The 72,089-nt window shown below is 40.8% G+C and overlaps 3 protein-coding genes across 4 annotated transcripts; 2 read left to right on the top strand and 1 right to left on the bottom strand.

Annotated features, from left to right (window-relative positions):
* Nucleotides 1-15,334: 15,334 nt before the first annotated feature.
* il1fma (interleukin-1 family member A) lies at nucleotides 15,335-18,824 on the top strand. Its single transcript, XM_056251336.1, has 7 exons — nucleotides 15,335-15,442; nucleotides 15,573-15,679; nucleotides 15,857-15,953; nucleotides 16,255-16,603; nucleotides 17,826-17,945; nucleotides 18,260-18,396; nucleotides 18,569-18,824. Exons 1-7 carry the CDS (start codon nucleotides 15,431-15,433, stop codon nucleotides 18,788-18,790), a joined length of 1,044 nt encoding a protein of 347 aa, XP_056107311.1. The 5' UTR covers nucleotides 15,335-15,430; the 3' UTR covers nucleotides 18,791-18,824.
* Nucleotides 18,825-23,835: 5,011 nt separating this feature from the next.
* si:ch73-226l13.2 (uncharacterized protein LOC100150092 homolog) lies at nucleotides 23,836-48,088 on the top strand. The gene is made up of 5 exons (XM_056251350.1): nucleotides 23,836-23,847; nucleotides 46,158-46,500; nucleotides 46,651-46,779; nucleotides 46,870-47,003; nucleotides 47,222-48,088. Exons 1-5 carry the CDS (start codon nucleotides 23,836-23,838, stop codon nucleotides 47,453-47,455), a joined length of 852 nt encoding a protein of 283 aa, XP_056107325.1. The 3' UTR covers nucleotides 47,456-48,088.
* Nucleotides 47,444-56,371, bottom strand: ace2 (angiotensin I converting enzyme 2). Of its 2 annotated transcripts, none has more exons than XM_056251348.1 (18): nucleotides 56,129-56,371; nucleotides 55,502-55,660; nucleotides 55,283-55,376; nucleotides 54,155-54,298; nucleotides 53,893-54,005; nucleotides 53,713-53,818; nucleotides 53,468-53,565; nucleotides 53,008-53,177; nucleotides 52,457-52,683; nucleotides 52,204-52,348; nucleotides 52,022-52,120; nucleotides 50,725-50,847; nucleotides 50,404-50,582; nucleotides 50,020-50,099; nucleotides 49,830-49,930; nucleotides 49,627-49,743; nucleotides 49,045-49,239; nucleotides 47,444-47,967 (listed from the first exon to the last, which is right to left on the bottom strand). In XM_056251348.1, exons 1-18 carry the CDS (start codon nucleotides 56,354-56,356, stop codon nucleotides 47,865-47,867), a joined length of 2,481 nt encoding a protein of 826 aa, XP_056107323.1. In that variant the 5' UTR covers nucleotides 56,357-56,371; the 3' UTR covers nucleotides 47,444-47,864. The 2 variants fall into 2 exon arrangements, with proteins under 2 accessions (XP_056107323.1, XP_056107324.1); XM_056251349.1 differs by having other exon boundaries at nucleotides 50,020-50,078.
* Nucleotides 56,372-72,089: the final 15,718 nt, after the last annotated feature.

Genomic DNA, 72,089 nt, shown 5'->3' with positions numbered 1-72,089 from the left:
ATGTCTCGTTTTTCCTGCGGCTCTTGCCGCGCTCCTCTCGAGGACGGAGACCGCCATGTCATTTGCGCTCTCTGCCTGGGACTCGAGCACGCAGAACTCGCCCTCGCGGATGGAGGATGCGACTTCTGTGAGAGCCTGCCATTGTCGTCCCTGCGGGCACTTCTGGCGGCAAAATCCGCTCCCGCGCCGCCTCTCTCTTCGCCGCGTAAAAAGAAACGCCGCTCCCAGAGGCCGCCGGAGCCCCCTGCGGAACCATGCGGGCCGCCGCCGCCGCTTCCCGCTTCCCGCTCTCCCTCCCCGCCCCAGCCGGACATACAGTTGCCGCCGAGTGGCCGCTCTGTCGCTTCCGATGACGCCGCGGAGGAGAAGGATTCCCGTTCACTGCTCGCGTCAGACAGTGAAGAATGGTCATCTCTCGGATCCACGAGAGAGTCGGCGGGGATCCGCGCCGGGATAGAGGAGGAACTAATGCGCCTCCTCTCACAGGCCGTCGAACGCCTCGGTCTCGAGTGGTCTCCTCCACCCGAGCAGGCCCCGAACCGGATGGACGGCAGCTTTTTTCATCGGCGCTCGACCCCCGCGTGCAACCGGGCCGCCCCATTCCTGCCTGAACTTCACACAGAGCTGACGAAGTCCTGGAATGCCCCGCTCTCGGCTAGAAACCGCTCCGATATATCCGCCTCGCTGCGCTCGGTGGACGGAGCCGCCGAAAAAGGTTATTCAGCCATGCCGCCCGTTGAGGACTTGGTCGCCGCACACCTCTGCCCGCCCTCTGCTAGATGGCGCTCTTCCCCCACGCTTCCTTCGAAAGCTTGCAGAGCGACCTCGAGCTTTCATGCTCGCGCCTACGCCGCCGCCGGTCAGGCCGCCGCAGCGCTGCATTCTATGTCTGTCCTCCAAGTGTTACAGAGCGATATTCTCCGTGAGTGGGCCGAGAGCGGTAGAAACCCCTCCCCCGCTGTCACGGATCTGAGAAGTGCTACGGACCTCGCCCTTCGCGCCACTAAAGCCGACGCACAAGCTCTGGGGAGATGCATGGCCAGCCTTTGTGTATCCGAGAGACACTTATGGCTCACGCTCGCCGACATGGGAGATTCTGAGCGCGCCGCGTTTCTTAACGCGCCCCTCTCCCCGACGGGCCTTTTTGGATCTGCTGTCACGGGAATCGTCGATCGCTTTTCCGAGGTCCAGAAAGCCACCCAGGCCATGAATTTGTTTCTGCCCCGCCGCGCTAGCTCTTCCGCAGGCCGCTCTCGCGAGCCTCCTGCCAGAGCTCCACCACAGCGCCCTCCTCCGCAGACTCAAACAGCCCAGCGCAGACAGGGCGGCCGCCCTCGCTCTGACAGCCGCCGCAGACCGCCGCCCCCACGGGGCCCGCGACCCAAGATCACGCTGAAGCCTCATCATCAGAAGTCTGCCTAGCAAAGTTAAGAAAACGACGGCGCTCTCCCGCTGCGGCCGGACCGCCGTCAAAGCTTCGCCCTCTGCCAGTCCCCGTTGTTTCGCCGACTGCTGTAGTGTTGACCGCCACAAACAAGCCGGTGTCCCAGCCCGCTTGCGAGCGACAAAAAGCCGCTTTCACGGCTACCCAGAGAAATCTCAAAAAGAGAAAATATGCCAGTTGTGTAGAAAATGTGCCCACAATCATCTGTTCACCCATACACACAAGCATAACATATCCCGTGTCTCTCTCAGAGCCCCATCACATTAAACGGGCACAGCCCGCTCTAATATCAGAGAACATAAACACGCCCACGAGCTCATGCGCGTGTCCCCTCCTTGCTCGCTCTGTTTCACGGCCCATAGACTCCTCTCTGAGTGCAAATCCCGTTGCCACACACATTCAAAGCGCGCCCACACACTGTGTCCAGCCCGCTATGTGCAGCAATCAGGGCCACTAGCCGCATGCTCCAAAGCGTGGGAAGCCATTCCAGGCATTTCCCCGTGGGTGCTAAGCATTATAAAGAACGGCTATCTGCTACAGTTTCGCCGCCGCCCGCCTCGTGCGCGCGCTCGGCTCGAATCTACTGTCAGCCCGCTGGCCGCCGGCACGCTCCGCTCAGAAATTGCGACGCTGTTGCAAAAGGGCGCCATAGAGAGAGTCCCACCATCTATGACCGAGTCGGGGTTTTACGGCCGTTATTTTCTGGTTCCCAAGAAAGACGGCGGCCTCAGACCGATTTTAGATCTCTTTTTGAACAAAGTGCTCATGAAGAGACCGTTCAAGATGCTCACTACCAGGAAACTCCTCGCGCAGGTGCGCCAGGGGGACTGGTTCGTCTCTCTAGACCTGAAAGACGCCTATTTTCAGATCCAGATAAATCCCCGTCACAGGCCATTCTTACGTTTCGCCTTCGAGGGTCATGTTTATCAATACGCCGTTCTCCCGTTCGGCTTATCCCTGGCGCCCGTACATTCACGAAGTGCATGGATACGGCGCTCGCCCCCCTGCGGAGCCAGGGGCTGCGCATATTGAATTATCTGGACGACTGGCTGATTTTGGCCCAATCACAGACGGAGTTTCTGTCGCACCGCGCAGTTCTCCTCGACCATCTGAAAACGCTGGGCCTCTCTGTCAACTGGACAAAGAGCTCCCTTCAACCCAGTCAATCGATTTCCTTTCTAGGAATAGATTTGAACTCGGTCACGATGACGGCTCGCCTGTCCACACAGCGCGCGCGCAGTGTTCAGCGACTGGCCGCCTCGTTTCAGATGGGCACCCGCACACCTCTGAAAACTTTTCAGAGGATGCTGGGTTACATGGCCTCAGCCTCCGCTGTGCTTCAGCTGGGCCTTCTGCACATGCGCCCGCTTCAGCTTTGGTTAAACAGCCGTGTACCCCACCGCGCGTGGAACACGGGCCGCCAGCTGATCAGAGTTACGCAGACATGTCTCACGGCGCTGCAGCCATGGACAGTAGCAGAATGGTTTCGGCAGGGCGTCACGATGGGGACCTTTTCCCGCCGAAAAGTCATCTCGACAGATGCATCCAACACGGGTTGGGGTGCAGTCTGCGAGGGCTCACCGGCCTTCGGCCATTGGTCGACACAGGAAAGCCCCTTACACATAAACTGTCTGGAAATGCTTGCGGTCGAGAACGCGCTCTCGCGCTTCCTCCCGCTCATTCGGGGACACCACGTCCTGATCCGTTCGGACAACATGGCTGTGGTCTCCTATCTCAACCGTCAGGGCGGTGTCAGATCCAGGAATCTCTTCCTACTGACACACCGCATTTTAGTTTGGTCTCAGAGCCGCCTGCTCTCGCTCAGAGCGACGCATGTGCCGGGCCATCTGAACGACGGTCCAGACATACTGTCCAGGAACCTCATCTCCTCAGGAGAATGGTCCCTGAACACACAAACGGTCCAAATACTGTGGCGGCTATTCGGCAGAGCAGAAGTGGACCTCTTCGCGTCAGAAGAGAACGCTCATTGCCCAATATTTTTTTTCAAGAAGCGAGGACGCGCTAGCCCAGGAATGGCCTCGCCGCCCGCTCTATGCATTCCCTCCGATCGCTCTGCTACCACAGGTAATTCAGAGGATCAGGGACACACGCCACTCGGTGCTCCTCATAGCCCCGCGTTGGGAGAGTCAGAATTGGGTTCCGGAGCTCACTCAGCTGTCACAGACAGCCCCGTGGCCCATCCCAGTCAGAGCAGATCTCCTCTCTCAAGCTCGCGGCACGATCTGGCACCCCCATCCACGGCGCTGGGCGCTACATGCATGGGTGATCAACGACTATTCGTCGATTTGCCAGAGGGAGTAAGAAACACTATCATACAGGCTAGAGCACCTTCCACGAGAAGGCTCTATGCGTCTAAATGGTCTGTGTTCTCAAAATGGTGCACCGACAAACATCTGGACCCACGGTCATGCGAGGTGCCGTCTTTGCTTGTTTTCCTTCAAGAGATGCTGGACAAGGGCAGGTCCCCCTCCACTCTCAAGGTTTACGTGGCAGCCGTCGCGGCGTTCTCTGAACCCCGACGCGCTCAGTCCCTGGGCAAAGACGAGTTAGTCATCCGCTTCCTCAGGGGAGCTAAGAGGATGAACCCTCCGCGCCCCCCTTCGGTTCCTATCTGGGATCTTTCTATAGTTCTCGAAGCTATGAAAGCACCCCCGTTCGAACCGCTCGAGTCTGTGGACCTAAAATACCTCTCGCTCAAAACCGTTTTTCTGACGGCTCTGTCCTCAGTAAAACGCGTGGGGGATCTTCACGCGCTCTCATCCAGCGCCGCGTGTCTTGAGTTTGGACCGAATGATTCTGTTGTCATTCTCAAACCTAGGCATGGCTATGTCCCGAAGGCGATTGGTACCCCGTTCAGGGCTCAGATTATTTCCCTATCGGCTCTGCCTTCATCCGATAGTGAGCGCGACGCCAATCTCCTCTGCCCGGTGCGGGCTCTGAGATTGTACACTACGCGCGCTGCCGCGTTCAGACGCGCTGAGCAGCTTTTCGTGTCGTTTGGGGGGTGCACCAAAGGTCTGGCCGCCTCTAAACAGACACTGTCTAGATGGATAGTAGACGCTATCGCCTCTGCTTACGCATCTAAATGCCTGCCCTGCCCTCTGGGCATCAGGGCGCACTCCACTAGAGGCATGGCCTCATCGTGGGCATGGTCCTGTGGAATTTCCATTCATGACATTTGTGTGGCCGCGGGATGGGCCTCCCCGTCCACTTTTGTCAGATTTTACAACTTGGAAGTTCCCGCCTTGCAGCTTAGAATCAGAACTAAAATAACTAGCTGTCTAACGACCAGCTCCCTAAGAAGCTGCATTACTGGGAGTCCCTCACACAACCGGTTCGCCCCTTGTGCTCTCCTTAGATGCTTATGTATATACTTCATGTGCCCGCTCTGCCGGCCTCATATTACATTCACTCCACGTTAAAAATCCCCCGGTATCACCCTGGGATTCATGAGTGGATTCATAGCGTGCACGGCATTGACCAGGTGTTCCCGCAGCGTAAGCTAGCTTACGCAATACGAGAGAACCTCTCGTAGGAGAACGAATCGGTTACCTAACGTAACCTCGGTTCTCTCTAGAAGAGGGAACGAGTATTGCGTTCCCGGCCGTGCTTGCGCTACTAGCGTTTCGCTTCACGCTGAAATAAATCAACATATAAGCCTGGGAGAGACTGTGATATACACCATAGCCACGCCCATTCTGGCGGGCCATGATGCAATGAGCGCGGCCGCTTCTCATTGGCAGCGGGTTCAGCCCCGCTCTCCCATAGGCTTAAGCAGTTCTCTCTGAGCGAACCAATGAGCTGCTAGCTAGCCTGCTCTAGGTCTGCCACAGAGGAACTGCGTTGTCAATGGATACAAATTATGAAATAATTTTTTGGCTTCAAACTCTCAGCAAAGATGAATCTTTCCCGCAGCGTAAGCTAGCTTACGCAATACTCGTTCCCTCTTCTAGAGAGAACCGAGGTTACGTTAGGTAACCGATTCGTTTTGTAACGAATTCCGACTCGCGGACAAATCACACGCCCCTTCGGGTGCACGCGCCTCTCACATAAATACGCGCTGAAGCGAGTTTGAATGCACTTCCTTTGCCATATGCGTTTATCGATTGATTTTTCACACAGCAAGCACCCAGATCCTGCATGAAAGCTTTGTCTACACTTACATAAATTAACAGAAAGTGAACTAGTGTGGATAAAAGATGCAAACAAACAAAAACGTAATGGCAGATCGATTCAAACTATAAACTTCGATGGTTAAAGCTGCAGTAGGGAGTTTTGAGAAAACGTTGACTTAGCCTGAAAATTTGAACAAGCACAACTTACAGGTCCCACCCCCTTGCTCTCTGCAGCGCTACAGCCCTTCCTTCACAGCTCGTCCCCCACAGCGGAGCCTGCCGCGAACGCGCAGGCTAGTAAACAGGGCCACGGATAACAGCGGATAAAAAGTTATCTGGCACATTCACTAATAGGGACTAAACGTCAACAATATGCTTTACATTGACTATGGCCTGCCCATACTTTGACTACAAACTTGGCAATAGCCAAGTTTGCAATAGCCTACATGTAATTTTATAACGTTGCACTTTTTCTATAATTTATAAATAGCTTAACGTTAATATAACGGTAACTAACGTTACAGTGTGTAAGTAATTATTCTAGCGATATATAATGCTAGATAAGGTGTGCTAGAACATTATTTCAGCAACATGACAAGCCAGTGAATTAGCAGGTTTCAATTGTTGCTTAGCAGAGTGTGTGACATTTTATCTACCTGTTATGCGGCTAGAGTTTTGACACCGAGTCAATGGGCTCTGTGTAATTCTTTCTTTTTCGCTTGTTTATCGTCATCTGTCTTTTTCCTTTTATCTCTTTGTTTTATGAGCAGGTGTCACTCGAGAATTGGCAGTTTAGGTTGTTTCTCCGTCATAAGCACAGCTGCAGCACGCCGGCAATCTTGAGTTTGAACGACGGCTCGCGCTGTGCAAGAGAGGGGTGTGATCAGCGCGTACACGAGCGTGATTGACACTGCTAAGACATTCCTCCTGGCTCTGATTGGTTGTTTCTGACCGGGAGCGGTGTATTTCTGCAAATGGCAATAGGACCACTGGGAGGAGCCAGAAGAGCTTGATTTTTTTCACAGATTATCTGTCTCATATTCTACTGTCAGGACATAATGACAGTTTTAACAAATATGTAAAAAATATTTTTTACAAAAGTTACCTACAGCAGCTTTAAAGCTACCATAATAAAGCTACCAGCTGTCAAAACATAACTGTTAATTTCACATAATTTAACTGAACGTAACTTTTGTGTGTTAAACACGATGTGGTTCATAGGAAAATATTGTATTACTCTCCCCATTGCACATGAATATCATTAAAAATAATAATATTTAACCTTTTTCATGAAGATAGGCTTAGTTCTTTCTTTCTAACTAATCTTTCTTTCTAACTAACTAATCTTTCTTTCTTTTTTTCTAACTAATCTTTATTTCTTTCTTTCTTACTAATCTTTCTTTCTTTTTAACTAATCTTTCTTTCTAATCTTTCTTTCTTTCTTCCTTTCTAACTATTCTATATATCTATCTTTTTACCTTTTCTTTCTTTCTTTCTTTCTTTCTTAATCTTTCTTTCTTTCTAACTTATCTTTCTTATCTTTCTTTTAAAAGAATCTTTCGTTCTTTCTTTCTAACTAATCTTTCTTTCTAAATAAACTTTCTTTCTTTTTTCTTTCTTTATTTCTAACTAATCTTTCTTTCTTTCTAACTAATCTTTCTTTCTTTCTAACTAATCTTTCTTTCTAAATAATCTTTCTTTCTTTCTAACTAATCTTTCTTTCTAACTATTCTATCTATCTATCTTATTAACTTTTCTTTCTTTCTTTCTAACTAATCTTTCTTTATTTATTTATTTATATCTTTCTTTCTAACTAATCTTTCAACTAATCTTGATTATCCATCCATCCATCCATCCATCCATGATCACGTTAAACATGCTAAATCATTCATGCATCCATACTAGAAACATGATCAATCATGTTAAACCATTCTAGAACATTTTCAAACTTTTTCAGACTTTCTAGCTAGGCTTTTTCAAGCCAACTTAAAGGGGCTATATGGAACTTTTTCCCCAAAATAAACGTAACAATAGCCTTTTTATTTTACCATTTATGACTTAAACATCTCCTGATGAGCATACTGACACCTTGTCCGCTCACATTGGGTGCACCTATAAGCCTGTATCCTATTTTTCCTATTTTCTGTCGGGTCGGATTTTTCCCGCGCTGTCTGCGGATGTGACGTCAAGCGCGTTCATGTTAAACGTTTCAGATCACTCTGCCACCACCGCTAGTCAGCAAGTAGCCTACACTCGCAAGCAGTGCAATGGATTTTGCAAATACACAGAAGAGACCCAGGACAACTCGGACACCAACAGTAACTCCACAGAAGACTAAAAAAGTTAAACCCCTGACAAGTGGCCGAAAAAGATCGAAGATTGAGAGCGACCAGCGCCAAGCAAGGACTAGAGTGAACATCGGCTTCGCATTTGAGCCTTGGAGGGAGCTCAGATCTGTGTTGGGAATACGAAAAGTGACCCAGAAATGGCTTTTTTTCTTCTAATACGTTATAAAAACTATTCATTGAAATAGCACTGTGTTGTTTTCAGTTCACTTGTAAATGCTGTTAGTGAAGTGTGCACGTACTTCAAGTGTGCTGCGAGAGTGAGCAGAAAGGAAGAGCAGTTCTGTTTTTTTGGCCACAGGTGTCAGTCGTGAGTTTAAATTTCAGAAAAACGCATATAGGCTCTTTAAAGTTTGTCTACAAACTTTACCATCTGTAAAATGAAATATTTAATTTTAAGGAATAGGGTTTTTTTGCAGAACACAAAATGAGAATGTTGAAGAATCTTCATGCAGCTCTTTGTTATGGACAGTTTTTTATTTTATTATGTTTTCCAAACATATTCTTGATTCTTTTCTGTCAGAGACATATGTTAGTTACTCTTTCCTTAGTCCTCCTAACTGATGTTTTGGGGAGTTTCATGCTAAAACATTAGGCTATAACAGTTTATCTTCTGTGATAAAGAAAATCAGTAAGTTTAGGGCTCTGCTGTGGATGTACATTTACAGATACTGTAAAAAAGTCCACTAGAGGGAGACGTGGACATGTCCAAAATATTTGTGATTGTGTTTTGGGCAGTATTTGGTAAGTTACTCTAAAAAAGTCATTAATTACTAGCTACTAATGACATATTTAACTGTGTAATTAGATCACTGTACTTATTACTCTCTCTAAATAGTATTCCATTACTTATTAATTACTTTCTAAATCCCATATCAACCTCGACCAGTTGAACAATACAAGGATAGACTTAAAAATGTCCATCTTCACTTAATTTTAAAACATTTGTGTTTCAGTCTGCTTGTTAAGTCAGATGTCACTGTTTCCAAGTCCAAAAGCTCTATCAGATGCCAAAACCAAACAACAAACGGTGCTAATATCACCATAGTGCAATTGTGCTGTAATATTTCTGAAAATTATGATCTTTTATCTCTATACTGAAATCTCAGATGGTTACTCAGCTATTTTGAATCATAAAATGTTGAAGTCACCCATTGAATGGGATGCCGTGAGACTGGAGACTGTAATGTACACTATGGCTTTTGAAAAGATTAAATGTGTGACTTGAATCAACAGTACTCATAAATGGTTGTTGAGTATTCTCACTAGAAACAAGAATTACTTCTTGTGGCCTGCATAACAACGAGTACTGGGATGAGACTGTGTTAGCAATGCAGATTAAGACTAGGCGTGTCCTAGGCAAATATTGACTTGGAACTATATTGGGGTGAAGCACAGGCGAAGCACTGCTACTTGTAGCAGTGCTTCGCCTGTGCTTCACCCCAATATAGTTCCAAGTCAACATCTGATGATCTGACAATTTCAAACCCGAAGAAGATCAGCTGAGCTTTGTTGCGCGCAAGGATCACTGAAGTGATGACAGCAGAGGAATAGCAGCAGTTTCGTGACAGAATAAAACTTTTCTCCTCCTGCTTCTTCTTCATCATAATATTAATATTATTGTTATTATTATTTAGTGTTGTTGTTGTTTAAGGTTTAAACTAATCAATAAAATGGACATATTACTAAATAAATGTAAGCCGATACTGAATCAAACTTAAGTAGGATAGCCTAATAATAATAGGATATAATAATAGTTTTATTCTGGCCTCACAGAACCATTGGGTTCCTCCAGATGCTGGCTTTAACGTAAGAGATCTTCCAGGAACCACTTAAATGTTAAAAGATCTTACAATAACCCTTTTATAGAATTCGAGTTCCTCTAATTTCCCTCAAAGCACTTCGAGGTCTCATGGTAATGAAAAGGTGACTCCAGAACCTCTGAACTGAATACAAAGTGCTTAAAGGATCTCATAAGTTCCAGCAAGAACCGCAAAGATTGTCAACGCTCCACCAGTAACCATGGAGAAAGAGCTTTGAGGCACTTAAATCACATAGGCTAAGTTCCTTGAGTATCCGACGGGATATTTGAGGCACGTTTAGTTTTTACAGTTATATATAGAACTGTTCTATAGTCTATACAGCATTGAATGTAATTACATCCGAAGTAACTATAATTAAATTGCAGTCCCTTTATTTTTTCAAGGGAAAAGTAATTAAATTACAGTAATTAATACTTTGAGTTACACACAACAATGGTTTTGGGGGTTGTTAGATGTTATCTTCTTTCTATTTCTCCATTCTGGTTAAAATTATTTCTGCTAACCACTTCTTCCTACCTCTTTCTCTTTTTTAGTTCAGCTTTTTAAACTTGTTTCTTTTGTTCACCATCCACTAATATACAGTCAAAATGGATATGCTGAATTTTTTTCTATGTCTAAAGAGCGTATCTACACCCAGTTCTGGTCCTAACTGCATTTGTTTGCTTATGTCTGCGACGCCCGTCCTCTGATGAACCAAAACCTCTGCCGTGCATCTCATCTGTCACAGAACTTACACATGTTTTGAGCTGTGAACTCTTGGTCACGAACTGCCTAAATTAATCGAATGACCATAGTAGTAGCTGCCCTCAAGCTTGATTCTTCATTATGGCATAACCTGTTTCTTGTTTTGTTAACAATGTTTGTTGACTAACTTGTAGCGGCACATAAAAAACAAACCAAAAACCGCTAAGGAGCTGAGTGGAGGAATGACTTCTGTGACGCGTTTATCCATGAAGCTTGCATGTTGTTTTATTTTGTACAAGTTTCACGTTTGCACGTTTGCACGGTCAACAAAATATGTGCTCCAGCACTCACCCCCATTCTTTCATGAACACACACACACAACAGGTGTTTTAACCCCTCTTAATTAATGACACTCCCATTATAGTTTGGTCACATGACTTTCCCATTACATGGCTCCTACAATGTTAATTAGACCTTAGTTAATGGATATTGTGTGTTGATATAAAGTGAAATGTGTTCAGATCTCAAAAAAATTATATGGTGTTTGTTGCACCGTAATCCCTTTTCTTTACATTATCTCCCCACCCTCACTGATGGAATTTTTTTTCTTGTTCAAAATATCTGTTCTTTTTTGTTTGAGCTGAAACAACCCACGGCTACAGGGCATTACCACCTTCCTGCTCGCTCCAAAACCACGATGATTAATAGTGAGAGTAGAGGACATGAGCTCAGCATAACCTAGAAGCTTTATGGTTTGTTTATCACTTTATCTGTTTCATGCAGTCATTCTCTCGTGTTTTTGCTCACGCTCAGAAACACCTGCGCACTATTTCAAACACATGCCGGTGCTTTTACTGACGTGTTTAAATAAAAACAAGAAATGACTAATTCATTGAGGTGCATTACATCATTACAGGAACTATTTTTGTGAGTGATATATCCATTTAATGATAACATCAGGGAAATAGAGCTGATGTTATTCTTGGGGAGACCGTGGCCTCAAACGGCCCTTTATTTCCTTTTTTTTTATTTTTTTTTTATTTTTTTGAGGACATGGCACTTCTACCAGTGCTTATAACTAAACTAATTTGGTAACACTGAATTTCTATGGTCCACTTAAGACAATTAATGTTGTCCCTACATGTCAACTAACTCTTATTAGAGTATTAGTAGACTGTCTGCTTAATATCTGCTAACACTTTATTACTATTTTGATGGTCCTCAATAGACATTCAAAGAAACTTTGCAACTATATGTCAACTTATTGTTCTAATCCATATGTCAACTTATTGTTCTAATCCTAACCCTAACACCTAACAGTCTTCTGCAGTCTATTCATGATTTAATGAGAGTTAGTTGACAAGTTAGTTAGTAGAGTGTCTAAAGTGGACCATCAAAGTGTAACCAGTACTTTTTATTTATTATTTTTATTTTATATGCACATATACATTTTGTATTTTTATGTACTTGTTGTCGGTTTTACCTCTATAAATAGGAGTGTGGCAGTGGGTGGTTTCTCAGAATGCATGTAGGTTTGTGGAGGGACAAACAGGAAATGGTTGTAAAAATAAGGTGGGGGCGGGGGGGGGGGGGGGGGGTCTTGTCTTTGATACTCTTATTCAGGGCAACTTACAAAACATGCTTTAGTTTCAAATACGAGACTGCAATTGTCAATAGATAAGCATACAAATTAGAGTATACCCTAGAAGTGGCGTTTGCCGTATACCCTAGAAGTGTTGCCTATAAGTTACTTAGTACAAATACACAAAGTCAACACAGTTTTGTTTTATGTTAAATGCCATGATGACTCAGAATTTTTGCAAGAGTTTTCACCTAAAAATATGAACGTATTCGTTTTGTATTGATGCTGTCTGTTGTAGGGGCTACATGATCAATTTTGGTGAAACTGGTTAAGTATGTTTGTGTGAGTGTTTGGTTGTTCTGACGTGTCTACAGGTTTCAAGGATGTTTATGAACATCTACCTTCTGATTTGTATCAGAGGGTCATGTACGCCCATTGCTACTGTTTTTGCCGTGTGTGTGTGTGTGTGTGTGTGTGTGTGTGTGTGTGTGTGTGTGTGTGTGTGTGTGTGTGTGTGTGTGTGTGTGTGTGTGTGTGTGTGTGTGTGCGTGTGTGAATGTCCTATGTACTGACCTTACTATAGACCTTACTAATTTTTACTTTAAAGGAATGGTTCACCCAAAAGTAAAATTCACCCCATGTTGTTCCAAACCCAAAGACTTTCTTTTATCTGTGGAACACAAAAAGGAGAATTTTGAAGAATCTTCATGCAGCTCTTTGTCATTCAAGGACAGTTCATTCATGGTGACCATGGCTGGCAAGGTCATCTCACTTGGAGGGATATATTATCAGTGAAAAAAGGAATTGAATTTCAGTGTGTTCCTCACACAAAGCTATTATGGTGGTTTATTGTCCTTTTTCGACCTGGACGATGGTCACCATGAACTGTTCTTGTACAAAGAGCTCCATGAAGATTCTTCAACATTCTCAAAATTTTCCATACAAGGACAGTTCAAAGTGAATTGAGGCATGCACATCTCACTGATCGTACAATTTCAAATATTGTATCATCTATTACAGTAAATGTCTTGTTTTTGTGTGGATGGATGCTCTTCCCACGCAACCAGTTTGTTCCTCTTCTTTTGTTAATATTACCTTGTGTGAGGAAGTGCAGTAGGATTGTGTTCTGGGAGTGTAAACGTGTACCATTATTCATGTAAAACCTCATTTTCTTATTTCCTCAATGTAATGTCTATTTAAAAAGTCAGTTTCAATAACTGTGTTTGCTGTAAAATATGTTTTGTGCTCTGCACAGTGAAAAATTCAGTGATTCAGACTGAAAAGCTGTCTTTAGGGTATATTTTAAAAGATCAGGGGCCGTATAAGCCACTCAGAGTAAAATTTGTGTCTTAAGTCTGTCAAAATTCTAAGAATTACCTAATTTTACTCTTATTTTACTCTTATAAACTTAAGAATAAGTGTGATTCATAAAGGTTCCCAAGTGTCAAGACTAGGTCTCAGCTCTAGCATTGTAGTCCTTACTTCACAACACTTAAAGGTACAATATGCAGGATTTTTCGCCACCAGGGGTCGCTAACCTCTTACAATAACAAAGGCGTATATTAATGAAGTATATTCCGCATTAAGCGGGATAATGGATCTTGTCGTCAAGCTGATGGATCTTTTATGGATGAGTGAATACATTGATGTTTTTAACATGACTGTGGTATGAAGCAGGGCGCGATTGCTAGACCTATACCAGCGCCACATGCAACGCGAGTCCCGCGGATATAAAGGAATAAGGACATTTCATTCTACCCAACTACACGCAAGTGCTGAATTAATACTCACACAGGTCAGTTTATCAGACGAATGAAACTTGAGGTAACGCAGCGCTGTTTCACTTGCTCTAACAGTTACACTATCACACTAAACGGCATTTGTGGGTGGAATGTTGTTAGTTAGGTTGTTTGTTTGCTGTATGAGACAGTAAGCTAGATCGACATTAGAATAACATACAGATCATATTCTAACTTTTCATCATGTTGAACTACATAACATTGATTAGTTTTATGTACATTTGCTCACCTGTCTAATAAAGTAACATGCAACACTCGCGTCTCTGTCAAGTCAAAGTGAGTCGCGGACGTGGAGCTCTCTGCATCTCGAAAGATGTTGATCTTCGTTTTAGTCCTCTTTTTGTCTCAAAGTCTGCTTGCCATGGTCCATAATGTTTGAACAAAACAACAACAGCGTGAGCGCAACAGATTATGCCCTTCTAGGCATAATGGGCATAACCCAGTTGTCAACGTCTGTCGTCATGGTTACTAGTGCAGTACGAGGTCAAACCTGGCGGAAACCGGGGGTAACGCGGATATGACGCCATTGACTGGCGACTCCTCACCTCTGCTCACACGCCCCGTTTTCTTGGTTAAAATCGCAATTTTCTCACGATTTACAAATTGTTGGAAACATTTGGGATATTGTAAGTAATCAACTAAACAAAATATATAACATTGGCCTAGTGGTTTTTGGATATTTTACTGCAAAAATCCTGCATATTGTACCTTTAAGTGCCACTTCAGTCAGCACTTAAGAATCAGTCTTAGTCTTTACTGAAAGTTGCTTTTAGTTTCTTTATAAAAGTGTCCTACTCTTAGAGAAGTCTTACTTTTTACTAAGAATTATTTGACACTTAAGTCAAAGCCTAAGACTATTCTTAAGAGCATTTCTTAGAAGTTTTATACATACGGGCCCAGGTCCATAACTTAATTAAGGATTAAGTTTCCTTCAGATTTGTCCACCGGTTTGAAAACAACACACATTTGAGTCTTGAGTTGGCAATTTAGACTTAAAGATCGACAGCATGGGTATCATATTGTCTGGCAAAGGCAATCACACAGTGAGCCATCAGCTTTTCCTAAGCACAGCTTGGCAGTATAAGCACATTTTCTGAATTATTTTATTTTACTTTACAGGCATAGTTCAGGAAAAAAAAACCTTCTGTCATCATTTACACACTTTAAAGTTGTTCAAAACCTGTATGAATTTCTTTCTTCTGCTGAACTTTAAAATTAGATATTTTGAAGAGTAACCAAACAGTCGATGGACGGTGGACCCCATTTACTTCCGTATGGAAAACAAATACTATGGAAGTCAATGGGGCCCATCAAATGTTTGGTTACAGACATAAAAAAATGAGGGGGAGTAAATGATGACAAAATTGTATTGTTTTGGGTGAACTACACCTTTAAGGAAAATATAAATGGCACAAACACTGTTTTGTCTCAACATTGTGGGTTACACTCATATGTCCTTTCCCTACAACTCATTACTTCTCCTTTTCCAGCCAACCCTCACACTGGTTTAGTGACATACTAATTTAGCTTCCTTTTCTTACTACAGCGTCAGGTCAACTGACTTTCAAAAGACAGTGTTTCAGAGTCGAGACTCACACATCGCAATCTGAGTTCATCATGGCATCAGAGGTATGTAGTGTTTTGTTGTTTGCAAATCTATAGCTGATTTCATATACAACAGTTGATCAACATCTTCAGTATGTTAAGTGTTCAGTTGAAATGTGGCAGTTGAAAACATTTCATGTGTGACATCTTATAGGGGAATCCTGTTTCTGGTGGTGTTACGTTGCTCCACACTGAATGTGAAGGGAAACACTCATATGAAGTGAAGGGCTTTTTAAACTATAACAAAGGAATGTTTACAAGGTAAGATTATTGATGATGTACAATATATATCCTTTCATGAGTGTGAGATGAATCTATCTATCTATCTATCTATCTATCTATCTATCTATCTATCTATCTATCTATCTATCTATCTATCTATCTATCTATCTATCTATCTATCTATCTATCTATCTATCTATCTATCTATCTGTTCAGCAAGGGGGATAAACTCCTAATGATAAACAACATAAATGTGGAAGATTTGACTCCAGAGGCATTTGCTGATCTTCTGCTTGAAGGATCTCCCTTACTTGTGAGTTTTGCATTTACACAGACTATTGCACTCTCATATCACTCACTTTTCTGTTTGATCTAACCCATCTAAATGTGACCGGTAGAGACAAGTGAAACAAAACTTTTCACTGGGGATTTTTTCGCCTAGTCAGGGAATTTATTTTTTATCACATGGGCTTTTGTGTGTGTGTGTGTGTGTGTTTTATTCCAGAGATTACATCATCATGTTTTTTTTGAGTAATTGCTTGAGGAATAAAACTGTACCTGAGCTAGATTGACTTCATTTTCTTCAACTCTGTTGCTCAAATAATCTCTCTTAGACCATACATCATCCTTGCAAAACAAAAACAGAAGAGTGCGAATCTGAGGAGCTCCGTGTCAATAAAAAGGAGCCGATGCTCATGAGTTTCAGCCTGATGATGGTAAGAGAGTCTGAGCTGGAGGCGTATGGGAGCCAGGAACCATCACCTTCACAACCGGAGGGGGAAGACATTGAGGACGACACTTTCGATGATGAAAATTTGCTAATTGTCTCCATGGTTGATACGAGCTTCAGTCTGGTTCTTGCTCGAGGCTGTGACCCTGACAACCCTTGCAACAACTGTGGAAAGACCAATTGCAAATTTAATGAAGTTGTGGTCCTGCCTGCGAGTGCTGCGGTTACCTCTGGTATGAAATGAGAGTTGGATTCATTGTCATTTTTATCTGTAAATTTGTTTTATGTGTGCAATCAATTGCACAATACACAAATATTTTATCTTTTAAATTTCTTAAATGCTCTAATATTGATGTAAAATAAATAAATAAATAAAAAACCCTAGGGCTGTGCAATGATTAATCGCATCCAAAAGAAAAGTTTGTGCTTACACAATATATGTGTGTGTGTGCTGTGTATAATTATTTTGTATATATACACACACATGCATGTATATATTTGAGAAATATTTGCATGTATATACAATTTATATATAATTTATATTATAAATGAATATACATATTATATATATAAATAACAAATTTTTCTTAAATATATACATGCATGTGTGTGTATTAAACTATACACAATAATCATACATAGTACACACACATATATTATGTAAACACAAACTTTTAATTTGGATGCGATTAATCGCGATTAATCGTTGCACAGCCCTAAAAAACCAAACACTACAATAATGAGATTTTAAAGGGATAGTTCACCAAAAAATGAAAAAAAAAATTTGTCATCAGTTACTCACCCTCATGTCGGTCTAAACCCGTAAGACTTTAGTTCATCTTTGAAACACACGCTTCAAAAAGTTCATAAAGAGAATGTAAAATGAATCCATTTGAATCGAGTGGTTCATATTTTCTGAAAAGACATGATCGCTTTATATGATGAACAGATTGAATTTAGGCTTTTATTCACATATAAACATTGATCAGCGAATATAAACAGAAGCTCAACCGAACCTGCTTGACGTGTGGGAACAAACCACATTGGTTCTTGCTGATGCTCAAATGTGCTGCGTAACACAAGAATGAACGTCATTGGTTCTCGCACAACAAGCAAGCATGCTTGAGCTTCTGTTTACCATATCTGATGAATGTTTGAATAAAAGCCCATATTAAATCTATTCATCATAAAAAACCACCGTGTCTCTTCAGAAAATTTGGACTAAACCACTCAATTCATATGGATTAGTTTTACAATCTCTTTATGAACTTTTTGAAGCTACAAAGTGGTAGTTGCGTCGACTGTCAAGGGAGGGACAGAAAAGCGCTCAGATTTAGTGTTCCGAAGATGAACGAAAGTCATTGTTTTGGGTGAACTATCCCTTTAAGGAATCCAATGCAAAACCAAATGTGACTTTTGGAGAATTGTGTAACAATTCTGCTTCCTTTATCTCAGGTTCTCCGAGGAAATTGTGTCTGCTTAAACAAAAAGAGAATTTGTATATTAAGAGTTTCTTTACGGAAAAGTATGTCACCCCATATAATCATCAGATATGTTTGGATAACACCATGTCAGGTTGGTACCAAATAATATGTGAATATATGGTGTTTGAAATTCCTCTTTTCATGACACTGTTTTTTTTTTTTTTTTTTGTCTGTTCTATTTTTTATTTTAGCTGTCATTATAATTTGGGCCCGATTACCAAAATTGCACTTATATTGTATTTGTTAAATCATGCAGATTATTTGGATTTTGTGTAAATTGCAATGTACTAGCTATTGCTAGAGTATACTTGGCCATGTAATTGTGTATTGCAGCAATATTCTTCATTTTCACTTGCTTCATAAGTATATTTTGAAATTTATTTTGCAATGCTTTGGCTTTTTCAGCACCAATCACCATCTACTCTTACACGATCACAATGGACATTCCAGGTACTCCTGTTGTGCTGAACTTCACAAACACAGAAAACTTCTTCAGATGCACCACAAAGCAAGGTGTAGATACAAAGATTTTAACAGTTACGGTAGGTCTTATTCATTGCTGATGTGTTGTCTTGTTGAAGATACTATTAGGACATACAGTTTACGGTTTTAGTTAGAGCATTAGAACTTAAATTTAACGTTTAATACTAAACATAAACATAGTCAGTAAGATTTTAAACTGCGATTAAACCAAGGTTTTGTACTGTTTTTCAGCAATATAAAAAAAAAGACCTGCAAACGATCTGTGCAGATGAGCCAGAGAAATGGTCCCTTGTATTTTACATGTCTTGTGGGGCAGACAATCTCCGGCGGTTTGAGTCAGCTCTCCACAGAGGATGGTTTATCTACACAAAAAATGTAGACCAAGTGGACATGCAAAGAGATGAACAGTTTTACTGTAAACCCAACAACTTTTTTATCATAATTCACAGTTAGAAAGGCTCATGTTAGAATTCTTGATAGAAACCTAAGAGTTTGTATAGTATGACACTTGTATGACATTTAATAACTGGGAACTGTTCTCAAATATAATGGTAATTACAACCTAACCCAAACATAATGAGTTGACCTTACTATTTGATTCAAGCTGACGTGACCAACCCTAATGAAGCCTGGTACCCCATTAAAAATGCTAATAAATTCTTTGGCTTGGCAACTAAATAAATTGGTCGGATAAGTTTGTTAGGAGGATTTCCAGGCCAAGCATTGGTCAAAGTTGTCACTTATTTTAAATTTAAGTGTTAGGTTCCCTTAGAGAATGGGAACATCTTCCAAAGAATGGTTTGTTTTACTGCCATTGCAGTGTATCCTATTTGCTGACATGTTTTTTTTTTTACTGTGTTTTATTCAAAGTCAGTTTTTTATATTTATACTTTTAAAGTAATATTTTTAAACTAACATATAATTCATATTTATTGCTAACTTATAGTCACTTTTTACACTGTGAAACAAAAGCCTCTGCCTTCAATTTTTTATTTAAACTCAAATTACATTAAAATGACTTAAAACCTTGTATAACATAAACATTTTTGAAAATTGCTTAATTTATTTTGATGAGTTAAAGCAATGTAAAAACATATTAATGATCATATACTTTTTTATAGTGTATGCTGAAACATTAGTTATGTTTTGATATCATTGAAAAGAAGTCTTTGCAAAACATATAATGTGTGTAATTAATATATTTAAAATATCAACTATTATTGCTTTTGTCTGTAAGCTAAATCTACTAACAACTTTGAACAGTTGCTACATTCATGTATAATTTATCATTTTGTGTGTTTATGTATTATGTATCTTCTATCAAATCTCAATAAAATACAGTTTTGAATCAAGTTCAGTGTTTCAGAATGATGATTTATCCAATAACAGTTCCAATGGTACAGTTATCATCATAATTTAAATTATGATGTTTCTATAGTCACTTATTAATAGATGATTTTTGAAGAGATGCTTTTAATTGTACTTTTTTATCACTATTGAAATTTATAACTTGCAAGATGTGTAACACATTTGACTTAATATATTTTAATATACAATCAATAAATATAAATGTGTTTGATAACTGCAGTTGCACAATATATTATGTTATTTTTTATTTATTGTATTTAGTGCTAGAGAAATAACGTAATTTTTGCGATTAGGGCCTAATGTTGACTGTTTAACGCTTTAAAAAATGTAATCAATTATTTCAGCATCCGTTTTTTTTTTCCAGTTCCTGAAAAGATGTCATTAAACAAATGTTAATTAGAATATATTTGATTTATGTATATTTAAATTATGTTAGATTAGGGTCCAATTCTCACAATTAACTAACTTTTAACTATAACTTTGCCTCAGTAAACTCATAATTACTGATTATTAATAGTTAGTAAGGTAGTTGTTAAGGTGGGTAGGAATTGGGATAAGGGATGTAGAATATGGTCATGCTAAGGCATTAATATGTGCATTATTAGTACTAAATAAACAGCCAATATTCTAGTAATATGCATGCTAATAAGCCACTTTAATAGTGAGAATTTGACCCCAAGTGTAAACTGAATTAAATTTTTAGGTGTGATTAATCACTATTAAAACCTGTGTGATTAATAGTCACCTTATACAAATCAATTCACAGCCCTATTTTTACATTTCATTTCACTTTATTTACTTTTTTTTCTAATTCTATGAAATGTCTATCTAACTTAATAAAAAACATTTGTATTCTGCCTTTCAGCTGATAAAAAATAGTTTGTTCTTTAGTCCCTTTTATAAAACACCATTACATCACAATGTAACATAACATGTCTTTATTTTACGTCCTTTAAATTCAACATCACTGAGCCCAAAGACAGCAGGCATCATGCAGATAACTATTTCTGAAACAGTTCTGACCAAGTCCAACTAAAATCCAACAAAATATACAATGAACAAAGAAAATATAAAACAACATGAAATTAGTTAATTGGCAGTCTTATAAGAATATATTAAACCAAACACTTTCATATTTTTTTTAGAAATTATGTGAATTAAAACAACCACAGTAGGCAACAAGTTGATCTGTTCTGCAGCACCAGATAGCACACTTGGCTGAAACACGAGAAAACAGCACATGAAAATCACACTGGAGGCTCACATTATTCTATAGATGAATAAAATTTTAATTTACCGAATTATCCATTTGTTTTCTGACAGGGAACACATAACGAATTGACACATTTTGATTGACAGCCGTCACACCGTAGGCCACTATTGACTCTGTTTACTCCTTTCTTTTCAACCAGTGGATAGGAATAAAAAACAGCTGTTGTAGCCTATTTGTAGAGCGCTGTTATATATAGCCTAGGTGGAAAAACTAAGCCGCAAAAAGAATAAATAAAATGCTTTCTTAAAAAGGCAAAAGAAGGCATGCACGATTTCTTCATATGAAAATTAAAAACCAACAGACAGGACATTTTCTCAATATGCGACGTGCCACGATAAGGGGCGAAAATGCTGTGCGGTAGCCTGCAACCAAAGCGGGATGGGTGGTCACCCTCAAACGTGTCACACATATAGGCATGGTGTCACAGGCAAGGATTGCATCATCCATGTCATCCAATCAGTTGTAAGTCAACAACCAATGATTCATTCCTGATGTGCTTCCCCTTTAATGATTATTTATTCATGCTGCTGAATGCCCCAGTGGCAGGTAGATCCCCTCACACACCACCCTCAAATGTGTCACACAGACTTGTAGACGCCTACTGCTGTCACAGGCACGAATTGCATCATGCTTGTCAGTACAACAAACAATGATTCATTCCTGATGTGCTTCCCCTTTAATGACTGTTTATTCATGCTGATGAATGCCCCAGTCGCAGGTAGATCCCCACACACACACCCCTAGTCTCATTATCACTTCAACACACAAACTGTGACTTTTACACCTCCAATAACTGCTCAGGGTTGTGTTTCCCATACAACGACGTAACTCGCTGCTTCACAAGTGCATCGTTGAAGAAATCAACTTGCTAGTCACGACTGTTTCCCGAAACTGTATTGTCGTTCATTGGTCATTCAACCACGTTTGTGAAACTGTTTGAGATCGAATTAAAGCTAGTTGTTTTGATATTACAGATATGGCATCTGAGCTATTTCTCATTTTCTCAGTTATTTTGCTTTATTTCCAGATTCAATCATAGGCTCGTATAGGGTCGATTGGGTACAGTTGGTATTACAGGCACATTTGAAACACCTTAAAAAAAACTTGCGTGCGCAACAAGTGTGGGATGTGTTTCCCGTACAACGACATAACTCGGTGCTTAACTACCATAGTACGATGCATCATTGAAGAAAACAACTAGCTAGTCACGACTGTTTCCCGAAACCATATTGTCGCAAAGTGGTCGTTCAACCACGTTGGTTTATAACGTCACGCACGTGGTGGAGTAATAACTTCTTTTAATGAAACTGTTTGAGATCGAATTAATGCTAGATGTTTTGATATAAATTACAGATATGGCATCTGAGGACTATTTCTCATATTTCTCTGTTATTTCGCTTTATTTCCAGATTCAATCATAGGCTCCTTCTTACATAGTAGAGCACGTTCGCACATGTGCAGTCTTCAAAAACGGTGCTTTAAAAGGGTCATATAATGCCATTTTTATACAAGTTAATATGATTCTTTAGGGTCTAAATAAAAAGTTTGTAATATACTTTAATTAAAAATTCTCATTAGTAGCCTATTGTAAGGAAACACTCATTACCTGGTCAAAAACAGCTCTGTTTTCAGCACGCCGTTTAAGTGCATGTGTCTTTAAATCATAATGAGCTTCGCTCACTCCGCCCCTCTGTTCTGTGGGGCGTTTTGACACAACACACGTCGAGTGTTGCCTTGACAACAGTTGAGGGTATATTTTGGAGAAAGAATGGCAGCGGGAGTCTCTGAGGACACATCTGTCCAACCGTATCAGTCTGAACCAGAGTCGGACCGGAACAAGATGACGGCCGCAAAGAAGTTTGACAGTTAAGGCTCGAACAGGACGTTTCTGAATGGTTGGTTAACGTAATGTCACTTTGATCTATCTAGTATGTACTGGCAGGGTAGAGTAGTGAGATACGAACGCTATGTGTTTTTTGGAAGAAAAAAAATACTCTGGAAGTCAATGGGTCCAGTTAACTGTTTGGTTACTGACATTCTTCGAAATGTCTTCCTTTGTGTTCAGCAGAAGAAAGAAATTCATACAGGTTTGAAACAACTTGAGGGTGAGTAAATGATGACAGAATTTTCATTTTGAAGTGAACTATACCTTTAATAATTATTAATATTTTAGTAGACAAGGAAATGTTATATGAAAAAAACACTTCTTTTCAGTCCCTAGTTTTGGTGTGGTAACGGAAAAAGCTAAAAGTGTAGGCTGTACCAACTGTAGACTGCCTACCCGGTCTAACCTACTAACTAGAGCACGTTCTCACTCTTCAAAAACGATGCTTTAAATCAAATTAAAAGACGTAAACGACATTTGTATGTATTCTAAATAAAATATATAGATTGTACTGAATGCCAGCTTCCTTATTTGGTTCAAGGTAAAAATTAATTGAGTCCACATGCATGAAAACAAGAAACTCTGCTTCTAACACAGCACGAGACCTGTCGTTGAACTTTGCTTTTTGCGAATGTTCGTTGGAACGATGGTTTCAGGAAACACAGTACACCCCAGCTTGTCATAGAGTTAAAAACATTTGTTTGTCTTTTAACAAGCAGGCTATGTTATATTATTACCTCATGCTTTGGATAGGTTTAATTAAGGAACATTTTAAAATCATTGCTGAATTTGTTTTGGTAATGATGTAAAGAGCTATAAGAGCAAAGAGCACGCACCAAACCTCAAGCATTGGTATAATTTCTAATAACAACTTCCTTTTCCTACCACATCAGGGTTACTGACTTAGAAAGGGCAGTGTTTTGAGAGTAGGGCTCACATGCTTTTTTCATCAGCACATTGATCAACATCAACATGGCAGCAGAGGTATGCAATTTCGTTCCAACAGTTTAATTTCTTTATAATTAGCCTACATATATAGCAAAATAATAGGTAACACTTTACAATAAGGTATAACATTAGTTAATTCGTTAACTATCATGAACTAACAATGAGAAAACTATTTTTACAGCATTTAATAACCTTTAACAATGAACAATGAACCATACTTGAACCAATTAACAATGAACCATACTTCTACAGCACTTAGTTTGTGTAAATCACAGCATTTGATAACTTTAAGATCAAAAGTTGCATCTGTTAACATCAGTTAGTGCACTGTGAACTAATATGAACATGTACATTTTTATTAACTTACATTAACAAAAATGTACGTTCAAATTAAATGTACATGTTCAAAACTGTGATTTACACAAACTAAGTGCTGTAGAAGTATGGTTCATTGTTAATTCATGTTAACTAATGTTAACAAATGAAGTGTTATTAAAGTTTTACAAAAATAAATAAAAAAATATAGTTATTGATCAATGTCTGTATTAGTGTATCTGTCTATCTCTATCTGTCATCTGTCTATTTCTCTCTATCTCTCTATCTTTCTGTCTGTCTCTATTTATCTATCTATCTCTCTATCGTCTGTCAGTCTATCTGTCTGTCTGTCTGTCTGTCTATCTCTCTTATCTATCGTCTGTCTATCTATCGTCTGTCTGTCTGTCTGTCTGTCTGTCTGTCTGTCTGTCTATCTCTCTTATCTATCGTCTGTCTATTTATCGTCTGTCTGTCTGTCTGTCTGTCTATCTCTCTTATCTATCGTCTGTCTATTTATCGTCTGTCTGTCTGTCTGTCTGTCTGTCTGTCTGTCTGTCTGTCTGTCTGTCTGTCTGTCTGTCTGTCTATCTATCTCTCTATCTTTCTGTCTGTCTGTCTATGTATCTATCTCAGGGCTCCAGACTAACTTATTTTACTAGGAGCGCTAGAGCCCCTGACTGAAAATTTCAAGCAGAAAATTTAGGGGCACACCTTAAATCGGCTTGCAATGCAATTATTCAAATTTCCCCCAAAATAACTATAATACTGACAAATTCTTTCATAATAAACAGGCTTAACGTACAGATATTACAATGTGCAGTTTTATTTTAAGTTCACAGGGCTCCAGACTAACATTTGAGGGCAGCAGCACCGGAGCCACTGAGTTCTACAAAAATATGTGCACTGGGGCTGACAATAAACCACTAAGCTTAATTTAGGGTGTAGATGAAATTAACTTTAATTATTATCATTCATAATGTCTTAATATTAATTAAAAAGTAAAACGAGTGAAAAAAATTATATTAGGGAGTGAAAATAGCCAATAAGCATCCTACTGTTTACAATGGTAATTTAATTAAATTTTTATTTTTAAATAAGTGTTTAAATAAGAGTTTTCCTACATTTTAATTATTTTTTGTTTTAAGACAATCTTTGAACGATGAACAAAAAAATGTGTTCGTCATCACATTAAAAATAAAATTTCTACATAATATTATAGTTTTGAAGTGCTGGAAAAAGATGTGTAGTACTTGTAAGCGTTTGACTATTTCTGTCACAATACTATGGTTACTACATTAGCCTAAATCCATGGTGAATGTTGCTGATTTGTGGACTGAAACTTTCTATAGTCTGTCTGTCTGTCTGTCTGTCTGTCTATCTATCTATCTATCTATCTATCTATCTATCTATCTATCTCTGTCTATCAATCTATCTTCTCCTTATTCACAAAGGGAGATAAACGATAAGTAGCAAAAAATGAAAATTGTCTTAGAAATTTGTTTTTGTCTTTTAAGTTCATTTTAACAGGTTTGTTATATTATTATAATAAACATAATTTTTTAAATAAAAAATATTTATAAAAATATAGTAATTGATCAATGTCTGTACGTAACGTGGCATTTTGTGTTCACTGTGACCCAGTTCCCTTTCGAACGGTCACTTCGTATTGCGTAGCTATACGCAGTGGGGGAAACTCCTTTTCCTCGATTTATAGAACCCTTTATGTAAAACGCATTTGCAGCAGCACAGCGGAACATGAGCGTCTGGCACGCTCATAGGCTGCGCTGCGGCAACTGCATATCCAATGGCGCGGGAAATGAAACCTTCGCCGTCGAACAAGCCTTCAGCCTGAGCGAGCTACAGTTCAGCAGACGACACAATTCAACCGTGTTTCTCCTGACGCCGTCTCTCCTGTGGCTATCCGGCGATATCCTTTTCATTATTCTTTTTTTTTAAGTGTTTTATCTGTACGAGCGTTGTTTCAAAGGCGGACGAACACGCTAAATGCATTCCATGCCTGGGACTTCACCACGCGGAGAATGCATTGTCTGCCGGCGGATGTGCGGCCTGCGAGAGCATGCCTATCTCCGTGCTGCGAACTCGGCTAGCCCTCTCCCGTGATGGCGACATCGCCTCTCCCGCGCTTCCCTCTCCGGCCCTACTTCAGCCGAAGAAGAAGAAGCACCGCAGCCAACGGCAACCGGAGAGCATGGATGTTAGTGAACGCACGCCGGCCACGTCCCCGCGTGCCTCACTCTCTCCAGCTCCTTCATCTCCGGTCCTGTTCGAGGTAGATCAGCTAAAGAGCTACCAAGGCCACAGCACAGGCTATAGGGAGGAATATGGCGAGTTTGGTCATGCTCGAGCGCCACCTCTGGCTTACCCTCACTGACATTAAGGACGTGGAGAGAACGAGGTTCCTCGACGCCCCAGTATCCAGCACCACCCTCTTCGGCCCGGCGGTGAAGGGGTTCTCGGAGAGATACACCGAGGCACAGAAAGCGTCCCAGGCCATGCGTCACTTCCTGCCTAAGCGCTCTAGCTCAGCGTCGAGTGCTCACAAGCTAGTCCCGTCGACGCCTCGGCCAACAAAGCCCGCGAAACAGGCCTCTCAGCCCCGCCCTGCGGCTGATGCCCTGCGCCAGCCAAGAACAACAAAGCGCTTCCCGCTTCCCCGACGCCAAGGCCCGAGACCAAGCGCTGCGCCCCACACAGCGCCGCCAAAGTCGTCCTAGCACGCAGAGGAAAGAGAGAGGGCACGAGTCCCGCACTCGCCGGACCACCCTCGAAGAAGCCAAGAAAACTTCCCACAGCCCCCTGTTCAGTTCAGGCGGCTGGGGATTTTATTACTACAAACAGGCCCGCAACAGTAAGCGCGTTCTTGCAAACAAACGCCGTTTTTACGGCGACCCAAATAGAGCACAAAAAGAGCATGTTTCACAAATACAACACATGGGTTCACGGTCCCCCTTCATCAGGCGGCTCCCCCCCGTTGTAATACTGACTTCCCCACACGCAAATGCTTGTACAGTCAGTCCAATACTCAATGTGTGCACAAATCACAATATAAGGGTATCAGGTCCCCCTTCACAAGGCGGCCCCTCCCCTGTTGTAACACTGACTTCCCCACACGCAAATGCTTGTATAGTCAGTCCAATACTCAATGTGTGCAAAAATCACAATATGAGGGTATCAGGTCCCCCTGCATTAGGCGATCAGCCCCAATCTGTGTGTCAAGCCCTAGCCACACGGGTTCTAGCCTGGCAAGCTATCCCCGGTGTGTCGAGTTGGGTCATAAACATTATAAAACGAGGTTACTCGCTCCAATTCGCTCGCAGACCCCCAAAATTTCAGGCGGTTCTCGAGACTTCGGTGAGAAGCAACGTGGGTCACGTGCTTCGCACCGAAGTACAGAATCTTTTAGCAAAAGGGGCGATAGAATTAGTTAGCCTGGTTCTACCAGAATCTCGTACATTTCATTTGTACAGAGAGTCTGGCCTCACTCCATTGAGAAACGTTTACTTCCTTGTAGGCGGGTTCTCTGTTAAAGTTCAAAACTATTGGATCTGCCCAGAGTCACTCAGGATCTGCCATAGCCAATCGCTAACGTGTGGTCGTGACGTATGTCATGCGCCCAAACCGGCTGGAAACAAGTCCGAATTCCACATTCATAAATCTAAATATCTAAATGCTAAACCTCTCTTTCTTATATTTGTGAAAGAATTTTAAAAATACCTCTTTTCAATTAAGTTGTCTGAGAACAAAAAAAGTCTTAAAAACATTATCTGTTTGTAATTATTTTCCTTTTTTCAGTGTCATGTTTTTCTCTTAACTTGTTAATGTTTATTTTATATTATCCCCCTACTGTTTTATTTTTGTTTTGTTTTTTATTATTATTATTTTTTGTTTGTTTTTGTATTATGTTTTCTGTTATTACTTGTGTATTGTTTTAAGCAATAAAAAAAAACAAGTCCGAATGATCAGAGGATTATGTTTAGAATAAGATGTCTGTCAACGAGAGCTGCATGTTTTGTTCATCGAATTTAAGAGTTCAAGGAACAATTCTAAATGTATATTTGACACTAAGGACAGTGATGTATTCAGTCAACTGTCGAAGCTGGGTGTAATCATTAACAATACGCCGCTGCGGTCGTTTCGGATCTGCCGCAAATGCTGTACAGTGATCATCGTGCACGCCGAGCTGCCCAGCACGAACTCCTAACCTTTCTGCCTCCCTCACTTGGTCCTCCATTAGTGCAACAAGAGGAGACGACAACAACTATCGGCTTTGCATCCCTATCGTTCGCCTTAGCTAACTCATTCACCACTAGCGGAGTGAGCTGGAAAATTAAACTTTTCCCGAACCCCGTGGGGAGGAGGGCCACAACATCATGGCCACCAACAACACTTAGCAAACATTGATCTTGCTCCGGCTTTAACTTCTGTATATTAGGCAGTTTTTCAACAACGGACCGAATAGATTTTCTCACGTCTTTCTCCGCTGCCATCACTGAACTCCAACTCAAACTGACGCGCTACATCAACGTCATCGTTCTCAGCCACTCCCTCTATTCGCTGATTGGTCCTACAAAAAATTGATTTCTGGAAACCTAAGAATATACAGCAGTCCCAGACATAGTACTGAAGGAAAATGAAATTGAGCGGAAGTGCGTAGGAGGGCGGAGCCAGGCTAAGAATTAGTCCCCCCCGCGCTAAAACATATGGGTTTTTACAGCCGCTATTTTCTGATTCCGAAAAAAGAGACATTTGAACAAAGCTCTCATGAGGCGGCCGTTCAAAATATTAACTATCAAACATATCCTCGCGCAAGTGCGCCCGGGGGATTGGTTTGTCACAATGGATCTGAAAGATGCTTCCTTTCACATTCAAATAAATCCTCGTCACAGGCCATTCTTGAGATTCGCCTTCGAGGGGCAGGCTTATCAATACACCGTTCTGCTGTTCGGTCTATCTTTAGCACCCCGCACATTAACGAAGTGTGTGGATGCAGCGCTTTCTCCTCTGAGACATCAGGGAGATCGCGTGTTAAATTATCTCGACGACTGGCTGGTGCTGGCACAGTCGAGAATCGAGCTGTTAGCTCACAGGGATTTGATTCTCGGCCATCTAAAATGCCTGGGTTTCACAATCAATGTTTCAAAAAGCAAACTAACCCCCAGCCAGAGCGTGATCTTTCTGGGCACAGTTTTAGACTCGAGAGCTATGACAGCGCGACTCACACCAGAGCGCGCTATCTCAGTGCGAGCGCTTGCAGGCACTTTCAGAGCGCGCGCGCCACTGAAGACATTTCAGAAACTACTTGGTCTCATGGCAGCAGCATCGCCAGTACTCAGCTTGGGATTACTGTGCGTGCGCCCGCTGCAGCATTGGCTGAAACGCCGTGTGCCAACTCACGCATGGCAGTCAGGCAACTTGCGCGTTATGGTGAATCACGGTTGTTTAAGAACCCTGATTCCCTGGCGGGCTCAGAACTGGTACCACAAGGGGGTGACAATGGGAACAATTTCCAGGAGGAAAGTGGTTCTTACAGATGCGTCCAACCTGGGTTGGGGAGTCGCTGCACAAGGGCATGCCTGCATCCGGCCTGCATCGAGCACGGAGCAGAGCTTACATATTAACTGTCTGGGTTGGCCCTGAAGGCATTTCTGTCGAACCTCAGAGGTCACCACGTTTTAGTCCGCATAGACTATATGTCAGTGGTGGCCTACATAAATCGCCAGGGGGACATCAGGTCAGGAAACCTGCATGCGATGGCGAGAGACCTCCTCTTATGGGCACAAACCAACCTGAGCTCTCTGAGAGCAGCGCATATCCCAGGCGTCCAGAATGTGGGCGCGGATATGCTCTCACGGGGCAACACTCCCCTCGGCGAGTGGTCCCTGAACCCACAGACAGTCAGTCTGATATGGAAGGTGTTTGGCGAGGCCGAAATCGACCTTTTCGCCTCGAGAATCAACACCCACTGCAAATTGTTCTTCTCGAAGAACAGGGACACTCCCCTTTATGCCTTTCCCCCCGTTTCAATGATTCCACAAGTCATCAAACGGGTCAGAGAGAGCGGATGCCCAGTCCTTCTGGTGGCCCCTCTCTGGAAAACCAGACCGTGGTTCCCGGAACTGGTTCAGTTATCGGACACAATCCCATGGCCTGTCCCACTGAGGCAGGGCCGGCGATTGCTATAGGCAACCTAGGCGATCGCCTAGGGCGGCAAATGTGTTAGGGGCGCAGGCGCCCTCTAGTGTCGCCCTTTGCCTACTTCCCATTATCATAGAATTAGAATGACAAGCGAAATAAAACATGTTTATTAAACATGATCATCATAAGGCGCCCCTCAGCCACACGTTTAATTACTTGTCAACTTAATTATTAGATTGAATTGATGATTATTGTCGATCATTTCCTAATGTCGGGAGGGGGGAGTTGCGTTGCGTTGCGTTGCGTTGCGTTACGTTAGGTTAGGCAAGGCAAGTGCTGGCACGTTGATCGAAAATGAAGCGGTCAAAACCCTCTTGCTGTCATGAACTGCTCGGTGGAAACAGACAGTGGTGATCCAAACGCAGGCTTTATTAAGAGGAGAATCCAGAGACAGGTACACGGAAACAGGCAGGGGTCAAAACCAGGTAAGCAGTCCAAACAAACATCAAATCCGTGCAGGGATAAGGCAAACGGGAAACCGGGAACAGGCAGATAATCAGGGAACCGAAACACTAGAATACAAGGAAACTGGAACAAGGCTAGATAATGCAGTCAGACACATAAAAACAATACTGAGCCCTGAACAAAGGGAAAACTCAGGCTTAAATCAAGGACGCTAAATCTAAAACAGGTGCAACAAATAAACCATAATCAGTCCATGGCTAAACATAAAGGAAACAATAAACTAGGAAGGAGTGCCCCCCAGAGGCTCAAGCGGGCACTCCAGCTGCAGATCGTCACATAACCCCCCCCCCTCTAAGGAGCGGCTTCCAGACGCTCCTAAGAGCTCCGGAGGGAGGTCGACGGGGGATGGGATGGAGGGCCAGGCCCGTGGAGAGGCAAGGGGCCAGGCCCATGGAGAGACCTGGGGCCTGGAGACCAGAGCAGGGCAAGAGACCATGGGGGAGCACACTTGGAAGGGTACCAGGACGGAGCAGACTCGGACGGAGACGAGGGCGGAGCAGACTGAGGCGAAGGCCAGGGCGGAGCAGGATGCGGGCATGGCCAAGGCGGAGCTGGCGGACCCTCGGGCGTCCAGGGCGGAGCTGTCGGACCCTCGAGCGTCCAGGGTGGAGCAGACTCAGACGAGGGTGAGGTCCATGTCGACGTCGTCTCCATGGCCCTCACAGGGTACCTCCTGCCTCCCCCCAAAAAATACTTGGGGAAAACCACGGGAGGAACCTCCAGGCTGTAAATGAGTTCAGGAGAGGCCTCCCGGAGCTTGAAGGGCGCAGGCAAGGCGAGGCGCAGAGGCGGGGCCGGCAGGGCGAGGAGTCTGGGAACGCCCTTCGGAGCCTGGCGAGGCAAACGAGTCCTCCTTCTCCTTCTGCGACGACGCGTCACTGGGCTTGACTCACTTGACTCGGTAGACTCGGGACTCGGTTCAATTGACTCGGGACTCGGTTCACTTGACTCACTTGACTCTGCGGCACTTGACTCACTTGATTCGGCTGGCACGCGCTCAGACTCAGTAGAAAACTCTTGAGGCAGGAATATAACGGAGCTTACGTGAAGTGTTAGAACGTCGGGATTCACATGTTGCGTGGATACGGCGGACCCTTTACGAAGCGCTGGTTCAACTGGGCTTTCATGTAGCGCAAACTCGGCGGAGCACGTGTGATGCGCTGGTTCACCGGGAGACTCTAGATGCGTGGATTCAGTGGGTACCTTGTAAAATGGCGAATCGTCGGATCCTCTGCGAAGCAAAAGTTCCAAAAAATCCACAGTAAAAAGCGAACCGCCCATGGAAAGGGCCAGATCAATATATTGGGTAAGAGTCCAGCTTGAACTCGGAAACGGTATAGCAGAGCCGAGCGGTTCAGACAGTCCTCCCCGAAAGAGCATCATTAAACAGAAATCATCTAAGTAGGACTGATGAGAGAGCTTAAAAAAATCTGTCACAAAAACCTTGAGAGGACGTTCTCCTTGACGGAGGCTTACGATCTGCGCTGTGGGATCCATAACGAGGTCCGTGCTCCTCTCAGCCGCTGGATCAGTAGTGGCTCAGTATTCTGTCATGAACTGCTCGGTGGAAACAGACAGTGGTGATCCAAACGCAGGCTTTATTAAGAGGAGAATCCAGAGACAGGTACACGGAAACAGGCAGGGGTCAAAACCAGGTAAGCAGTCCAAACAAACATCAAATCCGTGCAGGGATAAGGCAAACGGGAAACCGGGAACAGGCAGATAATCAGGGAACCGAAACACTAGAATACAAGGAAACTGGAACAAGACTAGATAATGCAGTCAGACACATACAAACAATACTGAGCCCTGAACAAAGGGAAAACTCAGGCTTAAATCAAGGACGCTAAATCTAAAACAGGTGCAACAAATAAACCATAATCAGTCCAGGGTAAAACATAAAGGAAACAATAAACTAGGAAGGAGTGCCCCCCAGAGGCTCAAGCGGGCACTCCAGCCGCAGATCGTCACACTTGCACAGGGAAGAAAAGGAGAAAGGAACAAGATAAAAAGAAAGCCCAGTATAGAGGTAAGTCTTCTCATCTCAGCCATTAAGTTGTCAAACGAAATAAATTTACTTAGTGTTGTGCAAAGGCATGTAGCCTACTGGCCATCGGGACTACCGGGGGATTCCCGGTGGGCCGACGTGCTTTTTGGGCCGATACATTTCGAATACTTTTATATATTTATTTATTTTTTGTCTGAACGGCCCATAAAACTCGTACATCGGCGGCCCATTCGTTTTGTTTTGTTTAATTGGTGGCGCTGGGTTATAACTAGCTTTCAAGTATAGAAATGTGTACAAAACTTATTAGGCTATGAAAGTTTCCTTTATTTTTATTATTGCATTTGTTTTGCAATATATGGCTATTAAATACCCATATATTGTAAAACAAATGCAATAATAAAAATAAAGGAATATATCTTAGGAATAGCCTAGAAAAGGAATAGCCTATTACTGTCATGGGATTAATATTATAACTATTATTATGCAGTAGTGTAATGTAGACAGACACTAACAAAATAATAATAATAACCTTTATTTTATAAAGCGCCTTTAAAAGCAGCTTCTCAAAGCGCAGTATAGGCCTAAACAATGGGCAATTGTTAATAAAAAAAAAAAACCTTCAACAAGTGAATGCAAGTTTAAAAAAGTATGTCTTAAGGTGACCTTTAAAAATGGCATAAGACTTGTCTTCCCTAAGTTCAAGAGGCAGAGAATTCCAAAGGACAGGTGTTAAATTCATCAATCTGGTGCATTTTGAGAGCTCCAAAAAAAAAGCTCCAACCCATATTCAGTTACCCATATTAAACCCCCTTAGCCTTGTTGCAGCCCATTAGATTAGTAATAATGGTGGTAGAAATTGTAATTTATCTACTTCAAGTTACATGGTCAGATAAAATGTATTTGTACAATGCAACTGGGGGGGAGGGGGCGCAAAACTCAATCTCGCCTAGGGCAACCAAAGGGCTAGAGCCGCCCCTGCACTGAGGAAAGACCTCCTCACACAGGCGAACGGGACATTGTGGCATCCGAGACCCGATTTATGGGCCCTCCATGTTTGGCCCCTCAACGGGTACCAAAGGAGCTTCCTGAGAAGGTCTTAAGCACCATATCTGAAGCCAGGGCCCCGTCGACTCTGCGCCTTTATGCTTAAAAATGGTCGGGTTTTTCCAGCTGGTGCTCGAAAAACCAGGCTGACCCAGAGTCATGTGAGATATCTGTGGTTCTTTCATTCTTACAGGAGCTGCTGGATGCGGGTCGCTCCCCGTCCACGCTCAAAGTATATGTGGCAGCTATAGCAGCACATCATGTTCTGGTGGCTGGCCAGTCACTGGGAAGAAACGACCTGGTCGTGAGATTCCTTAAAGGTGCTAGGAGGATGAACCCCTCCAGACCTCCGTCTGTGCCGTCTTGGGACCTCTCCACGGTCCAGGGGGCTCTGAAAGGTCCGCCTTTTGAACCGCTTCAATCGGTTGATCTAAAACCTCTCTCGCTGAAGACCGCTCTCCTTATTGCGTTGACATCTATCAAGCGAGTGGGAGATCTGCAGGCGCTCTCTGCAGGCATGTTTGGAGTTGGGTCCATATGACTCCAGAGTCATCCTCAAGCCCAGACATGGTTACGTTCCTAAAGTGCTCTCAACACCGTTCAGAGCACAGGTGGTGACGTTATCAGCCCTCCCTCCTTCTGCAGAGGATGGAGAGGTTAATCTTCTCTGCCCTGTCAGAGCGCTGAGAATCTATCTGGAGCGTTCTGCGTCTTTTAGACAATCAGAACAGCTTTTTGTCTGCTTTGGTGGTAGATCCAAGGGGGATCCAGTCACTAAGCAAAGACTGTCTAGATGGATAGTGGATGCTATTTCTATGGCTTATACCGCAGCGGGTCAAGTTTGCCCTATAGGCATCAAGGCCCATTCGACCAGAGGTATGGCCTCGTCATGGGCTTGGTCATCTGGCATTCCCATTAGGGATATTTGTGATGCGGCCGGCTGGTCCTCGCCTTCCACATTTATGAATTTCTATAATATGGAAGTGCCTTCCCTGCAGGCGAAGGTGCTTTCGGTATGATTAAGAACCGTCAGTGGCCGGTCTTGTCATATAGTACTGTGCACAATCACAATCACATATATATAAAACCCGCTGCTGGCCGGTTGTATTCATGCATAAACCTGCTGTTGCCGGGTAGATTTACATATATAGATAACCCGCTGTTGGCTGGTTATATGAGATACATAAAACCCACTTTGGCCGGTTATATTCCATACATATATAAACCCGCTTTGGCCGGTTATAATTTTATATATAAACCCACTTGACTGGTGGTATGTTCATATACTAATGACCCCGACAGTGTCTGGGTTTATTGGTGTAGTAGGTTGGGTTATTACTAACTGGCTATTTTAGACCTGACGGGGTCTGGTCTATTTATACATAATTATGCGGTTATGGCTTGTTCTGCATGCTCAGGGGTCCTGAGTTGCAGTGGCAGCCAGTTATCCAGTGCGGCTTTTTGCAGGGCGTCCCCACTGCGTATAGCTACGCAATACGAAGTGACCGTTCGAAAGGGAACTACTCGTTACTCACGTAACCTCAGTTCCCTGAGTTAGGGAACGAGTATTGCATAGCCAGCCGCACTATAGTAACATGGCAAGTTGTCGCTTCAGTCGTTAAACCTGCTATAATGGCGAATTTGGGGACTATTATAGTCTGAGGTCACGCCCCCTTGGCGTGCGACCAATGAGATCACTCTGCGTCATACACGTCAGAGCCCGCCAAGGGGTGTGACCTCAGACTATAATAGTCCCCGAATTCGCCATTATAGCAGGTTTAACGACTGAAGCGACAACTTGGATATGCAGTTGCCGCAGCGCAGCCTATGAGCGAGCCAGACGCTCGTGTTCTGCTGTGCAGCTGCAAATGCGTTTTACATAAAGGCTTCAGTAAATCGAGGAAAAGGCGTTGCCCCATGTTCTGATTAGTTAATTTGGGTTAGTGTGTATATTATTCCTGTCTGCAGTTTATTTATTAAAGTTGATGTTCTAGCATTCTCCTTTTGTCTTTGTGAGTTTATCCTACACGTAATGTTACACTTTAGGCTATTAGTGACTCCTGACATTAGTCACTCCTACTCTATTTACTGTCTGTCTTCTCCTTATTCACAAAGGGAGATAAAAAACTAGATGATAAGTAGCAGAAACATCGTCTCAGGGTACGACTGTAACCTATGTTCTCTAAGAACAAAGAACGTTACGGGACAGTGCGGCGAATGATGCTTTGGGGGAATGCCTCAGGCGTGACAGGTGTCTGAAATCACTATCAAATCACGGCAATCACATTGACCGGCGATAGCCCGTGAATCATTAACGTGAATGATTAACGAATGACAAACATGACAAATCACCTTATCGTCTGAAGGGACTGTTTGGTCAGGCCCCGAGGCATGGCAAGGAGACGCAGTGTCTCGTTCCCTGTTCTCAGGGAACATAGGTTACAGTCGTAACCTGAGACGTTCCCTTTCGAAAGGGAACTCGCACTGCGTCGAATGACGCTTTGGGGAACGATATACCCACTCCGCCATGCTAAGGGGAGTGCATGCCCATTGGCAGTGACAACTGTCCGAACCAGCAAATTCAAATGAAACGCTAGAACCACTCACCCTCAGGTCACACTAGGCTGTCAGTGACAGCATTCCCTACAGTCATAGCCCAAGCTATAAGCCTCCATAAACATGGTTAAATGAAAGGCCTACCTGGGCCTGCTCAAAGGCCTAGGAGCACAACTTCAATTAGAAGGGGTCCGTTCTAGGCAATGTGGCTAGGGAACCCGAAGGAACCCCAGCTAATCAATATTCAGGGGAACGTACTCACCGTGAAATGCCTCCAGGACGGCCTGACCTGGCGTCAGTTACATAGACACTTAGTCTGGCCACTTCCTGTCTGTCCGAAGACAGAGCCTCTGGACACTTGTCTTTAGGTTAGGCATCCAACCCGAGGGACTGCGAAGCTGGCAGTGAACCACTCGGCCCGGATCTCAGAGATGGGATATCCCGCAGAATATGACTCAGCATAGTGCTTTCCAACCCTTGCCAGCGAGGGGAGTTTCTCTACTCGATCCACAGATCTACCCCGTGTTTGTTTCAAAACACTGAGGAGGCCTGTGAAGGCCTAAGGGCTGATCTAACTGGGAGGCCTCAGGAGAGGCAGACGACCGTCTGACCAGACTCAGGAGTCCGCGTGCTCATTGTGACCCTCGTGAGGGGAGTACATGGTCCGCCTGGTAGGCAAACCAGGCTGTAGGCAGGAAAAGAGGTTCCGTGAGGGAACCAGTAGCAGAGAATAAACACTTTAGTCGAGCCAGGGCGCAGGCTTGCCTTTAGCAGCTGCCTGGTAAGGCCAGCTGAACTGATAGCAAGAGGCCACTAGCTTCCTGAACCCAGCACCGCTAGGAAACCACTCACAGGGAGGCCTGGTGAGGGCTACTACCTGATAACCACAGTATGCGGGGAACTCACTTTCAAGGAGGCCTGGTGAGGCCTACTACCTGACAGTTCCCATTCAGGGAGGCCTGGAGGGGCCTACTACCTGATAACCATAGTATGTGGGGAACTCACCTTCAGGGAGGCCTGGAGAGGCCTACTACCTGATAACCACAGTCCGTGGGAGCTCACCTTCAGGGAGGCCTGGAGGGGCCTACTTCCTGATAACCACAGTATGTGGGGAACTCACCTTCAGGGAGGCCTGGTGAGGCCTGGTGAGGCCTACTACCTGATAACCACAGTCCGTGGGAGCTCACCTTCAGGGAGGCCTGGAGGGGCCTACTTCCTGTTAACCACAGTATGTGGGGAACTCACCTTCAGGGAGGCCTGGTGAGGCCTGGTGAGGCCTACTACCTGATAACCACAGTCCGTGGGAGCTCACCTTCAGGGAGGGCTGGTGAGGCCTACTACCTGACAGTTTCCATTCAGGGAGGCCTGGTGGGGCCTACTACCTGATAATCACAGCATGTGGAAACTCACCTTCAGGGAGGCCTGGTGAGGCCTACTACCTGACAGCCACAATATCTGGGAGCTCACATTCAGGGAGGCCCGGTGAGGCCTACTACCTGAGAGTCACAGCATGTGGGAACTCACCTTCAGGGAGGCCCGGTGGGGCCTACTACCCGACAGTAAGTCAGGCTAGCTGTCCAGTTCCCTGGCCTTGGGGCTTGCCTCCAGGGAGGCCTGGTGAGGCCTACTACCTGATAGCCAACGTAAGTGGGAATTCGCCTTCAGGGAGGCCTGGTGAGGCCTACTACCTGATAACATAATAGAGCCAGTACCCTTAAAACAAGGGGAGTACAACATATGCCACTCTGCTTCAAAGGAGGCCCCAGAGTCAGGGACCTACCATCTGTACGCATGGGTGTCAGCTCATGGCAATGCTTTGCCTTCAGGGGAGCGTTCTTCGACCAAAAAAGAAGTGAAGGCCAGAACTCTCCGCTCGACCTGAGCCATAGTGGTGCGAGGTAGGATAATACAGAACTGAAAGTGAAGTACTCAGACCTACCCTGTATCACAGGGGAATACTCCCACCTCACCCAGAGGTTTACCAGGGTGCGGGCCTGCCAGCGGCTCTAGGGGTGACAGAAAATGTATCTGTGCCCAACCTAGGGGAGTGGGGCTTGTTTGTGAGCCAAATCACCTACAACCCAATGCCCGAGCAGTAGCTCAGCGAGGTAAGTGAAGCCTAAACTGGCGGCCCAGATCCGTATGCTAGTTCTGCACGCAGGGTCGGGCAGACAGACCCAGTCTCTTCGTGAGGCGAAAGACGGCCTAACCCTGCTCAATAAAGACACATTATCTTTATAAACCATGCCTCTGCACCACGCTGCATTACTCTTGTCGCCCCAGAATGCAGAGAAGGGGGCAGGCCTTGGCCTAATGACTCCCATGGGAGGAGGCTGTCATACAGGGATGCTTTCTAGAAACCTACATCCACAAAGTGGAGGGTCAGAGGTGGAGGGTCTATTGTTAGAAACCCAGTCATATATTATAATGATCATGGATTTTTCCTTTATTTTTCCCTGAGATGGGAGAAATAAGGGTTTAAGTGTTTTACTTCCTGCTTATTATGACGTAAAAATCGTCATTTTGCGTCATAAGCAGGAAGTCACATTTCATTGAAAAGTGAAGAGACTACAAACACAAGCTCATCATTTATTCAGGGTGTGGGATCACGCTACAGACCGATTACAGATCAGTGGGTGGGAATTCACTCGCAGATACAGAAAAGCAATATCCGCCATCTTGTTTGGAAGCTAAGCTGACAAGCGCTGTGGAGATAGGAAGTTACGACAATGATGGAAGAAACTAAACATGATATGGAAGAAGAGGATTTTGAAATTCTACTGCTCGAATCCGGTGTTCGTGGCTATCTTTACGAGCCGCAATATAGTGAAGAGCAGCTGAGGCTGATGGAGGAACAGGAGGCGGATGAGGAGCCCGGACTGGCTCGAGCTGGGCGGACTGCTGGTGCCTGTGCTCTCGCTTTGCGCTACGGACACAGATAGAGTCCGTCTGCTGCAGAGAATTTCAACGATGGCAATTTCTCCTGGACGAAATCTCTGAATCAGACGAGCACACAGACGTTTGTGTTGTGATGTGAACCATCCTAGTTTCGCACCGAATATGTTCTGACTGAACATCCAGGTATCATGCAATAATTCACCATATAGAAAGAAATACAAACGAGGAGTAATTCGCTAATGAGTTTGCCAATGTAACGGGGTTCGTTGTTGTGGGAAGAATGAGGCGGGAACCGGCAAACATTTAAACATTTTAATAGTAAAATAAACAAATACAAAACAAAAGTATAAGCCAGCAGCCCCTCACTGCTGGCCACACACAACAGAAACAAAACACAACATAAAATCAGGCCTGTTCCTTTCTCGATCTGCCCTGTCGTCGCTCCTCCTTAGTTTTATGCGTCCGCTCCTCGGTGAGAGATGCGAGAGAGACCGGTGCGTCTCACAGGTGTCGTTCATTATCACTCACGCCACCGGCCTCGCGCCGTCCTCTCACGTCCCTGGCCCTCGTCCTGCTCGCCACAGCCAACTAACTAGAAATTTTGTGTGAAATGAATTTCTAACTCTGGTGGCAGCTAACGTTAGCCTTGTAGACGAAAGAGTGATTTCTCTGATGTTTGCGCTGTTCTGGATTAGTGGGAGTGGCTTGCGGAGCTGTGCAATGTGGTGCATTGTGGGAGTTGTTGTCTTACATACAAATGCGCCCTAAAGTTATTTTCTGTCTTTTCTCGGTCAAGAGGGCACCAAATTCAAAATTTCTTTTACATTTTGACTACATATATGACCCACTTTCAATAAAGATTAATGTTGAAATGGGTGAAGTGCTCCTTTAAGCAAAGCGCCTCCACTATACCTGGCACAGCCTAGGCCAGCTACAGAGGCGTCCCTGGTGAGAGCCAGCCTGCAAGCATAGATCTACCTGAGGGCTTGGAGGAGCCACAGCCTTACTAGAAAAATAGTTATTATTATTTCATACAGGGTGCTGCAGAATCGCTCAGCCCACTGAAAACCCAAAACAGAGCTCAAGGGGGCGATGTACTCAGGAAAGAAGTCAGACGGTCCCGTGGGCCGGACATAAGATCTATCTGAAGCTCTAGCGTCAGTCAAAACTCCAAGTAAAAAATCATTTGAGGGGGGGGGCGCTAGTGAGCTATGGGTCGATAGGTTGCACTCCCTTACAGCTCCCGCAAAATTATTATAAAATGTACTTTTTAACAATAACTTCTACATAAAGAGTTTTTCTTACAAGCTGGATTTGCTGAAGTTTCGTTGATACTCATCGGCTACAAGATGAAAGCGAGCTCGAAGTCACAAGCCTCAAAAGGCCCTATCTCACCGACCTCTCCTGACGACGATGTTCCGCCGGGCGAACCTTCGCAACGGTTGGCAGATGCTACAGTCCTGGAAGCCATTAACTTGTTACGTTCAGATCTGCGAACTACCAAAGTTGAGATTTGTTAGACGATTGACATGCGCATTGAAGAGATGGCCACAACTTTCGGAGGGGAAATATCTGCTCTCAAATCTGAAACTCAAGTCACCATTCTGGCCTTGCAGACTACGTCTGCGCAACAAGGTTCTACTCTGGACGACATAGAACGCTCAGCAAATCACTCTTCAGATGCCATAACCAAACTTCAAACGGAGGTGAAACGCCTATGTACTGAGGTGAATCTTCTTACAGACAAGTACATGGATCTAGAGGGGCGATCTAGACGACAAAATGTGCGAATGGCCGAGCTGAAAGAAGGGTCTGAGAAGGGCAGAGATATGAACACTTTTGTTTCAGAACTCTTGAAAGACGCGTTGTCACTTGAGGATTGCCCGCTAGTGGACCGTGCCTACAGGACTTTACGTAAGCGACCGGAGGGCACCGAGCCGCCGTGGTCGCTTATAGTGCGGCTGCATTACTTTCGGGATGTGACAACGATCCTAAGGAAGCTGTTGAACGAAAGGATCTTACTTTTAACGGTTAGACGATCCGTGTTTTCCCTGACTTCATGCCTGAGATGGCAAAGCGCAGAGCTGCGTTTAACAGAGCCAGAGCAATACTTCGAGACAAGCCAGGAGTGCGGTATGGGACAGTATTTCCAGCGAAATTGAGAGTGACTTTTAATGGCACAGAGAAAGTGATCACAGATTCGAAGAAAGCCGAAGAGTTTGCCGAGCTTCACTTTAGATTTGCGGATTGCCTTTAATTGAAGTATATGTCCATCTTTATTGAAGTTGGCTTCTGGTTTATTTTGAAATAAATAGGGTAGGATGGATCGTCCTTCCAGATTTTTATTTATCTCTTTTCATATTTTTAATTTGTTAATAAGTCTAGTTTCTCAAATATTTATTATGTATATATGAATTATTTTTACTTCAAAATATATGCCTTTTGCGGGGCTGCTCTAAACTTCTATTGTTAGAAGGGTTTAGTGAGGGAAGTTAGAATGGTACATGTTAATTTTTTGGTATCTTGTTATTGCTGTTTTGTTTTGTTTTTTCTCGTAACTTCCTAAGTGGGATCGCGCCTTACTTTGAAGGTTTCTCTTAGTATAGGCAAGAGCATGTTAAAGGGAGGGTTGTTCTGGGACATCTATATTCAGTATATGACCATATGTCACATTGATAGGGTTTATATTCATATTGTATGAGCCGACACCATGCAGGACAACGTAACTCAGCGGGATAAGGGGAGACAATTTACTATAGTCACTTGGAATGTTAAAGGATTAAATCATCCCGTTAAAAGGGGCAAAGTTTTGGCACGCCTAAAGATGCTATCTAATGACATAATTTTTCTTCAAGAAACGCGCCTTAATAAAAGTGAATACATCAAACTAAGATCCAGGTCACGCAATATGTTGCAATACCATTGATTGGTTAAACTTATCATGCTATGTGTGCAGTTAGATCAAGAGGGGTGGCCATACTCCTCAGAAAGGGCACACCATTCATCCATAAGACAACCATCGCAGATAAGGAGAGAAGATATCTAATTGTTATTGGAGATTTATATACATTACCCATAACACTGGTTAATATTTATGGTCCTAATACAGACTCACCTTCATTTTTTAAACATGTTTTCGCTCAGATCCCTGACATCTCGCAAACTAATTTATTCATTGCAGGTGACCGAAATTTAGTTTTAGATCCTTATTTGGACATCATCATCCCGTAGAGCATCACCTTCTAATTCCAGCATTTTCATGAAGGAATATTGTAATAATTCAAATTTGTTTGATATTTGGAGAATTTTTAACCCTCAAGACAGAGCATACTCTTTCCATTCCAATGTTCATAATGTATATACCAGAATTGATTATTTCCTGTCTGATGCTAAATTAGTGCCATTGGCCAGTAAGGTTGCATATAGGCCTAAGGGCATAGTGATTTCAGATCATGCTCCTCTTTCATTCTCTTTAAATCTAGCTAACTTGCCTCATTGTGAGAGGATATGGAAACTGGACCCACAGCTTTTAAAGGAACCACAATTTTGTAAATTTTTAAGCGAACAAATTTCTTTTTTCTTTGAGATGAATGATCTTCCTGAAACGTTCCCCTCAATACTGTGGGAGACCATGAAAGCTTATATAAGGGGTTGTATTATTTTCTTTCAGCCTGCTAGAAAGAAAAGGAAAAGGGCTGAGTTGGCAGATCTGGAACAACAAATTAATAGATTGGATAAATTAAATGCAATGCATCCATCCATAGAGATTTATAAGAAGATCCTCTTATTAAGATTTAGATACAATCAGATTCTTTCAGATCGTTTGGCTAGGGGATTTTTATTTACGCAACAAACCTTTTTTGAATTTGGTGAAAAACCTCATTCATTACTGGCTAGACAAATTAGGAAAATGGAAAGTGATCATACTAGAAGTAAAGTTAAGTCAGAAAATGGTGTCATATTAACATCTCACACGGACATTAATAGCAGATTCAAACAGTTCTATGAGGAATTATACTCCTCCAGAGCCTCAATCAATGACCTGGCTGCTGAAAATTTCTTGGATAGTTGTGATTTCCCCACTCTAGATCAGAAAGATCGTGACTTCCTCAATGCAGAACTTTCAGTTTCTGAAATACAAGACTCGATTAGGTCAATGAAGTGCGGAAAGGCCCCTGGCCCTGATGGGTACTCTTGTGAATTTTACAAACAATTAAGTGATCTCTTTTCACCCTATTTATTTAAAATGTATACTAATGCAAATACTATTGGCATGCTACCTCCTACGTTAAACGAGGCTACCATAACAGTATTACTTAAAAAGGGGAAAGATCCAGAAGTAAGTAGCTATAGGCCAATTTCACTTTTAACATGTGACCAAAAAATTCTGGCTAAAGCTTTGTCCAACAGGCTTCGGTCTGTAATTGATAAACTTGTTCACCCCGATCAGACAGGATTTATACCAAATAGGCACTCCTTTTCAAATCTTAGACGTCTTTTTAATATAATTTACTCCCACAATTATGCAGAGGACCTGGTTATAGTTTCTGTTGACGCAGAGAAAGCTTTTGACCAATTGGAGTGGTCTTATCTGTTTAAAGTTTTAAGAAAGTTTGATATTGGTGATAGTTTCGAAAAGTGGATAGAAATTCTCTACCGTAGGCCATCTGCAAGAATTTTGACTAATAAGATGCTCTCTTCAACGTTTCAACTACACAGAGGTTCCAGACAAGGTTGCGCTTTATCTCCCTTACTCTTTGCTTTGGCTCTCGAGCCTTTAGCATACACTATTCGTTCCGACCTCAAGATACATGGATATAGCACAGAGAATACATGAAGTAAAATCTCATTGTATGCTGACAACATCCTGTTATATATCACTAAGCCTAATTTTACAATCGCAAGAATCTTGGAAATTATCTCTCATTTTGGTACATTTTCAGGATACCGGAAAAACTGGTCTAAGAGCGAATTAATGCCCATAAAGGTTTGAGATCTTTCTGTTATACAACACTTCCCCTTTAAAATAACACAGCAAAAATGTACGTATTTAGGAATTGAGGTTACAAAAGATTTCCAGTCGTTATTTAAGGCTAACCTTCCCCCTCATAGTGTCTAAATTGAAAAATAATATTCAGTTTTGGAGATCACTTCCTATTTCCTTGGTAGGTAGGGTTAATATTATTAAAATGATTTTTCTTCCTCAAATTCTCTATATTTTTCAGAACATCCCAATATTTTTACCTAAGATTTTTTTCAAGCAATTAGATTCAATCATTATTTCTTTTTTATAGGAGTATAAAGCCCATCGGAAAAGTAAAGCTCATCTTTGTAAGCCTAAAGCTGAAGGCTTCTGTAGAAAAGCTGAAAGAAATTTCTCTCTTTATTACTATGCCAGTGCTATTCATACTATTATAATGTGGCTATACCCCAACTTTGCACACCCCACTTGGATCCAAATGGAAAGAGAATCATGTAGCCCATATGATATTGGGGCAGTGATCTTGTCTCCTACAAAGATAGAGAAATTGTCTTACAATCATAATTGTATAATCCATAGTACTATTCGCATTTGGAAGCAGATTAAATCAAAATTTGTAATAAAGTCCTTATCTTTTCTCTTACCAATTGGAGGGAATCCATCATTAATTTCTTCTACAATGGATTCTGCTTTCACAAAGTGGAGAGATGTGGGTATTCGGAATATTGGGGACCTATTCATTGATGGTTCTTTTGTCTCCTTTAGTCAGCTGCAGGCAAAATACAGTTTGCATAAAAACAATTGCAGCTCAGGGACTATGTAAGAAAGCATTTTCCTTGTCTGGATGAGGCTTCTTCTGCCAAGTTTGATGAACTTTTAGGGCTTGGATGTGGGGTTAGTCACTTGATTTCTCTATTGTATAACTCTTTACTATCCACAACTCCACCAGCTCTGCGTACATGGGGTAGGGTGGCTGAGGGGGCTCATGATCATCCTGGAGAGCACTATCTGCAGGAACAGTCTGCGAGAAATCTTCATCATCGACCTGCAGATCGCCCTCGTCAGTCGCCGGATCCTCTGAGATGTTTACAGCCCTCTCAAGGTGATCGACGAACTCCATCTGGGAGCCCCATGATGCAAGTCGCCGCTCTGCCTTGGCACGAGCGGACCTGAACCACGAGGTCCAGATGCTGAACCCTCTTCACTCAAGAAGAGGGCCAGATGAGAGGGTTCAGCATCACAGTTTGCACAGAGGGCTCCCTCGAGAACCTCCCGTGCGTGCTCTTTACCCAGACAGAAAACGCACAGTTCATGTGTGTCACCCGGCGTCAAAAACCTTGGGCACGGGTCGGCACACTTCTGAAAGCAATCGGCCTTCGCTGTACGTTTCATTTCTCTTACCGTTCTTGTAGCGTTTTCGAACAGACAGTCCCTGAAGTCGAAAAGATGATTTGTCATGTTTGCAAGGCGCCCTTATATACTTGCAGGTCGCACGTTAATCATTCACGTTAATGATTCACAGGGTGTCGCCGGTCAATTGCCGCGATTTGATAGTGATTTCAGACACCTGTCACGCCTGAGGCCTTCCCCCAAAGTGTCATTCGACGCAGTGCGAGAAAGGGAACTAGGCCTTTTCTGATCTTCTATTTAAAGGATCCTTTTCTACTCGATCACATCCATGTTTATGACAAGAGAGAAATGAAACTGAAATTTTTCCTTTGGCCTTTTAGCCTAGTCAGAATAATCATGTGATCATGTGTGGGCGGCATTTGAAACAAATATTTTTGAGACCACCTCATATGGATTCATTTCTAAGTCCTATGTGTTTTTAACTGCGCTGAAGCAAATCATTTCCTCTCCTAGATTGTACACCATCCGAGCCCTGGAAAAACAGAAGAGCGTGAATCTGAGGACGCATGTGGCATGAAAAGGAAGGTGAAACTGAGATTCAGCCTGACGATGTTAAGTGAGGAAGATTTGGAGACGGGTGGGCACCAGGATCTGTCACATCCACAAACAAAGTCGATAGATGAGGACATTGAGGACGACTGTTTCGATGATGTCGATCAGCTGCTTGTTTCCCTGGCAACCATGAGCTTCAATCTGGTTGATGACCAAGGCCCCGACACTGACAAACCTTTCTATAGCTGTGATCACCAATTTAATGAAGTTGTGGTCACCCCTGAGCAAGCTGATCTTGGCATTAGTAAGAAATATTAAATAATCTTTTATTCCTCAGCTTTTTTTATTCATTTGAATTAACTAATGTTGAAGTGACCGTTCCATTTTTATTGTTCATAAAAAAATACAACCAAATTTTTAAAAATGTTCTCTAATTCTGCTGCCTTTTTCACAGTTTCTACACAAATTGGAAAACTGAATAAAGATAAAGAACAAAAAAATTTGTTCCTGAAGTCAAAATCAGTCCAAAAGTATATTGCATCCGGTCAGTATAATCAGATTTGTTTGGAGGACACTATGTCAGGTTTGTCTCAAATAATGAAAATGTATGTTTAAAAATACACATTTATAGCAGTTTTCCTTCCATTTTTTCACATATTTTGAATTTATTCAGCAAAAATCACCATCTTCCGATTCATGCCCACCAAAGACACACAATCGGGTGTTCCTGTTGTGCTGAACTTCACTGGCACAGAGAACTTCTTCTGCTGCACCAACGAAGGCGAAGAAAAGATTTTGAAAATTACAGTAAGTTTTCAATAATGTTCTCTGTTTCTTGACTTTGCATTTTAGCTTTGGCTGCATATTGTGCCATTTGTATCTTAATATTTTCTGAACAGCATGACATTGGGATATAAAATTCAGAAAATAAGATATATTTACAAAGTCTCCCTGCTCATGCTAAATTACTTGCCAATCAATTTTTTCCCATAAGCTGCAGTTAAACAAACTTATGTTTATTTCAGTGGTATGACAAAAGCAAGCTAAACATCCCTGGAGATGATCCAAAAAAAACAGCCCTTGTTTTCTACATGTCTATAACCCCGTCGGGTCACCGGCATTTTGAGTCAGTGCTCCACAGAGGATGGTTCATTCACACTGTAGACAGTGGCGCTGTGAAAATGATAAGAGGCGCACTTACATCCAGCACCTGCTTTGACTTAATTGAGAGTGATGCCACAAAAACCTTTCAAATTTAAAATAAAGATTTTATTAAGAATGTGTTTCTTTTTGCACTTTAATGCTGAACCGCTTTTCATTATATTGTAGTACCACATCACTGGGTATGTTTTTATAGTATATAAAAAAACCGCAACATTATAAGTACTTTATCCATATATTTATAATCTCTATTTACATCTGTCTGTATAAGCGATTAGCAATTTGAGTCATCCTGTTGGGTACAGTAAATTCATCATTTGTCATTATGTGTTAATGTATCTTTTTTACACTTTCACATCAGACATTTAAATAAACATTTGTGGGGGGAAAAGTGATCCGTTCATTGTATTAGAAAATAAAGTCTCCAAACGCATGCGATGATGTTGAAGCTTTTTTCATCACTCAATTCTGATGTTAGAGTAGATGTTTTTGAAAACCCATTTTTCTTTACAGTCCAGTTTGTTCAATGTCTTGCTCGAAGGCTTTGTTTACTTCTCCTTCATCTGAATTCTCATATGGGTTCACAGTCTCCTCGGCCTTCTTAGCTTTCCTGAAAATTTTTAAAAATATAATAATAATTCAGTCACTCAGCTAACAAAAATGTGTTCTAAGAATGTTTTGCTACTGTTCAAATTAAGTTATAAACATTTTATTTCTGAATGTTTTCTAAACGTTTTTCTTGTTTTTTTTTGCGAATGTTGGGAACATTCCATTATAAAATTTAGCAAACATTATGGGAATGTTACTTTTGAATGTTCTCTGAACATTCTGAAACAAGTAGTAGCTTTTAAAAAATGTTAAACAAATGTCCAACTGACATTTTTCAGAAAAAAAGTTCCATGAACAATGTATAAATCACATTTTTGTGCTAACCAGATAACTATAAACGAACATCCTGTCAGCGTTACTGGAAGAATGTTTGTTCATAACAAGTTCAGTTTTTGCAACAATGTAAGAAATTCAGAAACAAACTAGCTGTGGTCAAGGTGTGGATTTCAATAATATTTTTGAAGCCCATATTTTACTATTTCTATAGAAAATAATTATTATACTGTGTATAATCCATAACATGGATGCTAAAAATAAAGTGTTACTTATTGTATTATACCAGAAAAGGATGTTGGATTATGTCCTATTTGTGTATTTATATTTATATTGTCTACAATGCATGTACGTAGTAGCTATACAGTATGTAGCTGTTAGTGCTGCACGATTAATCATATCGCAATCGCAATGTCAAGCCTATGCGATTATTTTTATCCAGACGTCGATGGCTTATTGATCATTATAGGTGTTATCAATCATTTAGTTGTTGTTGCTAGTTTGAGTTGAGAAATTTCAGCATTATCACTAATGTGTGTGTGCATTTTCCTTGAGAACCAAGCAAGTTGACTCATGAAACCATTTGTTAATTATATATCGCAATCGCAATATTGACCTCAATAATCGCAATTTGACATTTTCCCCAAATCGTGCAGCCCTAGTAGCTGTTATGATGATGCAATTCCAACAAACATACCAATCTGTTATAAGGACAAGAATTGCATAATTCACTGTCACTGAAACGTTTCTAAGCCACGTTCGATGATTGACTCATTCTTGAAGGGGCTTCCCCTCTAGTACTTACTTCTTCCTGTTTAATACCCCTGTGGTAATGAGATAAATCCCTCCACACACAGTTACTCCCATTACTACTCCAAACACCACCAGCCAAACTGTGATTTTTTCCTCTTTGGGTGGAGCTAATGTTGACTGCAGCCCAACAAATTCCAGTGTTTCATCATGGAGTAGAAATGCACCATTGATGCGTTCTCTTGACAGCCTGTGAAGAGTTAACAAGGGAAATTCTTTAGTCACAGGAACAAATGCTTTAGTTCCCCATAATTATGTCATGTTATGGCACCCAATATTCATTCAATTATTTCCAAAATATTCAAATGTATTCAGTCGTTGAGTTGAGATTAAGAATAAAACATGGAATAATCACACTAATATTCCGTTTTTAAATGTTTTATATCAATTAAATAGTTTATAGTTAATAAATTCATTATATATAAATAAAATTATATATACGTATATATATGAATAGATACATTTAGATATATTTACAAATAATATTCTATAATATATAATAATAATGTATTATTCAATCTACAATATTTAATGTTTTTATTTCTATATTTTTATATAGTATGGTTTCAAGAAATACCAGATAGCCGCTTCTACTTCTGCCTTAGGAATAACTGTGGCTGGTTTGGTTGGATCCATCACAACAAAATAGAAGGAGATTCTGGCGGTCTCATTGTACGTTTGGATGTTCTCTGCCCTGTGTGCAACAAATATGTTAATTTTATGATGAAAATGGTCTCATTACTCTGACATGTGCCGTTAGTGAAGGATAAGAATACTTACATGAAATTCACATCTATTCCCTTTTCTTTCAAGTAGTACTGGCGCATGGCAAAGCCCATAGTGGACTTAAAGAGATACATTTCATTTGTATTCCAGGTGTACTGGAGATAAGAATGAACAATAATTAGCAAATTAACATTCTATTTGTATCTGTAATTCATTATGAGTGTTAAAATTGAAAGAGACTTACTGCATCATCTCCCATGGCAGATTTTAGGCTTATTCTGACTTTGAAGGCGTTTTCGGAATCTGCATTATTTATATAGGAAGCTGTGAGTAAGACAGTACGCCTAATGAAAAATGTTGTCATTTTTCAACAGACAACATGTTGGCGTATGTTGGCATGTCAGTACTGGAACTTTATTTGGACTGTATTGATGGATGAAGGTAATATAATTTAACCATAGATTTATTATTAAAAGAATCTACAGAAATGTAACCATCTTTAAGTACACCCCATCATTTAGCAGTTACTTTTGCTTTTTGTTTCTTACATCAGTTTCTCACATTAACTGGGAGGAATTTTACTTTCTGTAAAAGAAAAGTAAGGTTTATGTTAAAATGAAATACTAACTTGGGTTAATATTGACATTCCAGCCGGGCACTCTGTTGTTCTTCTGGTTCTCCTGCTTTAGCCACTCCATGAGAGTGCTGAAGTAATGTAGCAGTGGCTGGGAGTCTATCCTCGTGGTTCCTGCAATATCTTCCAGAGCACGAGTCCAAGACATGGATCGGCCTAACTCAAGCATATGCCTGCAGACCAAAATATTACAGTTAGTTTATAGTGGTTATGTTTATCCTAATATCCAAGAATACAGGTCTATTGCAGTGTGAGTAGTTATAAGTAGAAAGTATATCAATAAGAAATATCAAAGACACAAAGCATTCTGCATACCTGAGTTTGTTACCAGCTTTGGTTGAGTTGGTAATGTCACATTTGTGAAGGGGACCGGTGTGGCCAGCTGCCTCACATAATGCCTCTTGAAACTGGAACTGATATATGGTTCTAGTGAAGTACCTATTAGAAACAAGACATAGCTATTCATATCATATGATTATTAGCCACATATTTAGCCTATATTGTATTGCACAAAGAAAGACTTATAATAATTCTGGCTATACAAATTATTACAGATGCAGATTTCCCAATTCATTTCCGATTCAGAAAGCTCTTGGTTCGAATCAGACTCATTGTGGTAGACTATGTCTCAGTTATAATCGATGTTGGGTGTGACATTACTAAATAATTATTTACTATAATTAATTACTTTTCCCTTGAAAAAGTAAAGTAAGGGACTGTAATTTAATTAGTTATCTCTGATGTAATTGCATACTGTATAAACTATAGAACAATTCTATATAAAAAAGATTGTGGATTTAACATCAAAATTTCAATACTTTGGTCAGTTCAAGAATAATTTATGCACTTTCATGTCTATCCTAGTTTTGTTCAACTGGTCGAATGCAGTACTCGTAGAGAGAGTAATTAGTAGTAGTACAGTATTCTAATTACACTGTTGAAGATGTCATTAATAGCTAGTAATGAATTACTTCTTTAAAGTAACTTACCCAACACTGGTTTATAAAGTGCATTTTGTTTCAATTTGAAAAACATTATTTCTCAGCTAATGCTGTAAATAACACAATCAGGTTGTTTTTTGTAAGAACCAGCTCAATTTAAGGTACCGGCTCAAAAGAGTCAATTGTTTTTGCAATTGAGCAACCCTGGCGCGCCATATGTTCTGATTCACTACAAAGAACCATCTCAAAAGAGTCATTTGTTTCAGGAATCGACTTCATTGGTCATACAACATGTTATGATTCACAAGAAAGAACCAGCTCAAGAGTCATTTGTGTCTGGAATATATGCAATGTATGTTTCTATTCCCTAAAAAGAACTGGCTGGTAATTTGTTCATGAATCGGACTACAGGGGTCGCGTTGTATGTTTGTTCTGTGCGGTCTGCGAAGGTCTCAATATAAAACGTTTCTTGCTATTATTTCACAGTTAACTGTATTTGTATTGCATTGCCTTTAACAAAGACTTCAAATTCACAGCTAATGTGAAATACGAATTGTTTTGATTTTAGATTTGATATCAGGACTGTTCAAATAAAAAACGCAACTTACGTAGAGGCAAAGACAATCAGCACTTAGTTAAATGCAAAACTTCATTAATACAGATCACGTTACCTGATAAAAGAATAATCCCCAGACACATGGAAAAGTGCAGGTGGGTCACAATACGACTCATCTCTTGGTATAGCTTCAGCCACTCCAACTAATTCTCTCCTACGGTAACAAATGTTGTGATGAGCCACACTGAAGGAAACTTCACAATGTTTGGATTCTGATGTACGTTTCTTGTCACTCACTTCATTTGCCACCAGCGGAGCATCCACTTGTCTTTGGGAATTGTCTCTTTAAAGGCTTGCCACCTCCATTCCTCCAGCATATAGGTGAAGGGCAGAGTGGCCACGATGGTGAGGGCCTGCTTCAACAGGAAGTTAATCTCGGTCTCTGTGCATACAAAAAAACGTTTTGGTAAAGAATCATCTGCTAAAATCAGTTTTCACAATTAATTTAGATGAAGTCAGACTCCTGACTCGGCATGCAATGGGCCTTTACCATAGTCCTCCTTGAAATCAGAAGGCAGAAGGCCCAATGACTGCAGGTGAGAAGGAGTGGCAGCCGAAAGAGACATGATCTCTCCCACAGCCTCATGGAAGCCTTCGTTAGCACCATCTCTCAGCAGGTATGAGAGGTTACGGTAGGCCATTTGGTATTGGTTATGTCCCATCTCATGGTGAACAGTTAAGAAATCATCCATGTTCACTTTAGTGCACATTTTGATTCTGTAAAAAAAAAAGTTTTTTAAATTAGTTAAAATAATTCAATTTAAAATAATAATTGCTATACTTTTGAAATGTTCTATTGATAATGCTGAAAATTCAGGTTTGCCATCACAGAAATAAATATAAATTCAAAAATATATTAAAATAGAAAAGTTATTAGTTATAAAAATATTTTACAGTATTAATGTTTTTATCAAATAAATGTAAACAGCAAAAGGAAATATTATTTTAAATACTTTAACTGAATTGAATTCTTTAAATTAGCATCTTATCTACCAGTTAATCATTACTAAGCATAGCAGTAAGCAGTATTATCAGCCCCACCTGAAGTCCTCTCTGTTTCCCATGTCCCATGCGGTAGGATGGCACACCACATCTCTTCCTTCAGGTTTAGTGAACATTGAGTTTGTCCAGAAGTTGTCAAACATTGCAGACATGTTTACGGACATAAAGAATTGTTCCGCCTCTTTAAACAGGCGCATTTCATCCCAGCCCTGAAATGGACAGTGGTGTCAAATAATTAGGAAAATTAAAAAAAAGAGCTAGACCACATTTTGACAATGTGCAACTCCATAATCTTCAGGGATGCTTTTATTGCTCCAGCTAAGGAACAAAAATGAATAATAGAATGGATTACATTTAATCTTTGATCAAATAAAATGTGAACTGACCTTGTACTGTTAAACATATATAAAGATAAAAGATAAAATCTTGGAGATAAAGAGACACTCAGATCAAAGCAAAAGGGTAGGGTATAGAAATAAACAATAGTCACATGTCTTACCTGGGCCACCATTGCAGAGCTCACGTCAATATCAGGCTTTTCTGGATACGGGATCATGAGAGGATACAGGTTGGTCCAAAACCGCCCCCACATATCACCTTAATGCGAAATGTCAGAGAATGTCACCCATATCTCCACATTTCATCAGACAGCGCTATATCCTAATAGCATATATGTATTATATTAGCTGTCATTAATACCACTGTTTTGGCACTGTGAATAATGAATAATATTCCATATATTACCAAGCAGATGTGCTGGAAGGCAACCGTCAGAAGCGATGTGACCAGGATAGACGCCTTGCAGTTTTGCTCTCACATAAGCATGAAGCTCTTTATACAATGGTAAGATCTGGAACATCATATTAAGAGTGAGTTTCTGAATCAAAACCAAAGAAAGTCTTGTTTTGGCTTTTTTTGACCAACCTCCTTGTAAACGCGCCTGGCATCTTCCATAACTTGATCTCGGGAGTAACTGTATTCGGGTCCATCAATGGTTTCGTAATCCCCCCTCCAATAATCTCCATGGTCTTCGTACTCTTTCAGAAAAAAAAAAATAAGTGAACAACTTTTATTGTTGGCCGCCACCACATTAGCTCTCCATATAGTTAAAGCAGTAGAAGCTAAGGTGTAACATCATCATTTCTACTAACTAAAAACATATTTTTTAAAACAACAGAGTTCGTACTGTTAAGTTTGGCAGCTTCGTTTTTCAGATCGACATATTGCTCATACAGGGGTCTCATCTTCATCCCCGTCGCCACTCTCCAGCCCTCCCACACATTCAGACGCTCGTCGTAGTCTCTGCTGTTTGCCATGATGCCCTCTAGGCCTAGTGAATGAAAAATATGTCAGGTGTCAGGTGAATTGGTAGTTTATGTTAAAAAGACATTCTCTAGTGTACAAAAGTTTGGGGTTGGATATTAAATGTGTGTTTGAAAGAAGTCTCTTATGGTCGCCAAGGCTGCATTTTTTTAAATCAAATATACAGTAAAAACTGTAATATTGTGAAATATTATTATTCAAAAGCTGTTATGTAATTCATTTCAGCATAACTGACTTTTCAGCATCATTACTCCAGTCTTTAGTGTCACATGATCCTTTAGAAACCATTCTAGTATGCTCATTTGATGCTCAAGAAACATTTCTTATTATCAGTGTTGAGAACAAATTTTTTTCTGGGGGGGGGGGGGGGGGTGGAATTCTGACAGCAAACTTTTGTGAGTGTACAATAAAAACATCCTTATGTTTTCTTACTGATGTTATAAAGAAATTGCTCCAGACAACTTTGCAAACTCAGACTGTTTTTAGGGTACACATCTTTGAATTCTGAGGATTTAACTTTGATCAATTAAACTGAGAGCCCTTATTGACAACTGAAAACATAATAAAATTATCCAAAATATTGAATAACTGAATATACAACATCTGGTTCTCAAATTCTGTGAATCTTTCTCCAGTGTTTGGGCCTGGTGATTCATTATTGAATCTTTATTCAACCTTAAGGGATTATGACACAGCAAAACCTTTCTGGCCATGTTACCTTTCCTTCACCTTATGTTTCAAATAATATATCCACTTTTTCTAACAAACGGCAAAGTTCTAATCACATTCAACAATGGATCTGAGAATAGAAACTGAGAATAGAAAATAGAAAGTTCCCTTTTTCAGGTTTGTACACGTGTATGAATGAAGCAGATCATAGAAGCCTTTTACACAGACTCTTTTATTATCATGAGTATGAAAACAAGGAACCTGTTAATGATCCTGAGATTTCGCTTTATCATTAGGATGGTGATATGTGTGCTGACATTACCTGGCTCCAAAGTCTGACAGTCAGAGGGGTCGTCCATTTTGCACACAGTTGCTGTGTTGTAAATAGTGCTCATCTGTGCCATGATATTCCTCAACTGTGATGCACAAGGCATTCAGAGCATTTTAGTTTTAATACGCATGCAGGAGAAGTGAAACATGAAAGCGTGGTGGAAAACATGAGTGAGGGGACATTATTGTAAATCAGCAATGTCATACTTACTTGGCTAGCCTTGTCAGGTGAAAGTGCCCCTGATCCTTTATCTTGGAGCTTTTGGAGCTGCATTTTAATCTCTGGATCAGAGATCTGATCGATAGGGAAGGCACTGGACTCCTCTGACATCTTGTTGTAATATTCGCTCCAGATTGCATATGCTTCAGCCTGAAGAGAAGTTTAATGAGAACTCATTATAGAACACCCAATTTGTGATGTCAACAGCTGAATGGGTTAAAACTGTCTGTAGAAGATAGAAAAAGATGCTCAACTTGTCATGAAACACCCATATCCAGTTACTACTAACATTGTTCAATTATTATTTTCACCAACAATTAGATAATTTGTGATTTCAATAACTAAACGAGTTAAAAACTGTCTGCAAAAGCTAGAAAGAGATGCTCAACTTGACATGAACACCCATATCCAGTTTCTACTAATGTTTTTCAATTAATATTTTCCCTAAAAATGTTATATTTTGTCATTTCAATAGTTGAACTGGTTAAAACTTTATTCAAAAGCTAGAAAAATATGCTTAACTTGTCATGAACATCCATATCCAGGTGATACTGATTGTTCAATTCATAATTTCCCCAAAAATGAGATACTAAACTTGACTGTTTACATCACACTAACCTCTTTATCTGCATTTTCCTGGGAAATATCTGTGTTGTAGGCCCAGGATTTAAGGGAATACTGGTACACGAGATTAGATGCATCCTCATCAAATTTCTTTAAGAATTCCCTGGCCCTTTCCTCCACGGTCTGAGAGCAAGCCATGGAGGCCATGGCCAAAAGCAGGAGCCACCGAGCACACATCATGACAGCGCGTATCCCACCGACACTGACTGTTGTTTTCCCCATGCACGGTTTTATCGAAGGCAACTTAATTGCTTTGCCCTTTGACCAGTGCCATAACCTAATAGAGCAACATTCTGTTTGAATGCAGGTGAGTTGGTTCCAGTAAATGAGTCTCACTGGACATTGCATAACATATTTTCTGCTCAAATTACCATGTATAGTTTAGAAAAGTTTTTTTTATGAATAAAATGGCAAGTTCTGTACTTCTGTAGAACACCTGCCATTATGATGCTAGTGTTCTGGACAGTTGCCAGGGTGCACATTATTTTTTTTTTAAGGTTTAATTGGAAAAGTCTTAAATGATTGAATAATACTTTCATGATTAAATGGCTATTTAATTTTTTCTAGTGATAAAGTATGTTTACAAGCTGCTTAGTTCATAAAATTAAATTACTTTTATAAATAGATAAAAAATAAATTAATTAGCCTAATTAAAACTAAATCCATAAAATTCCATGATGGGAACCCCTTAACAGGTTCTATGAAGCACCAGAAGAAGAAAAAAACCTTTAAGGTTCTATGTAGAACATTTTCTTCTAACACCTTGCTGAATGCATACTACTCTTACTTTTCCTGCCATAGAAAGATATGGTAAGAGTAGTAGGCCAGTTTGTTCCGAACGCGTCAACACGGAAGCGACAGTTGCAGCGCGGCAACAGCTTGAGTGGCTGCATCCGAAATCACTTGGGCTGCGTCCGAAAGTGAGTGGGTAGGCCTACTTATTTTTTTGAATAAGTAAACCACCACTAAAGTACGTTAGTAGCCTATGCGTACAACATTCGCCATGTTGCCATTATCATGTGACCGCCATTTACAAATCCTCTCCCACCCATGGCCTCGTGGGATCGGGATACGTGTCCATCGTGCACATTTCAGAATGTGAATTCGGACATACTTCCTTTGCCTCATACTGATTTGCACCTAGTAGCCTATGTGATGTTGGATGCAGCCATACTCTCTTGAGTAGTAACTTATTTTGAATAAAATTACTTCAAGACAACGTACGTTCAGTAGCCTGAGTTGTATGAATGTAATCCAGAGGTAGCCTACTACTAAACTCTCGCCCAGCTTTCATTATCATGTGACCTACCAGCGTCAGTTTCGTCGCTTCACTGCCATTCACAAATCCTCTCCCGTGGCCTCATGGGATAGTAAAGCAAAGCCATCTTATGCACCCATCTCGCCGGAAGTGGTAGGTCTCCGGGTAGGCTACTTTTTGACACATAGGACTACTTCTTTTGTTACATTATTGGTTTTCGCGTCGCGACTCGCGCCACATCCACTAGTTACTTATTTTGATGTGTTCTGCTTTTGTCGCGTCGCGCCGCTCGCTTCTGGAGTAGACACGGTTGTTAGTGCGTAACGAATCATTACAGCATCGTATTTAATTGAAATGTGGGCTTTATATACGGGCAGAGTACCTGTTGTATTCAGTAACAGCTAAATCAAAACACACCAAAAATACTGATTTCTAAAGAGACCTCTTTATTTTGAGCAGCGAGTCCATTGTGCAAACATAATATAGGCCTATAAAAGCATAAATAACTAACCGTAAAGGCTATAGTTCTTTATCAAGATAAGGTGATGACTCAGAGAGTTCATAATAAATTGGATTGAACAGAAAGATATTTCTACAGCTGGATTGTGCTGAGGAACAGATAAATGTTTTACATTTATGGAATAATGCCATGAATTGTTACATTGCAATTGTTAGAACATTTTAATTTAGAGCCTTTACACAGGGTTTTAACCCCACATTCTCTTTTCAATTACAATGCTCAGACAAACTTTCAATTTTTAGTTTTAACTTTCTGAGTTTAAGCAGATTGCTTGCAGATCTGTTTGTTTATTTTACCTCATCCATCAATGAGAAGATGTGGTTCTATCTGTTGTGTGGCTGTTTTATGGTTTCCAGGTGAGGGTTTTAAAGCAAAGGTTGGGTTAAAGTAAGATTATCTTTGTCAGATAAAATCCAGCACACTTACAAAACGTGATTTAATGTTAACTAATACAATCATGATTAATCTACACTTTCTTTCTTTCATACATTTTCTCAGTGTTCTTAAAAATTACTTTCAATTTGATCCTTGTATTTTGTGAAAAATAAAATTTACAATTAGGAGTTTAATTAAATGTTAAATGAATTTAAAATGCAATTTGCAACCATGTTTAATCAAACCAGCCTGTAATTCAAGTTATCCTCAAGATCTGTTAACCAGATTGCATATTTATTTTCTATATTTGATTTCTTTATTTCATAATAATAAAATAATACACTTCCTCATAAATACCATTGTCATCCCAATTCTCGCAGTTGCATAATATGACCACCAGATGGTGATATCTTTTCGAATCCTTATTTTGATTCATTTTGAATGCTGCACTGCACTGATTTTGCCACGAGAGGCTGCTCTACACATATTTAGATCTTTTATCTGGAGTGGCTCTCATGACTGTAGATTATTCATTAGCCTGTATTAATCTTTTTTATAAAAAAAAAATAGTGACTAAATTCTGAAAAAGTCAGAGTAACTCCTTGGTCATCACATTCACTTCTCAGAGCCTGCATACACCACTAGGCTACTACCGTTCAGTTAACCTTGCGTATTTTGAACAACAGTGTTTTTCAGCCCTAAGCATCTCTAAGTCCTCGACAAAAGAGTGGACAAAAGTTTATCCGAACGATTCCTCTAACCGGAAAACCGCTACGCTGATGTAATACTGCAGCCTTTGCTGTTCCAAAACGAGGCACGGATACTTTACGCTGTCACCTTTGTGGAAATCACAATGGAGCATTAATGACGTAGGCTAGTCAGGGATTGTGAATGAACTTTTTCATTTCAGCAGATTGAAAAGATATTGAACTGTCTATATGTGAGACTGTTTGTGCTGTGACGCAGGGAGAGTTAAAAATGCTGTTTAAAAATAAAAATTTAAAAGACGTTTCAGAAAAAAAAACATTCCATGAACAATAATGTTTTTGTGCTAACGTTTTGACAATAGTTCATTACTTTGAGTGAACCTTGCCAGAACGTTAGCTGGGAAATCACCAACATACATAGGTTAACCACCACCCTCCCAAATGATTTTGAAGTTAATAGAAAATAATATTGGTAATGCATTATACGGTTACACTTTATTTTAAGGTGTCCTTGTTACAGTGTAATTTTAAAGTAGCCTATTTAGTTATAATAATCAACTACATGTAGCCTACATATTAGTGTTAGGAACAGGGGTTGGTTTAGGTTAGTTACTGACTGTAGTAAATAATTTATTATCACTACAGTAACTACATGTAACGTGTAACAAGGACACTTCTAAAATAAAGTGTTGCCCATACAAATTGTTTTGAACAGTAGGCTACATTTGATTATCACAACAGTTATCTTTCAAATTTACCTGCAACAAAAAGACATCGATTTAAAGGTGTTGAAACAAAATCTATTACAAGTCTCTAATATATTGTTTCAAGAAAGTTATCTAGAACACTGGTTGCTTGACAAGATGAATTAATCGAAGCTATATAACGAGTGATAGACCTGTGTAGACTGCGTAGACATCATCTATGGAAGCTTTTTTTCTTTTATAAACTAAGACGGTTAAGGCCTTGCTCGTGAATATTAATGAAGCACCTGACTGGACGCCTATCGTGTGACGTCATCGTGTTCTAATTAATATTAAAGTACCACGCCTTCGCCATAGTGGAATGTGTAATTTCTCTCCGCTCCTGGCACAAGTAGACCAGTCCGTGTTTTTGCAAAGCCTTTCTCAATCCAACCTCAGCCTCAAAGCCCCGAAAGAACCCAGTAGCCTACCAAAAAGCATCCAGGACCAGAGGAGGAGCAGAGATTTTCACTGAGAAACCTCCATCCCTTGTGTGAGCTCCTCTAACGGGAGAGCTGAAGTGATGGCGGGTTGCGCGGAGGATTCGTGGATTTTTGCTTGACAGGCACCAGAATCTTCTGTTGGATTAGTTGATTTACTCATTTATGGGGGATTTGCATTTACCTACTGAAAAATGCCTTTTGCCAAACGGATCGTTGAGCCCCAGCTGCTGTGCAGACATCCCATCCCTAATGATGAAGGGTTACTGTTCGAGGATCTGTGCTCTATCACCAATGTGGCTCTATCCCGGACCCTGCGGCAGCTCTCCGACCTGTCCAAACACGCCTGCTCCTTATTTCAGGAGCTTGAGAACGAAATAATCTCCACAAACCAACGGGTTTGGGCTTTGCAGAACAAAATAGGCAAAATTCAGCAAACCGCCAGTGCGCTGGATCCAAAACTGGAGGCTGTGCGTAAGTAAACCGTTACGCGTAAATTATATGGCTTGGTGATTTTACACATGAAAGTGGGATGTTTTTTAAATCGTTGGAATATAATGAATGAATATGGTGGTTATATGTATCAAGTCACATGTAGACACTGCCTCGAAGCTTTGCCGAGCAAATTATAATGTGTCACACGCCTGTATGCGTATAACCAACACCTGCACCGTGACCGGGTGCGCTTTTCGCTACGAATCGAAAGACGTCTTGGCACACAGTAACCCACCTCTACATATTATTTTTTATAGTTTATATGTGTGATCGTTAAGATTTTTAAGACATAAGGAGACTGTTGGTCATTTTCAGCAGCTGTTTGGATAGAGGGGCGTAGGTGCCATTTCAATTCCACTGCTTATTAAAAAGGTAAACGCAACAGCTATCTCTGCAGGTATGACATGTTTTTTATTTAATTAAAATTTATTTTAGTCATTTTTTTTATCATAATAAGAAATCTATAGTGTCTTCGTTTAAAACGCATAATTGCATAATCACATCTGCCTGCGCTAAAAAAAAATTGATTATGCTCATTTTTGCACAACCCTATTATAAAGCCGATATAAAATAAACTATGTCCTTATGTCATATTAAACTGACACTGCACCCATCCAGCTGCTACAACAGAAATATATGCAAGATAAAGATAAATCTAACCTAAAAGGTTATCTGTGATGTGACATGTAAACACGTCGAGATGAGATATCTTTGTCGCCCACACTTAAAAGTGGCTATGTTATGAGAAAATGATGTTTTTTACATCAAACTTCCAGGTTTTTTAAGGGTGTGGAGAGAAAATAAATACCCCAGTTGCTTGGATGCAGCATTAAATGCAAAGCAACATCCACCTCATATCCATGAAGAAATGTCCAAAAAGGATAGTGAAAGAGGGATATCCATAAAATATGTGATTTAAAAACTCTCCTCATCATTTCAAATGCATGGGCAGATGACACCAGGCCCCTTCTTTGAAATAAAACGCTACTGCCTCAGCGCCCTTGTCAAGCCTCTGAGGAGATCATAGTCTCATGTGGATCATAGCCTCAGCACTGGGTGCTGCTGTATAGCTTTAATTATAAGCGTATGTTAAGCTGCAGTGGGGCTAAATCCAGTAAATGAACACTGCACTAGAAAGATGGAGATTTCCCCCTCTGCTTTGAGGCAAAGAGAAACAAGCACGTTTACAGACTTTTGCAATTAGTTTGAATAGGATGAAATAGTTTCACTCCAGCCAATGCCTTGCGATGTGTTTTGAACCTGGTTACATCCAGGAATAAACTGATTTGACCCAAAAAAGATTAAGCCATGTAGGTCAAGCTAGAACCTGCTGAAATAATCTCTTTCTCCCTGAGTGATTATTACCATCGGACCAAAACTACTTCACCCATGCAGGCAGCTCCTCTGCTCCTTACAGAATCAGTGTGCAATAGTGTGTCATTTTGGAGGACTCGTTGTTTTTTGTCATGTTACAGAGTTCAGAGCATGTCATGCCCTTGTAGCTTGGCAGAATGAGTTAAAGCTGGCAGTGTGTCTGGGTTTATTGGCGTACCTGGGTAGACTGACATCCTCCCCTGCAGGATAATACAATGTTTTCTTCTTGGCAGTAATTAAAGGACATTTTAGATATGAGCTTTGCTTTGATTGATGCACTTAACGTTAGATGGCAGGGCGTTCCTGTTTTATGTGCCATCGGCGTTTATAAGAGCACCAAACTAAAAATATCCATATGACGTTGGAAATTAATGTCAAACAGATTTGACCATTGATTAAAATGTTAGCCTTGTTCCCAGCTAAAAGGGAACATTCTCAAAACTTTGGCTAAGGTTCTGGCAAGTCATGAAGGGTGAACCTTGAAGAGTTCTTCCAGTAAAGTGAATAGAACGATCATTCAACGTTATCTAGTCTTTAATAATGTTCTTAAAACATTAGCAAAAAAACGCTATCTATACATTGTCCATGAAACCATTTCTAGAAGTGTTTTAGTTGGATGTTTGTCTAACATTTTTTAAAATGTTACTACTTGTTTCGGAACATTCAGAGAACATTCAGAAGTGTCGTTCCAATAAATGGAATGTTCTCTTAACGTTCGTATAAAGTGAAAAATGTTTTTAATACATTTTAAAAACTGTATGTTTTGAATGTTCAGAGAACTATTAGAAATAATGTTTGCACAACTCAAAGGTGCACTATGCAGGAATTCCGTTTTTGTCAAACAGCGACCCCTAGAGTCGCTGTGGAGTACTTGTACTGTCGTAAATAGCACTCACGCAGAGATGGCTCTGCACTCACGGCCTGATCCCCTCCCCCTGTACACCGGTACCTGTTCAGTAGGATGGAAGCTGTAACGAGTTGAAATAAGGTGTGGCCCCTTTAAGAGCTGCTGTTTAACTGTCGGTAGTCTGTATTGTATGTGCGCCTCGAACACCACATGTATAGAGCTGGTAAGTCCCGCCCCTTCTGCTTACCCCGCTGGACCTCTAGGTTGAAAAATCGTCAATGCAAGTGAATGAGAGAAAATAATTATTTTCTAATCCCGTTTGAATTTTGCAATGAATGTGAACATATGTTGTCTGTGATTTTTTTATATGTTTCGTGTAAAGAATGCTATAATTTAGCGGGTAGAATTTTCATACGGTTAGACTTTGTGTGAGAGCACTTTGTGGACTACAACTCTTCGCTGCTTTCGACGCGTTTGAAATACGTCACCACCACTAGCACACGGATCCCACTAAACATGCCTTTGTTTGAATGGTGACATTTGGGTACAAAATACACAGGCATCTCGATCTAATTCCTTAGATTATCGCACCGTGATTTGTGGAGGGATAATGTGTTATGCGGTGACGTCACATATGCGACGTGTAGTCTTTCTCGTTATGTCTATTCCACAACTGCTAGCCAAAGAATCATACAATATACTGTCAAACTCGTTACACGAGAAATTATATAAAAAATTCACAGACAACATATGTTCACATTCATGGCACAATTCAAACGGGATTAGAAAATAATTATTTTCTCTCATTCACTTGCATTGACGCTTTTTCAACCTAGAGGTCCACTTGGAGTTTTACGGATGGGCGGGACTTACCAGCTCTATACGGCGCCGGGTTATTTCTGTTTGATGCTCATTTTATCAGAATTTTATCAGATCTGTTTTTTGCCGTAAAGCAATTCGTTACATCCCGAGACCTGATATCACGCGACACTTCCTGATGCTGCGGCCGGCGGCCCGCCGGCTCAAAGTTGCAAGTGTGTTTTTTTCCACTCACATGCGATAGGGGGGTGCGAAACTACCACCATTCAACCCGAAAAGAGTAGAGTATATATATATTATTCCAATGTTTCTCCAATGGAATGGTAATATAACCATTCCAATGACTCCGAAGCTGTTCGGTTGAGGTAAAAAACCTGCATAGGTCACCTTTAACTGGAACATTAGCAAAAACGTTCTTAAAACTTTTTTTTTTTTTTTTGCTGCGTTTTGTCAACAAGTTCTGATGAATTAATACAAAGTTCTGTCATGAAACTCTAGATGGCGCAGGCCCATAAGTCTTTAACCCAATCTGCTTACAATTACATCATTCTATAGGGTTTCCGCTCATGGTAGCCATGCATGCACTGTCCCAAATGGCACACTCATATGCACTTTTGGTCTTGTGGACTTAACAATGGCTGCCACGTGGTGTGTATGTTACATCCACAAGACCGTAGGGTCCCCAGTTGTCTTTTTAGTTGTCAGAAGGATGCTCGCGAGCGCCCCCTTTGCTGTCGATATGTGCCCCCTTCACGGGAAACGAAGGCCGCATTTGAAGGAGCCTACGAATTTGGACAGCCTTCATCGTGTCGCAGTCACGCAATCGGCCTTCGAGTGCAGCCTCTGAATTGGGACACAGAAAATGAGCTTTCCCAGCTCCACCTGTATCTGCTATGGGGGTGATTCATGTATGCTTGTACAGCAGCAGCATGTCTTACTTGCTCACAGCAGCGTGTCCTGTGTGTTTTGGCAGTGTCAAGTTACGTACTTGCTTTGCAGCAACAACAATAACCAACAGCAGCAGCATTTATTCCACCAAGACTAACACATTAACACTGTCATACTCATTACCAAACACTCCGAGAGTTGTCATGACAGAAATGTATTTTCAAAAATATCTTTTATCATTTTATTATTAAATTGTATTATTTTTTTAAATTACTATAATAAAAATGTATATTTAAAAACTATTCCACAACAGTAACAACTTTTCTTTTGTTTATTTATTTTTTATTTTATTGAGGCATTTATGCATTTTTCTTTCATTTGTTAGGGTTCAGGCATGTCTCTAATCAACATTGTGATGATTATACATTCACTTTAACCTCCAAAAGGCTTGATTTTCTCAAACATCAAACACCTGAAGATGGTCAGAGCTATACTGTATATGATTCTGACTGGATATCTGAGAAAAGCCCAAAATCCAGAGATTTCCAAAAGCCTGTTCCACATCAAAAAGGTTGGATTCATTCCTGGTGTTATCCTGTAGTCTGGTTAATGTAGATAAAAGAAACTAATTACCAACAATGATAGAGTACAGTCTACGAATGTGTTTGTATGTCGCATGATTAAAGGAGGACAGTGTTATGCTAAAGCTGGTTGCTGTGTCTGACTTTGCAGTCAAAATAAAAAGATTAAAAGCGAGAGATTTTGCTGTCTTAAGTTTTGAGGAGCACAAACTTATGCTAGTCTGTAATTTTTGCATTCTTTAACAGACAGAACATTCTTGAGAAGCTTGACTTTTTTTCACTAATTTCAAGATTCAGATAGTTGTTTCTTATGTTTAGAGAATTAATTATGACATAAAGCTGGACTATTAAGAAATATTACCTTTGATTGTAAACATTGGTTGTGAACAACTGTGCTGCTGGGGGCCTCCAACTATCTCATTGTGCGTGTGTGATAGCCCTTTATGGCTCGATTAGTGTAAACGATCCTCATCCCATAATAGCAGTGTATTGTCTTGTTATTCCAGTGATGGTGTGTGGTGCCAGGAACGACACCCTCCTGAATTTGAATGGACAGTTGGCCATATAACTTTAATTGTGACCTTTGTCTCTGTAGATCCACTCCAGATCGTTTTCATTTAAAACAAATCTTAAAGTAGGTTTAGATGATTTGTAAGAACCAACAGCTCCAAACTTTAATTTACAAAACTCTTTTGAATTTATATTTTGAATACAATCATTATATAATGTAATTAAATACCCAGCTAACAAAAATATGTTCTAAGAACGTTTTGCTAATATTCATATTTCGTTATGAACATTCCAAACGTCCAGTTTTATAAAGGTTTTTTAAGAACAATTCTTGGTTATGTGAAAGTTAAGGGAACATTCCATTTTATCGTTTTGCAAACATTATGGGAATGTTGCTTTTGAAAGTTCTTTGAACGTTCTGAAACAAGAAGTAACATTTTAAAAACAATGTTAGGCAAACGCCCAACTAAAACATTTCAAGGCATAAATCATTCTTATTTCAGAACATTAGACATTAGAGAACATTATTGAAGATCAGATAACTTTGAATGAACGTTTTATTAACGTTACCGTTAACTTTGAGAGAATGTTAGCTAAAGTTCTTAGAACATTAAAACTACTAAATGTATTTTCCGAGAATTCTTGTTGCAAACATCATGCAATTAGAAACACACTATGCACAGCACAGTAACTCAATGTTACAGACAATAAATTCACACAATAAACAGATGGAATTTACAAACAATAGACAAAGTCAAAGTCATAAAATAGCTAGTGCAACATCCTGTAACAATGACAGTTGTGTGAATTGTTGTCATTGTCACAGTTTTAAAATGGCTATAGTGAGGTGGGATATTAAGGTGTCTGTCTAGTGCAATAAATGTGATGTAATGAATGTGCAATATATGGAGAGGGGGGTCCATATAAATCATGTCGCTGTGTCGTGTGTAAGCTGACAGATAGTGTTGTTGATTATTTGGAAAAAACTAAAGCTGTTCTTACATTTTATCCCTTTAAAGGGATAGTTCAGCCAAAAATGAAAATTCTGTCATTGATTACTCATCCTCATGTTGTTCCAAACAAGAATATTTTTTGCGTGCAAAGAAAACAAAAACAACGACTTTATTCAACAATTTCTTCTCTTCCGTGTCGGTCTCTGATGCTGTTCATGTTGTAAACACAGTGCAGAAATTGTTGAATAAAGTCGTTATTAAAAAAAAAAAAAAAAACATTGCGCACAAAATTGATTCTTGTCGCTTCATAAAATTAGTCACATGACCGATTTCAACAATGTCTTTACTACCTTTCTGTGCCTTGAAAGTGACAATGACGTTGCAGTCTATGTGGGGTCAGAAAGCTCTCGGATTTCATCAAAAATATCTTCATTTGTGTTCCGAAGATGAACGAAGGTCTTACGGGTTTGGACCTACATGAGGGTGAGTAATTAATGACAGAATTTTCATTTTTGGGTGAACTAACCCTTTAATTGACATAATAATAATTTAATAAGACATTCTTGAAATATTTGAGCAGTGCATAGTTTAAACAATGATAATGTCAATGCATCACATTGCATAACAGCACAGAACAAACACAGCAGTACCTCACACAGCATTGTGTCTAGTCTTGGATCTAATCCATTCTGGGACGCTTTACTCTTTCCATCCTGGAAGTGAGAAGGCCTGTGATCTGGCCTCCCCAGCGAGGATGGGTAGAGATTTCCTTGCCTGCCCCCGGACCTGTTTAATTAGACAAGATCTCTCCCAGAGCATACAGCCGTTTGCAGGTTTTACTAATGAAGGGAAAACATCAGACTGAGAAAAGTCGACTCGTAGCGACTGGAGAAACAGTTTTGACTTGTTACGCTCAACACCCTCACCAATGTGTCTAAAACAGAAACAGCCTCAACTTTGTACTGTTGAAAACGAGGTTGAATCGTTTTAATCATAATTCTTGCAATCATTTATGCTATATACATAAAAAAAACTGTGAAAATAAAAATGGCATTTAAAAATATGGTAACACTTTATAACAAGGTCTTATTTGTATAAACAATTGAGCAATATAATTTTTAAAGCATATATTATTTGTTAACAATAGTTTATATATATATATGTGTGTGTGTGTGAGAGTGTGTATTTGTACAATCATGGTGTAAAAAATAAGAAATTTTAAACATTTAAGACATGAAATGTTTAGAATAAGACATTTAAAAAAAAACATTTATTATATACATGTGTGTGTGTATATATATATATATATATATATATATATATATATATATATATATATATATATATATATATATATATATATATATATATATATATATATATATGTATTCCATACCAGCAGAATAGTAACAGAAGCCTGAGGGAGAGGGGGTCTAACCTTTTAACAGAGCCCACTGCAGCATCCAGTCTCTTTGCTCTAAGAGCCCCTGGAGCAAAATTCATTGTCCTGTTGCTTTAGACCCCCCCCCCCCCAAACAGACACACAAAGTGCATATAGTACCCATGAACAGAAAATGATTTTGTTTGTTTGTACATACAAAAACACATGCAAATGTAAATACACATATAAAAGACATAGGGATAGGCAAACACTTGGAACCCAGAAAACACACTTAGCACACACTCCATCTTCCATTCTCTGTTTGTCTTATAGGTCGAGGGCTCTCTGTCTTGTTCCGTTTTGATAAGTATCATACATAAATGAGTCTCAGTGGCCTGGAATTAAAGTAGCTATGTACGGCACATCATCCTCTCAGCTCCGGGCCACTGTGTGCTCAGTTCTGATTGGTCAGATTCAGAGAGCGCTGCAGCCCATAGTTTAAATACTCGTTTGCCCACCATTTGCACACACACAGTCTTACAGAACAAGTCTACCGTGAGGACTTGTGCATTGCCTCGGGTCAAAATAAGGATACGCATGCTTTTACTTTTGATGTCTTGATGGTTTTATCTGATGTTTGATCTAACATGCTACAGTTTGATAAAACTGCGTTTTATCTTTTTATATAAACTGCGTAGTATGTTAGAATTTTAATAGCATAAAACATTTAGATGCTTTGTGGAATGTGGAGAATATGGCAAGAAATGAGTTAAATGCATGGCCTACACTTTAATGAATATATATATTCACCCATTTACACATATAGGTTATTGAGAATAGAAAAGAAAAAGAAAAACAATTTCTGGACTTTAGGGTGTGAAATGAAGCTGTTCTTTTCTATAGAGAGAATATTTAATTAAAAAGGAACCTTTATTTGTATATTTTACTTCAACTGGCGGCATTTGTGCAAAAACATATGCCAATCATTTGCTTGACTGCAGGAGTCATTCCTGAGTGCAAGAGTGGCAAACTTCATGCCAAGCACATTAACTTTAAACGTTGTAAAAGTGCTATGTGTTTTATGTTCAAATCATGTATAAATTCAATGATTTTTCTATGTTACAAGTTGCTTATATAAACAGCTTCAAAGTAAGATGAGAATTCCTGATTTTCCTCACGCAATAACAGTTTTTTTGTTTCTAATGCTTGGTCTGCTTGGATGAGATTTCATGGTTGAGAAGATATTTGAGTTGTATCTCTTTGCCTTAGGGCTGGGCCGTCTCTAACATAGGGGTTAACACAATGGAATGGTAAAGAGTGTTATACTACTTCCTTTCAGGTAATTTAGTTCACACAAAGGGCAAATGACACTCTCAGGTTAATTTACTTCAAATTTAGGCTCAAAATGAAGTATTAGGTAGGTTCAAAGGAAGTGGAAGAGGGAAAAAATATAATATTTATGGTCTAATGGGTGCTTTGTGTTACTATGAGGAGTTTTTTCTGACCTGTACCTCTGGTTGGCCCTGCAGTATTTTTCTTAGAAATGTCAGGCTCATCTCTGTAATATATATATATATATATATGTATCACACACATAGTTTGGGGTGCAATGATCTTTTAGAAGTAATTATTACATTTATTTAGCAAGGTCACATTAAATTGATAAAAAATGAGAGTTAAGACTACATTGTTACAAAAAAATTCTACTTTGACAACAGTCAAAACTTCAGAGTACATAACCACATAAATGCTGTTTTTTTTTACTTTCTATCCATCAAAGTATCCTGAAAAACATGTTTGAAAATAATTCTATTGGAATATGAGATATAATGCTATAATTCCTTAATTCAAATAAATGTAATCTTACGCACTGCTTTATCTCTGTGTCTGATTCAAAGCGGGGAGAATGCTAGATCTAACGAGCTGTAAATGACAAAAGTAACTGTCATTTTTATCCTTCCAGTCAAATATTGCACTGCAAACATCAATAACAGCTTTTAAGTCGTCAGTGCTGGCAAATGACCATGGTATAAGCGGGATAATCCACGGCTAACTGTGCATTAAACGATTTGTATGCACTCCGCAGAGGCAACTACCTCCACTTTACATCGCATTAATTATCCCTTATTTTATTGTATAAGTGCTACCCCATGCTCTCACTCATTTAAACATCTGGTTAACGACGGCGTTTAAGTCCTGACCTCATGAATAATTAGTAAGACCAGCAGGTCCAGCGAGAATCTTTGTTTCTTTTATTGCCATTAAATATTCATAAACTAATTGTTACTTTTGAGGGAAGTAGTACAGACTACATAGCATTAAAAAAAAGGGATGTGTATCTTCCAGCTTTCACTGACACTCCGTCAAGAAAAAATTAAACCAATGGATTGTTTGACCATCAAGACCCCAGTGTTTTAATCTAAAAAACAGATGCCATTCGCTATTTGTCCCGACATGTTCTGAGCAGAAACCCCTCCCCCACATACTACAGTACCACCATCCTAAAAACAACAGCACAGAGAGCAGCGAGCACAGACACATACTGAAGTCAGAGAGCACCTGTGTATGCGGGTTAGTGGCAGGTGTCCCTCTCTCTGCCAAGGTACTTGCCCTTACTATTTGCAGCAAAGCATCACTGTTCTTGTATATTTCATGATTATGTTTTAAGTTTCATTCAAATCCTACAGAGTGAAGGACAGATTTCAGAAACTATCCAAGCTAACATTATATTTTAAGTTTCTGTTGATTAAACCAATCTCTGTCATTGTATTAACTCAATTTTAAGGCAACCAGGTTACTTACTTTTTTAAGTTTACAGTGAAGTATATTATAATCAGCATTTCTCTGCCATCTTGGAGTGATTTTTTAACTGAGATGGTTGCGATGTATTATGGGATTAGGTTCCATGGGTTTTGAGACAGAACAATAGACCTATCATTTTGCTTTTCTGTTATAAACAATTAAAATCAGTTAAAATACATGCATATATTTACATATTTAAGTATGCAGGCGAATAGAAGAGCACAACAAGGATCATAGAGTCTACATTTTTGCCTTCTAGCCTTCTCAGTGCTCTACTTTTCCCTTAGAGTTGGTCTACTTCTGAGTTTGACAGTACTTTTAATGTTTAATGCACTTTGATTTTCACTGCAGACACATCAAGGCTATGAGGCCTGTCTGAGAACTGTTCATCGTGATGGAAAAGAAAACTGCATCATCTTAAAACAAAGCCTCAGAAATAAAGGTTGAGCTGAGAAACAGTGAAACTAAATGCGGGAAAAGTATGTTAGCCTTGGCCATATGGACCAGAAACAGTCACCATTTTGATCAGACTGAAAGAGTGAGGCATTTTCTTTTAAAAAATAAAAATGATTGTTTGCTTAGACTACAAAACTGTTTTATGATGCTTTATTAACAAATTATCTGAGCATGTTCAGATAATTAACCTAATTAAAGGGTTAGTTAACCCAAACATTTTAATTCTGTCAGTAATTACTCACCCTCATGTCGTTCCAAACCCGTAAGACCTTCGTTCATCTTCGGAACACAAATGAAGATATTTTTGATGAAATCTTTCAAGGCCCAGAAAGGTGGTAAAGACATAGTTAAAATAGTCCATGTGCCTACAGTGGTTCAACCTTAATTGTATGAAGCAATGAGAATACTTTTTGTGCACAAAAACCCTAAAATAATGACTTTATTCAACAATCTCTTCTCGTCCATGTCATTCTCCTACGCTGTTGACGTAGTGTAAACAGTGTAGCGCTTCTGGGTTCTACGTCAGAACGTAGGCTCATTATTGGCTTGCTCCTGGGTCATCACACACATGACCAGCGTCGGCCAATAGTGAGCCTACGTTCTGACGTTTTTTTCCCACAAAAAGTATTCTCGTCGCTTCATAACATTAAGGTTGAACCACTGTAGGCGCATGGACTATTTTAACTATGTCTTTGCCACCTTTCTGGGCCTTGAAAGTTGCAATGCCGTTGCTGTCAATGGAGGGACAGAAAGCTCTCAGATTTCATAAAAAATATCTTAATTTGTGTTCTGAAGATGAACGAAGG

The sequence above is a fragment of the Rhinichthys klamathensis genome, unplaced genomic scaffold (genome assembly GCF_029890125.1).
Source record: "Rhinichthys klamathensis goyatoka isolate OS25496 unplaced genomic scaffold, OSU_Roscu_1.1 h1tg000082l_1, whole genome shotgun sequence".
Lineage (NCBI taxonomy): Eukaryota > Metazoa > Chordata > Actinopteri > Cypriniformes > Leuciscidae > Rhinichthys > Rhinichthys klamathensis.
This window is presented reverse-complemented; position numbering and strand designations above follow the sequence as displayed.

Bases quoted from the DNA above. Each gene is read 5' to 3' on its own strand.
- si:ch73-226l13.2 (XM_056251350.1), top strand. The intron at 46,780-46,869 runs GTTTGTCTCAAA...GAATTTATTCAG, and splicing joins TTTGGAGGACACTATGTCAG to CAAAAATCACCATCTTCCGA. The intron at 47,004-47,221 runs GTAAGTTTTCAA...TGTTTATTTCAG, and splicing joins AAAAGATTTTGAAAATTACA to TGGTATGACAAAAGCAAGCT.
- il1fma (XM_056251336.1), top strand. The intron at 15,680-15,856 runs GTAAGATTATTG...CTATCTGTTCAG, and splicing joins AACAAAGGAATGTTTACAAG to CAAGGGGGATAAACTCCTAA. The intron at 16,604-17,825 runs GTATGAAATGAG...CCTTTATCTCAG, and splicing joins GAGTGCTGCGGTTACCTCTG to GTTCTCCGAGGAAATTGTGT.
- ace2 (XM_056251348.1), bottom strand. From the start codon at position 56,356: ATGGGGAAAACAACAGTCAGTGTCGGTGGGATACGCGCTGTCATGATG. The intron at 53,566-53,712 runs GTAATATATGGA...TTTCGCATTAAG, and splicing joins CCTTCCAGCACATCTGCTTG to GTGATATGTGGGGGCGGTTT. The intron at 50,848-52,021 runs GTAACGTGATCT...TGTTTCTAATAG, and splicing joins GGGGATTATTCTTTTATCAG to GTACTTCACTAGAACCATAT.